This window comes from Artibeus jamaicensis, unplaced genomic scaffold (genome assembly GCF_021234435.1).
Source record: "Artibeus jamaicensis isolate MK-2021 breed Jamaican fruit bat unplaced genomic scaffold, CSHL_Jam_final contig_233, whole genome shotgun sequence".
Taxonomy (NCBI): Eukaryota; Metazoa; Chordata; class Mammalia; order Chiroptera; family Phyllostomidae; genus Artibeus; species Artibeus jamaicensis.
Window position 1 is genome coordinate 43,915,696 of NW_026521486.1, and position 72,089 is coordinate 43,987,784.

The following is a 72,089-nucleotide window of genomic DNA, read 5'->3' on the forward strand; positions in this document are numbered from 1 at the left end:
TGGAATGGCTCTAGGCAGCTCCTGGTGACAGCTGCTTGTGAGGAGCTTCTCTGTGGGTGGCAGCGAAGATGGCAGGGACTGTGTGACTGCCGGGTTACAGTGAGTTATCTCTCTGGCCACTCTCACTGGGAAGCAGGAAGGGCTGAGCTGAGCTGGGGTGGTGTACAAACTGAAGTCAGTACACTCTGCAGAAAATCTCTACTCTTAAATTTTGCATAACTGCCAACAACAATATCTAGTATTTATATTTGCTACTTACTGTATTGCAGATTTCATTCTAAGCATTTGATTGACATTACCTTCCCAGTGCTCAGATAAAGGCATGTTAGAAAGGTTCTATCGTTATTTCCTTTTTACAGATAAGCGAACTACTGCACAGAGGGTGCAAGTGGAGTTGGGCTGAGTTTCCCAATAAATCTTGATCAGAAAAATTCCAACCCTTACCATCCCAAAGTTGTATAGAGCAAATTAAATCTATTGAATGAGGAATATCTGAATTTTATACTTTTCAAATATCTGGCTCAAACAGTTTTGGATTTTGTAACAACTCTATGGATAGCAATTAGTTTACAATTGTTATGGATAGATTTTTAGGAATTGTTGTGATCGGTGTCTCCTTGACCAGAGCCTTTTGCAGAGCCGATTATTTTTGTTCAACTTAAGAATAAAATGGATGTGGGCTTGGTGTTATGATTAAAAAAAGGTCATTTGGTCGTGCATTTTGTGCATGAAGAAAATTGCACATCTTGACCTTGAGAGAAAATAGTCCTGTAATTTGGGGGGTAGTCTTAATGCAATCGTTACCATCTGGGCCTGCCACTGACTTTTCCCCCCATTTCCAAATCTGTTCGCAGCAATATCCCTGATTTTGTTATCGAGGATCCCTTGGAATCATAGTGACCTCACAGAAATGATTAATGACTTAATCAGAAAGAGGAAGAGGCTTCCACGCATAGAGTCAAACACTGATTATAATTAGCATATTCACTTTTCAGAAGCCAGTCACTTTTTATTATATCTTGTGCTTGTAGTTCTTTGACCGAAACTCGTAAATAATTATTTCACATCCCTTCATTTATTGCACTGACCTCTAAAGCTAAGCATGCTTTTAATTTTTGGAGAAGAGTGCCTATTGTGTGACTCCTTAGGACCTATGCTTTTGATGTTGGATAGTTTATCCTTAGTAATAGTCTAATTATCCCTCTGGAGGAGTTGTTTTGTTTTCAAAGGGGATTATTCATGGCTTAAATCGGATACCCCAGAGATGCCAAGTTATAAAAGAGATGGCTAACATTCTAACTCATCTTGCCTAACTACTAACTAAAAACCAGAAGTGTTGGTGTTATTTTGGTGACCACACTACTGCATTCTTCTTGCAGAACTGCATAATTGAAGGGGTGGGGTCTAGTTTGCATTCCATCTGAACAGGCTGTTATAGCCCTTAGAAAGCTAGAAATCTGCTTCATGTTTAACATCTCTTTCTATAACAGATTCAGTTCATCAGTTTTTCACTGAAGTCATTGGAAAATTTCAGTGTTCAGTTTTTTTCAGGCCTCGAAGTAGTGAAGACCCTCAATGTCTTTTGTTGAAATATGTTCCAATACAATCTTCTATTGTTTGTCTATTGCTTTTGTATTCAGTCTTAACGTGCCAAGTAATTTAGTTCCAACTTAATTTCTTAATAAGTAGTAAACAACATTTCATTGCTGAGCAAATGCATGTTCAACATCTGCTTTGGTGAGTTGGAAATTTCCCACCTTGTGGGAAGCCTTCCTAAGCATTTCTCTTCCCTACTCTGTACTTAGCGTGGAAGAAACTTCTCCATTCCAGGATACAGTTTCTGTCTCCCCTTCATCCCGTCCCTCACCTAGAGTTAATATGAGATGGGAACAAAAGAAAAATCAAACACTGAATCCCAGTGAAGGACCAGAAGTAAGTATCTGAGCCAAAAATCCAAGTTCGGGAAAACACTGATATAGTAAGTGATGAAAGGAAGAATTAAAGAGGAATGGCAAATAGGATTAAGTCCTCCGGACAGTCTGCCAAAACACCGTGACTGAATGTCCTGCCAGCGTCTCTGCTTCTCGCCCCTAAACCATTCCACATGGATCCAGCTTGTTCCTGGGGGAGGCAGATTTTCATACCTGCCTTATGACTATTTCTGGGCCTCACTTATCTCTCTGTTCTCATCTAACCTGAGAGTCTACTGCCACCATTGAAGGTTACTTACTATTGTCTTTCTGAAAGAAAGAATAACTAATCACTAATTAGGATTTAATAGTTCCTTTATGCCCAGGACACTGACTAAGTTACCTTTTAAATACATTCTATTCATAATACACTAATTTTCAAATACAGTATTCTTACGCAAATTATAATGTAAAATTAATGTGACTTCTAATCTTAGTCAAATATAGAAAAAAGTTCTTCAGGCCTTGTGCCATTTTCCCCATTAGCAATATCTTTTAATTTGTTTTTCTTTATTCCTAAAATATGGGAAATTTTTTTCTTATAGTTGTATTTCAAAATGGCCCCAATATCCTTGCCTAAGAAAATACATTAGGCATATTATCCTTACGAGTTCCCCTCCCTGTAGTCCCATTTACTTCCTTTTTTAAAAACCATGTTTTGGCTCATTTTTATTACCTTTCCCCTCTAAAACTACGTTTTAAAATGTGAAGTTTCTGGCTTTTAATTTTTTGCCCTTTACTGGGGTTTTAGCCATTTGTAGCCTCTCGTGTAGTTATGTAGTGAATGCTCCCTGAATTCTAAAATCAAAATGAGTTTTTACTTTTAAATTAATATTTCATTTAATTCATTCCAATTCATTCAAGTTTTGGAATTTTTTTTTACCTTCTATTAACCATAGACAATTACAATTCTTGGTCAAAAACACAAATAAAAATATTTTGCTGCTTCAAAAATGTCTTTTTCTGTACAGTGCATTTTTTTTAGTTGTTTAAGTTGTGGTGAAATTAGCCTGTTCTTCCCAGTCAGCTCCCTCATACTGGATAATGTCACAAATCAGGCATCGGGCTTTCAGGAAGGGGCCATTGCCCAACTGCTGTAGCTGAGAATCGGTGTGTCAGTTAGAACAGTCAGTAAGAACAGTTGGCAGAGCCAACTGGAGGATGGACAGAACAGGCACAAAGGCCTGTCTCCTGTGAGTTAACTCAAAGTCCAGACCTCCTTTTACCTACCTATAGTAAGAAGGTACTTTGTGAGGAATGAAAGTCTATAAATGTAAATCCTTTTTCTTTTATTTTTTGATATTTTATAATGATAATCATAATAACTGCATTCACAACTTAACAGTTCTATATACTAGAAAAGATTTTAGAGGCAGATACCTTCAGGTGTGAACTCTGGCTGAACCATTGTGTGGCCTTGGACAAGTGACTTTGCCTCTTTAAGTCTCAGTGTCATTGTCCATGAAGCCGTAGATAACATAACCTCCTTACTCTGATGAGGGAATGGTAAGCTTAAAGCATTCATTCTATTGCCTGACAAAGCACAAAACTCCTAGGTTTTTTTCCAACCTTTTTTTAAAATTTGAAATCAATACCTCGTGTACTTTGAAAAGTGTTTAGTAATATCAAATCAAAGTTTGAGAGCCAGAAGTACTTTGAGAATCATTGCTTGTAAAAGCTTTCCCAGTTGTATAAGCAATAGGAATTACCTTTTATGTCCTCAGAACCTTGGGCTTATGAGGAAGACAACATGCTTGAAACATTTCTGTAAGCCCAGGAAGGGTGAGAGGCAGCTTTCAGGGAGGATTTGGGGTGCACTGCAAGATTTATATAAACTAGTTGGAAACTCCTACTCATCCAATCTCCCCACTTAGAAATGAGGAATCTGGATCTCAGAGTTTACAACTTAGCCAGTTAGTGAGTGGTATTGCAGAGAAGTAAAAACTGGTTTGCTTCCCAACTGAATGCGCTTTCTGTGTGGAGTTATTTTGAGTCAACCAGAAAATCTGCAAGAACATCAAAACAATGTTTTCTTCCTCTGACCTCAGTAATAACTGGTTAAGAATTTAGAATGCTTTGGAGCAAATCCTCAAAGCAGCTGTAGGTCCTCAGTGTTCTAGAATAGATATTTTAAGTTCTTCAAGCAAAAATTCCTGAGAAAGACCTTCTTTTCACAGCAACTAACAAGGCTTCCAGCAGTCTTGTAACAGAGTGGCTTCTGACACCTCAGCTACAAGGTGATCACCTTTGAAGTAGCAGGAGAGAGTGGACAGAACTCCAGAACGGACATCAAACAACACCTTGATCCCAGTTCTAATTCAGATTTACCTTGTATGTGGCATGAGGTAAGCTTTACATATCCCTGAATTTTAAATTATTTTTGGCTGTTCCTTTTCTCACACACTTTGTATCTAGTCCAAGAGTAAAACTTGATAGCACTATCTTCAAAATAGATTCAGAATCTGACCCCTTCTTGCCATTTTTCACTGCAATCACTTTCATCTAAGTCACCATCATTTTTTCTGTATCTTGTTAAAGAAGTCTCCTGACAGGTATCACTGCTTCTGGCCTTTGCTCCTCCACACATTACTGGGAAGAGTAATTTCAGAGTTTGTTACTGAAGCTCCCAGAATGGACCTGTCCCTTATTTAACAGCCTTAAATCATCCCTAAAAATCCAGCCACTAAGTGAAAAGCCATTATATGAGAAGTAACTTTCATTGATATTAATGGAAAAATTTTAATGCATTTTCATCCCTACCCAAGATATGCAAATGATGTTTACAGATAAAAAATACTTTAACTGAACAATAAAAATATCACTCAGTTGTCATTACATTATACATATAATTAACATCAACTTAAAAATAAACAAAATAGTTTGTACATAAAACGTGAAGATGTAAAGATGTATTTTGCTCTCCAGAGGACTCGGGGGTGGGCGCGGTTGCTATAGAAGTGTGGAAGGCACTGTCCTCTGTGAGACACATTCTTCTCTCTAAACACTTTTTTATTCATGTTTTCAACCATTTGGAGAGTCGTGGTTATCTTGCATTCAAAGTTATGACATAGAAAAGATATCTTTAGTCAAGAAAATAGCTAAAGATGAGAGCTATTGTGGGAACACTTGGAAGGATAAGAAGCTTATTTAGCACATAGATGATGAAAAGTCACCAGAAATGTTACCCCTTCATCCTTCACATTAGGCATACTTAGGCAAAATGAAGGGCTTTTAGTGTATCCAGTTATGGCATACATAATCAGATTTGTTTCACCTGACATTTAATAACCAATAAAAGCTGTCAACCCATATGAAATAACAGGCTTTTTCCAAAATATACAAACATCACTTCTGTGTGTATGTGTTTACTGATCTTTTTGCTAAGGTTCATAGTCTTTGTGTGGCAGCATAGGGCATTGCTGGTTTGTGTGTAGCCCAGGAATCAGAATGTAGAAAAGGGTGTCCACCTAGCACATATCATGATTATGAACACAACACGCATTCTTTAGTACCAGTTTTATACATGTGCCCTGCTAAAAACAGGTTAGCCAAAGAATAAAAGAGTTACCTAATCTTTGGGGAGTCCTCAGTTGGAGGGGAACAGGGAAGTGGTAGAAACTCTGTTAAAGTGTTATGAGTGCTATAACACAAAGGAGAAAATAGGAGGGAACCACCAATTCTGCCCGAGGAAGAGTAGAACTATTAAGGGATAACATGGAGTAACACGGACCTTGAAATATCAGATGCCTGGAAGTGGAGGTGGAAGAGGGGCTGTGGGCAGCCCAGGTGAAAAAAGAGTAGCTACAATGACATAAAGTCAGTAAAAAGAACCTTTCTTCAAGAAGTAGCACCTCTCTATAAGCTTTCATCAACATTGACTGTGTTTTGACTCACACTGGGGCAGCAACATCTTCTGAAAGGTTTAATGAGGGGAAAATCCACTAGGATGTTGTGAAAATATTGTTTACTATCAAGCAAGCATATCTATTGCTGCAGAAAAATTCACCTCAAACTTGAAGGCATAAAACAGCAACCATTTTATCATGCTTAAATGCATTATGTGGGACAAGAACAGCAGGGAAGACTTGACTCAGCTTCGTGATATCTGGGTATTTACCTGGGAAGACTGGAACAGCTAGGGTTGCCATGAATGGCTTGAGGTGACTTAAGTAGCTGGTGGTTGAAATCATCTGGAAGCTTCGTCACAAGCACATGAATCACTAATGGTTGAGATGATTTGTAGATATACCCAAAACACTTCCACACAAATTCTCTAGGTTGCCTGGTCTTCTCCCAGCACGCATGCTAGGTTCCAAGAAGGAATGTCCTAAGAGAAAACATTTCAAGAACAAGCATTTCAAGGAGCTTGGATGGAAACTATGAGGGCCTTCTTGAACTAGCCTTAATAGTCACCAAATGTCGCTTTTGTTACATTCTATTGGTAGACACAGTCCCAACTGAAGAAAATCCCCTCTTCTGTGTCAGGAATATAAAAAATTTGTGGCCATTAATTTAAGTCTCTACATTCAACACATTACAAAATGCTTAATAATTACATAGTAATGTTTTCTCTGTAGGTTGTAACGGGAGAAATTTTTTCTGGTCTAACTCTCTTGTACAAGCTTTCTTCATCTGAACAATTACTGTCTTTTTACTTTATGGTGACTTAAATCAGGTAGCTGACTGTATTTCTCTCTTCAGTTTAGCAAACTTTGATAAGTTTTATGTTGTATTTTTTAAAGATGGCACAGAGTGAACAACTAAAATATGTTTGCAGGGGAGTATAGTTTGGGTTCCACTGCACAGGAAGTCAGGGCAGGAGTTGAAGATGCAGGCAGGGAGCAGATCAGAAAAGCCACAAATGTCCTGCTAAGAACTGATGTACTTTGTATTATCTAATTTAATCCTCATATCCATCTGGTAATGTAGCATTAACATTTAAATTCTATAAAGAAAACAATCAGTATAAATGATATTTTACTTTAAGGTCAAGAGGAGTGAGATGCAATTGTAATGATACAATTTTTATCTTTCATTTTATTGTGGTTGTAATTTAAGCACAAACTTTTATAAAATTTCCTACTGAGGTGAATTAGAGCAATGTTTCTAGAAATATCTGTGCTGAAAGATCTATTTTATTTATTATTTTCAGTCTGCCACTCACTACCATTTTTGTAAAATACCATAAAAAAGTATTATAAGAAAAATGAAACTTAAAAAAGATATACAAAAACAAACCCAATTTTTATTAGATTTAACAGGTATAAAATTACTTTGCCAAATTGCTGTCCAGTATCTGAGTGCTTACTTTCAATTTCTGTACTTTGATTCCATTAGCGACAAATCGTTCACGGACCACCACCCATCTGCAGACCAGAGTAACATTGACTAGAGAATTAGATTTATACAGAGACAATATCACTTTTCATGCCTTGAGCTCTCAAGCAAAACACAGTTACTGGTCTACCCTGGGTGGCCACTTCAGTTACCTTTCACAGCTTGGTTTTTCTCAAGAACTGCAAACAACTTTCTTCCAGTGACTTATGCTGAAGGGTCTGCTTGCTGCAAATTGCCTGGGGAATTGTTAGTGCCTTGCTCATTGTCCAGCCTTAGCTGATGTTTGAGGACGAGAGCAAGTCTTCTGGTGATTAAACAATGCTATATACACACTATTTTGGTAATTTGTAGGCAGCCATGCCCTTTATCCTCTAAGGTTCCCGTCTGTATGGAAAGGTAAAGAGAATAGATGGGCCTGTGCGTGGGATGGAAAGTAGAAGATAGCCGTACATTGATGCTGTATTCATGTTGCCAGAAGAGCACTGTACAGATTATCATATATCTACAGAAAAATGTATGAGATGGTGGAACGAATTGAAGGGACTAGTCAGAGAACATGTATAAATGACCCATGGACACGGACAATAGCGTGAGGACTGACTGTGGGAGCAGGGGGAGAAGAGAAGTGGGCGGGGCAAAGGAGGGGAAAGTGGGAAAAACTGGGACAACTATAATAAAATAACAATAATTTTTTAAAATTTCCTTAGATTGGTTTAGTTTTTGCTCATTTTGTGGTACACTGTCTACTACATGCGTACTTTCTAAGCTGCTTTTCCAAGGAAAAACATGCAGTTTCAATTTAATATTAGAAGAATTTGGCAGTCTTAGATTCCGCTAAGGAATCTATGAGGTTTGGGGCTGTAAAAATGGCAGCACATTTTCCAAGGTGATTTTCAAGGCATGAGAGCCTTTTCCCCCTAATCAATATTTATCCTTCGCAAGATGATTTCTCTAAATAAGACATTGTCGAGAAAACTATGGTAGATAAGCACAGCTAACAAGTAGGTTACCAACTTGGATAATGGGTTAGTGTCCCTAAATGGAGTTGCCAACCCTGTGGCACATTGAAAATGCCAGGGGAGCTTTTAAAAAATGCTGATATCCGGGCCTCGCCTCCAGATCTGCACGCATTATGCTGGGGCTGCGCCTGGGCATGCAAACTTTTTAAAAGCTCACAGGCTCATTCCGCTCTTCACCAAGGATTGAGAACCACTGCCCTGAACTAAAAGATACAGTGATGGAAGAGCCAGTATCATCTGGGTCAGAGTCAGTTCTCATTGTGTTATAGGACATTATTAGTTCAGTAATTGATGAAAGTAGTACATGTGCTTAATACTTTCATTGTTGTTATATGTAAAAACCCAGTCAATTTGAGAAATAAAAGTATTACAAATCAGTAACTAAAAAGAATTTGTTGAGCACTGTTGTAGACTAATTACATTCTCCCAGTTTACCCTCCAGCGGACAAATTCTAGAGACATTCTATTTATTAAGTACTCAATACTTTTAAGTCAATCTCTTTTTACAATGGATATTTTTGCTTCTACATTTTTAATCAGTTGTTCTCATTATAAAATATTTTTCCCAAAATAGGATTATTTATTAGTATTTTAAAAATATTCTTCAAAGATATTTTAAATTATTATTCCAAAATTATAATTCATTGTACTAGACAATATTTGAATTTGAGTTATCATTAATTATACCAGACAATATTTAGTCTAAAGAACAGATACATTCTTATTAATAAGTTCATTGGACTAATCATTTAATAAGTTATAGGCAATATTACTTAGTGACTTTTTAAATTACAAATGAGTCTAAATACTCCCTTAATTTCTTTCCTAGCAATGGGCTCATTCATTTAAAACCAGATAGATTCCAATTTCTTACCCACATTCACCATGAAACTGCATATTTTAGGCTTACCACAGAACAGACAGCAGTGATATTTTAAGAGCAAATATGAACAACCATGAATACAGAGGCCTCAAAAAGTCTCTCACAGAAGATGCCTGGCAATGTGGCAAATTACGCTAACCAGATGTCTAGCTTTCTACCACAAACATATAAAAAAATCATGAATAGAAGAAACTTTTTTAAAAAAGAAACTAAAACCATTTTAATTAATAGGTTAACTCAAAAAACTTATTAAGTAAAGAATGGAAGCTAAAAGGGTAAGCACATTGACATTTTACCTGCTTCCAGAAGAGTCAGGACCTACAGTGGGTCTCGGGCACCAGAGCTCTAACACTGGCAAGGACACAGGAAATGACTCTTTTACTATGTGGCGTCAGAAGCTGAAACTGAGTCCCTTGCAAAAAATCTAGAGCCTTGTAGGCGGCAATATGGCTTACTTTGGTCGAGAACTTTTTGTAAAAAGAGAAAAAAATCAGATTCCTGGTTGAAATCAAAATTATAGTTAGGATGTGAGCCTGGAGTTGTCTTCTTTTAAAACTCTTGTTCTCTACTTTGGTTTATGCTGTCTCTTGTTTCTCTGAGTTGTCTGTACGTTGATGGAGAGTAATAGAGAATTTTTCTCTCCAATCCAGAACCAAAGCTTAGGATTCTCTGTGAACAAACAATTCCTAAAGGATTTTTTATGCATGCTAGCCCTCTATCCTTTTAAAACTCTTTTTTTCATAAAGATACGCTATTTCTCATATTTTTTCTGCAATTATTTTCTAGCATAGATCCATCTCAAAGGTTAGCAAACTAGTAAGTACCATACTAATCAGTGAAACTACTTCCTGCTGCCTCAACGCTCAAGTGAGAAACTGAATCCCATGGTGCCTGCTCCAGAGCACAATTTACTGATTCTGCCCCGTCCCCACCCCACATACATTTGAGCTAAAAAGCATCATTGCAATAATAAAACCTCCCATCCAGGAAAAAGCTGCATTTTGAGAAATCTAGTACCCAATACTAGATTTGGGTATTGAAGTTACATTATGAAAAATCTTGATGTTACAGTTGCATTTTGAAAAATGGGAGTTGGGGACCAACTCATTGCTCATGGAATTCTGAAACACTTCTTGTTTGTCCAACATTGTACCACATAAGCAGAATCACCTGTGGAACTATCCATTCAAGCATCAAACATGGGTTTAAAGTAAGGAGACTATTCATTCTTTCAATGTGCACACATTCTCATGAGCTTTAAAGATGCGAATGTGATGAGTAGCATAATATAGCCATCAGTTCATGGTTGTAGGGATGAAGTTCATTGTAAGTGGACACGGGAATTGATTTTAGGCCAGAATCTGCACATAGATTCTGTAAGCACTGTAGAGATCCTTTTACTTTTCTGCTCTAACTGGTATCTTTACCATCACAGTTTATTGTGAATTTAATAATTAAAATATTATCAAATAATGATGTAACATAAATGTAACATAAATGTTAAATAAATCTATATGTAAGACTGATTGAGATAAAGTAACACAGTTTATGATAATTAACTCTAGGGTAATTTACAAGCTAAGGAAACTTAAAGCAGGGCCCCTGATTGAAAAGAAGTTTGGAATAGAATGGTGTTTTCTAAATTATAGTATTTAGAGTCATATATATGTTTATGATTTTTCTATCTAAATAGCTCCTGAACTATTTTTACTATTGTTTTCATTACAATTACTATAACTAATAGTACTATTAAATACTTTCCTCCAAACCTACTGGTTTTTAAATTTATTTAAGCAATACATTTTTTTTTCTCTCAACTTTTATCTAAAAAACAAAAAGGAAAAGAATAAGATAAAAAAATTACTGACACTTAACAATTCAAGTGGAGAGGGAGGAAAGGACTGCCCTCTTTGATGGCCAACAGGCTGAGGCCGTCAGAGATCTCAGGACTGCAGCGCCCCATGGTCACTCAGCATACATACAGAGGCACTCATCATACATGCGGGAGACCAGGGTGATCCAGGAGCTCTCCTGGTTGCCCGGGATCAGGACGATAGCAAGGGAGGAATGTTTTAGTACCGTAGAAACCAAGATCCCCAAAGTCTCCTATGAAGAGGTAGTTGCTCCCAGGAATATCACCACCCACTCTTTGAAGTCATAGACTTGGGCATGGATGTCATCACACATTGACTGCGGAACCCACCCCTTGCACCTTGCTCTCCTCTACCAAGATCTCTCTGGCCTTGGTACGTAAGGCCTTCACTTTGCTCTCTCTTGTGGAGTGACAGCTGCTGACTCTGTGCACCATGTCTGCAGATCTTCACTATGGTCCATCCCTCCCTCCTGTGCAGGTCAGAGCCAGGACACCACTCCCCCCACACTGCGCAGAGGTCCCCACCACTGACTCTGGCTGTGGGGCGCTCTGCCTTCCTCCTTCCCTCTGCTTTGTCCTCGCCACGCTCCTCAACCATCCATTCTGTATCAGTTTGTAGTTTTTCTCCCGTCTTACCTCTGGTCTTCCCACCTTCTCTTGATTTGTTTTTCAGATTTTGTTTTTTATTTTCTCCCTTTTTGGGGAAAAAATAAAACAATCTTAAAAACAATCTTATTATTTGTTCTACATTCCATCTCTTGTTCAGGATATTTCCCCAAATAAAAACAGTTAATTTCCTAAGAACTATTTTAAGGTGTCTACTACATCATATTATTATGTTTAATAAAAAGTAATATATAAATAACTAAAATATAACATTTACTGAGAATTCACTACATACTATGTACTTTTCCAGGCACTTTTATATGAATAGACTTAGAAAATACTTGACATACCTTGACCAACATATTATTATTAATTTGGTTTATAAATAAGGAAATAGAAGCCCAGAGACATTAAATATTTTGCACAAGACTATATAACTGATAAGTTTTGGAGCCAAGATTCAAACCCTGACATTTTTACTCCAGAACGTATGTTCTTAATATCATGCTTTAATGTACCCAAAACATGTAAAACTGTCCCTATTAAATCTCAGAAACACATGTTATGCATTCTTTCAAAGAATATACTATGGAGAATTACATTACATGAAAAAAAGGCTTCATGTAAGTAACAAGAAAACAAAAGTACACACTAAGTGGGTAATAAAGCAATAAATTTATAGTAAGAAATATGAGTATAATGGATGAAACTTCATTTTACATTATTGTCTTTTGAATTTGACTGAGGGTTTTGAGTTCTTCTGAAAATAAACAATGGCATGAAAATTTTCCTTTCACTTAAGTTAATGAGTTTCACCATGTCCTCAGTGAATGTTAAAATAGAACCTATGACACATTGTATATACATTCTTCCTTTTCCTAATTACTGGTTTGCCAAGAAAGAGTGTTTAATAGGTAGTTCAAAATTTCAGAGAATTGAAATTAATCCTGGAAAGTAATTTTGTGCAATTATAATTAACTTTTTCAAAAACGATGGATATGTGCATATGTGTGTGCCATCCATTTGTAATCCCCGAGGCCAGAAGGAGCACTCACCATTTGTCCAGTGTGGGCTACATTCAGTGTCAATAAATGTTGACAAAATTTATGGTAGTCAAGTACAGACACAGCAATTCTATAAATGGTAATAGTAACACGTTTTATGCCCTTTAACTTGCAAATCGGATAGGCAGGTTCCTGAAGGAGGATTTTTAAAATGACAAAGTCATCTATGTACACTCTGGAAAGGTGTCAAAAGCTGAGTTAAGGGAGGGAAATGGTGAAAACCATGATCTGTCTTTAGAGCGTACAAATAATCAGGATATATATTAGGTTCTTCAGATAGGGAAAAATTAGCACTCAACTCTACGTAGTAGCTTAAACATGAACTGCCCTTTCAACATCAGAAGTAAGACAAGACGAAGGTGTCCCTTTGCTTTACCGTCCTGGGCAGATCCAAATGTGCAGTGATGAAAAAGATTGATGGTGGTTACATCCTAAATTTGTTTTTCCACCTTTCTTTCTCATACCATCTTTCTCCACTAATGTGTTTTCTTCTTACTGCTCTGCCTTAAGATGCCTTAATTCTTTGATTTGTTATTATACTCCAACAAAAGAACAACCTAACCAAAGTGTAATAATTCTGCAACATGTGAAAAAGTACATTTGCTTTAAAGAATTCTTCCTAGTCTACCAGAAAATAGTTCTTACAAAAAAGAAAGTTGTTTCTACCAGGGAGTGTTTGTGTTTTTGTCTTATGTTTTAGACAGTATGAATTTAAGGAAATTTCTGAAGTTTAGATTTCCATGAATTATGTATGATTCAGGGAAATAAGATATGTCTGGTTCAAATGTGAAGATGCAATTAATTCCAGAGAACTTTGTGACATTTTAATGTGCAGAGCAAGGATTAGGAGATATAGAAAGTGGGAAGCAAATGCCAAAGAGAGAACAATTGTGGTTTGCTAAACACTGTGTAAAAGGTTTTTATGCTGTTTATATGTCTATAACAGCTAAGATTGGAGTACTTATAAAATCATGAAATATCCTCAGCTTAATTATTAAGTGTCAGGGAGAGGGTATAAGGAAGTTATATTTAAAGTATCATCTTGAAAGAAATTAAGTTTTTAATTCTCATGACAAGGAAGAATAGTGACAAAAGTTACCTCGCTCTCTACTAGACAAACTTTCATTTTAACAAATTTTAAATATTTGCATTTGACATCTAAAGCCAGACTAGATGGCAGACAACTATAAAAGGTGATTAGACTCAAAGGTGGAGACATCTACGTTTTCAGTGCTGGTGTTATAGTACCCAAATTTAAGCTGAATTTATAATACTGAGTATGTATTACATGACTGGCAGTGAACACTCTAATAATTTAATAAAGTGTCTTTCCATTATAGAAGCTTATTGCTAGGGAATTAAATTTTCCATAGAATTTTGCACAAACTTTTAAAATATTACTTCTTGCCTCTTAGAGGATTACAGATACTGCAATATGTAATCTGGTTCTATCAGAGTGTGTGAGCCTGCTCTCCCTTATTTCAAACTTTGATATAATAGTTTCTTCTTTTAAGCTTTTCTGCTGCAATAGGATGCTCATAATAAAAAAATTCACAGCTGAATATTTATGCAGCAAGAAATTTCCATTATTATTTAACTCCAGCTTCCTGCCTATTGTAGTTGATAATATTTTTTACAGTTCATTCTTTTTTTTCCCACATTTTTTATTGTTATTCACATATAGTTGTCTCCATTTCTACCCACTACCACTCTACCCACCCCAGCCATCCCTATCTCCCACCCTGAATCCTACCCCCCTTTGGCTTTTTGTCCATGTGTCCTTCATACATGTTTTTGATGACTCTTCCCCCCTTTTCCTCCATAATCCCATCCCCCCTCCCTTCTGGTTACTACCAGTTTGTTCTTTATTTCCATGTCTCTGGTTATATTTTGCTTGCTTGTTCATTTTGTTGATTAGGTTCCCCTTATAGGTGAGATCATATGGTATTTGTCTTTCACTGCCTGGCTTATTTCACTTAGCATAAATGTTCTTCAGTTCCATCTTATGCTGTCACAAAGGGTAGGAGCTCTGCTCTTCTCTTTTTCTTTCTTTCTTTCTTTCTTTCTTTCTTTCTTTCTTTCTTTCTTTCTTTCTTTCTTTCTTTCTTTCTTTCCTTCCTTCCTTCCTTCCTTCCTTCCTTCCTTCCTTCCTTCCTTCCTTCCTTCCTTCCTTCCTTCCTTCCTTCCTTCCTTCCTTTTCTTTCTTCCCTCCCTCCCTCCTCCCCCTCTTCCTTCAAATTGTATAGTATTCCATTGTGTAAATGTACCACAGTTTTTTTATCCATTTATTTACTGATGGGCACTTAGGTTGCTTGTAGCACTTGGCTATTGTAAATTGTGCTGCTGTGAACATTGGGGTGCATAGGTTCTTTTGAATTGGTGTTTCAGGATTCTTAGGGTATAAGCCTGCAGTGGAATTGCTGGGTCAGAAGGCAGACAAAGACACAACAAAGAAAGAAAACTACAGACCAATATTGCTGATGAGCATAGATGCTAAAATCCTCAACAAAATATTGGCAAACCACATTCAGCAATACATTAAACTGACCAAACGCCATGATCAAGTAGGGTTCATCCCAGGGATGCAAGGATGGTACAGTATATGCAAATCAATAAATATAATGCATCACATAAACAAAAGAAAAGACAAAAATCATGTAATCCTATCAATAGACATGGAAAAAGCATTTGATAAGGTATAGCATTTATTTATGATAACACTCAGCAAAGTGGGAATAGAGGGAGCATACCTTAACATAATAAAGGCCACGTACGAGAAATCTACAGCCAACATCATACTCAGTGGGAAAAAACTAAAAGCTTTCCATTAAGATCAGGAAAAAGAAAAGGATGTCCATTTTCACCACTTTTATTCAACATAGTTTTGGAAGTCCTAGCCACAGCAATCAGACAAGAAAAAGAAATAAAATGCATCCAAATTGGAAAGGAGGAAGCCAAACTGTCATTGCTTACAGATGACATGATAGTGTACATAGAAAATGGTATAGACTCCACCAAAATACAGTTCATTTCTTTAATGACTGTGTGATCTACCATTATATGAATATATTACATATTATTTATTTGCATTTAGATTTTTCCCATTTCCCAATTATATAGTTGATGTATAACATTGTGTTAAATAAGGGTATACAGTGTGTTGATTTAATACACTTACATATTGTAAAATAATTACCACAGTGTTAACTAACAATTCCATTATGTATTATGTGATCATTTCTGTTTTAGTGGTGAGAACATTTAAGATCTACTCTCTTAATTATTTAGTACAGTACTGCAAATTCTAGTCACTGTGATGTATGTTAGATTTCCAGAACTTATTCCTCTTAGAACTGGATGTTTGTACCCTTTGACTAATATGTCCACCTTTCTCCCATGCCCCAAACCCTGGTAATTACCATTCTACTCTTTTTTTTCCATGAATTCTCCTTTTTTAGATTTTGTGTACAAGTGATACCATAAAGATAATATTTGTTTTCTCTAGTTCGTTTTATTTAGCATAATGTCTTCAAGGTTCATCCATGTTGTTTTACATGAAGGATTTTCTTCTTTCTCATGGCTGAGTAATATTCCATTGTTTGTGGAACAATTTTTTCCACAAAGTTGTAGGAACACCAACAACTTTATCATTCATCCTTTGAAGGTGAATGGTAGGGGAAGGAAAAAATGGAGTAGGAATTACAACTAGACCCTCCATGTCTGAACATTTATGATTATGATAGAAAATTAGGGGGTTAAATTTTTCCATTCTCCTCATCAGGAAAGCTCATTTAGATTTAGGATTTATGATCTCTTTTTCTTGTCGTGTATTTTATAGACATTAAGTAGCTCGTATTTAAACTTTCTTCAGGAATTTGAAATTTTCTTTAGGACTTCCTACATATTTAGTGGACTGCTTATTACATGAAATACTAAGTTATGAGACTTGTAGTAGCTCCAGAATTTTATAATAAATGGTCATGAAAGTTTGAGGACAAATGATATAACTAAATATATGGTAATTATAGGTATACTGCTATCTTGGTTAGAAGATTTACAGGATTTCTTTAAAATGTGTTAGAAACTATAGCTATTATCCAGTGTACCACCAAATAATTAATTAATGGTGACTCTTTTTGTTATGATTAATCAACAGATGTTAGTAAAAAGGTTGAAAGGGAGCAGTATAGCAGGCATAAAATGTAGGGAAAAATAGATTTGGGCCTAAAAAACTAAGAATGCCTGGCACATACTACTTTATCCTCAACAGTTCATTTTATAACTGTGAATAATTATTTTTCATAATGAGACAAACTAGTTAAATACCTCCCTTTCTTTATTCCTTCTTTTTACTACTTTTTTTGTCATTATCACCCACTTTCTTTTCTCTTCCACCACAAAAAAATTAAATATGTAATATATATTTGTATTTTAACTTAAGTGATAATTTTGTGCATGTATATATTTATATTTGTATATGTACATTTGTACATATATCAGTTTTTTACTTTTTAACCCAAAACTATATTTTGTTAAATTTATTTTTTTTAATTTAAGTATGGTTGGTATACAATTTTATATTGGTTATATTAGTTTAGGCATACAATGCTGTGATTTGACTTTATACTCTCTAAAAATTTATTTTTGAAAGTGCGTCAAACTGTAATAGATACACAGAAAAGCACATAAAATGTACAACTTGAAGAATGTTTACCAAATACACATACATGCATTGCTATTGTTCAGATCAAGAAATATTACATTATTAGCATCCCAACTGCCCCCTAATGCCCCATCCCAGTCACTTTCTCCCATGAAGGGAGCCATCACCATGACTTTGAACACCTAAATTGGTTTCACCCATCTGAAGTTGATATAGTTGGGATCATATGATATACCTTCTTTTGAAACAGCTATACATTATATCTCTGAGATTCATCCAGGTGGTTATATTTATCAGTGTTTCCTTCTCCTTTCTGCATAATTTTCTATATTATACTATACTTTACCCATTTTCTTTTTTTGTTGGACTTTGAAATTTTTCAGGGTGAGCTGTTACTATTAGTGCTACTCGTGCATGTAATCTGGTAAACATACGCAGATATTTCTCCTGCTGTATACTTAGGAGTACAATTGCTTGTGTGTAGTGTATGCTACAAGCTCAACTTTAAGAGATATTGTCAAAGAATTTTCCAAAGTGGCTAATCACATTATGCTCTCCTCAAAATGTGAGAAGTTTGCTTTTGCTAATACCCAGTACTTGTCTGCTTTTAATTCTATCTATTTTAGTATCTCATTATGAAGTTAGTAACAGCTTTATTGAGGTATAATTGACATACAATAAAATCACATAGTTACAATGTACAATTTGTTCAGCTTTGTCAAATGTACATACCTGTGAAACCATTAGCACAATCAGTGTAATGAACTTATCTATCACTCCTAAAAGTTTCCTCACACCCCTTTTTCATTCCTTTCACCTGTTGTCCTTGGGGCAGCCACTCACATCTCTGTTCCCAGGTACACAGTGTTTCTTTTTTTTTCTCTTGGTGCTTTTAAGATTTTGCTATTTGTCTCTGGTTTTAAGTCATTTGCTTATGATGTGTCTTGGTGTCAACTTATTCATAGTTCTTGTAGTGGGCTCTGTTGTACACCTATGGACTGTAGGTTTATTATTTTTATCTAATTTGAAAATCTCGGGCCATTATTTCTTTAAACAATTTTTTTCTGGCTTCACTGCACTCCACCAGGGATTTCAACTGCACGTATGTTAAGCTGTTTCAAGCTGTCCCATAGCTTGTGGATGTTCTATTGTTTTTTCTCCCTTATATTTTTCCTGTGTTTAATTTTGCATAGTTTATTGCTACGTATTTGAGTTTACTATAACTTCTGCAACATCTAGTATCCCATCACTACATCTATTTTATTTTTCTTCCCTGATATTTTTTTCTCTCTAGAAGTTTAGAATTTCCATTTTGCTCATTTTTTATTTTATGTTCTATATTTCATTGACAGTCATATTTTCTTCTACTTTCTTAAACTATGGACTAGAGTTATAAAAGTTGTTTTAATATATTTTTTAAAAGGATTTTATTTAATAACTTTTAGAGAGAGGAGAAGGAAGGGAGAAGAAGAGGGAGAGAATGATGTGTGAGAGATACATTGATTGGTTGCCTCTAGCACACCCCCAACTGGGGACTTGGCCTGCATCTCAAGTATGTACCCTGACTGGGAATTGAACCGGTAACCTTTTGGTTCACAGGCCAGCACTCAAACCCCTGAGTAACACCAGCTGGAGCTATTTTACTTTTTTTTTTACTAGTTAAGTTACTAATATAAATAACCAGCTGAGTAACTTTGGGGTCTGTTTTTATTGATTGATTTTTCTCCACATTCTGAATAATTTTACTATTTCTTTGCATGCTTGGTAATTTTTGATCGAATGGTAGACAGTATGGATTTTACCTTGTCAAGTGCTGGATATTTTTATACTTCCACAATTATTTTCAGGGTTTGTTCTGGGGCTCATATATTACCTGGTTACTTGGAAACAAGTTTAATCCTTTTCAGTGTTTCCTGTTAAAATGGAATAGGCATGATCAAAGCCACCTGTATTGTAAATGTCTCTATAAGTTGTTTGTCTGCTTTTGTGTTGGATTATCCACCTTTTCATTAATGAATTTTATAATATACATTTATCCTCTATTTGAGCCTCATATTGGACATATGTAGAAAATATTCTTCCTGACTCTGTGACATGATGTTTAACTTTCCCTCAATCAAAATATCATTTCCTGAGAAAAAAACATAATAAATATGTTCCTCTCAGAATAGGGCTGTCTGCATTGGAACATGGAGATAAAGAGATAAACAGGTTGTCAAACGGATGAAGGTATAATGGTCGGAATTCCATGACCAGCTCACTCCACTGGGGAGTTTACTGGAGAGCTTCCTAGCCCCATCCCACCATTTGCCTTTGCTGCTGTGAGGATGGGCTGGCCCTGGTAGAGAACAGTAAAGACGAGCTTTCCCTGTGACATGTGTTTGCCTGGAATGAGTCTAATAGATGTTGATAAAAAAAAAAAAAACTCTGGAAGTTTTTTTACCAAGAAACAACATAAAATAAATGCACTCATCTTCCTTTTTATTAAAAACATACTTTTGAAGATTAATGTTTAGTTAGAGATAAAATACCTATAAGAATATTTTCCTGGAAACATGAATCATCTAGTTCTTCAGCTTTTTACCAAAAAAAAAAAAAAGAATGAAAATGAGTTTTTCTGCTTAAATGCATTTGAATGGGAACTTGTTATATCAGCTATTTGTATTTCAAAGGGAAAAGGGTTAATTAAATAGCTCCAATTTAATCACATTAAATTAGGTAATTTCCATTTCTTTGTCCAAATAATTTCAAATTTTCATTATTCTCAAATGATAAGGATTGGGGAAATGACCTCCTTTCCCACCCCCCATCTTTCACACCAGATAACATGAGTCCATTTATTTTTTCAGAAATAATGGCCTACTGTGATATAAGATACACTAAACTAGACTCTAATTCCCCCAAAGGCATTTACAATCTAAATGGAAGAGATATGGATGAACAGGCCATAGAGGTCAGGACAGCCTTGCAGCACCAGGTGCTGGTTAGAGACCCAGGGTTAGAGGAGGAGGCATCGAACCTGACTTTTGCACCAGACCTTTAAGTGTTATATCTTAGCATGTAATGAAGTCAGCGGTGTCTCTCCAATCCAGGACTCAGTTGTCTGTTCCAAGTAAATAAATATTGCGCATCTTTAAGTGTGATTGTGTCTGCTGTGCATGTAAGGAGAACAGGAGTGGAAAAGGAGAAGGAGGAAGAAATCTGTAGAAAATTAACTAGGTTCTTTTAAAGAAAACTGTATGAAACAGAGGAGTAAACTATCACTGGTCACCATCATCATTACATGACCGTCATCAAAACTACCATTTATTGAGCTTCCACTCTGTCCTGGGTGACTGACCTACTACATGCATTGAGACCTAGAGTCCATAATGACCCTGGTTTAAGGCTCTGCTGCCAGTAACGAGCAGAGCAAGGACTGGATTCCAAATCTGTGTCTTAAAGACATGCCCCTTCTCCTTCACTGGAGTTTCTCAGACATCACAGCCTGCATAGTACATTCTGGTCCAGCCAACTGGCAGTAAGGGAAACATCTAATTGTAGAACTTGAGGGCCCAGGTACATAAGAGCTATGTGTAAGGCTCAGACAAGTTCAGTCTTTTCCACCTAGAAACCAAAGAGCTACTAAGTAAAAAATCTAAAGGAGACTGGTAAAGCTGAAATATAGAAACATCAAGGGGCAGGACCTGGACAGAAAACTCAGAGTAAAGGGGAGGGTGGGGATGGTGGCTGGTGAATGTGGCTGGAGGGGTTGCTTAATGCCTTGGTTAAGGTAGCTAAGCAGTGTAAAGCCATAGTTGTTACCTACCTGTACTCTGTTGAACAGGAGCAGGATATATACCCCCAAACATGGCATAAAGATTATTTTGAGCCGAAGGCAATTGAGAGTCAATAGATGCAGGAAGAGGTCTCTACTCTTCCCTGGTCTGCCTAAAATCGGGGCATACATTTCCCTTTGAGGAGGGTGCAGGGGAAGAGGTGGCCCACGCTTATCACTGGAACAGGGAGTCTCACTGGGATGAATTTGCATAAACCAGCATTGCCAGAATGTCTCTCCTTTTCCATTTTACTCAACCCTGTATAGTTCCTAATCATTTTTCCACATTTGCCCCTTAAAGCCCAAACCTCCTTTCCTTTTTCTAGTCACTTTCCCACAATTTATTGCCCTTTGTTAAAATGATATATGTCCCCTAAGTCAAACCACTTCCTTGAGTTTTCACTTTTCTTCTGTAACACTCTTATGCACATAAAATTATTAACATCAATAAAAATTGTACCCTTTCCCTTGTCAATCTGTCCTTTGTCAGTTTAATTTGCAAGCCCCACCTACTTCATGTAAGAGAGTAGAGGAAAATTATTTTTCTACCCTGCCATTGCATACTTTACACTTTTTTTTCTCTCAAGAGGTAACATAATGTGGTGGAAAACTATGTGGCAAGGAGTTGAGATACTCATTAGCTTTAGCCGGGACATTAGTTATTTCTGTGACTCAGTTAAAGAACTCCACTACAGGTCTTTGTGCCTGAATTTCCTTATCAGTATAATAAGAGTTCGTCTAAAAAGGGTGGCCAATAAGATTCACTTCAGGACTAGAGGACTTTGTCAAAGAGGATTGAGAAGCCACGTGCAACACGATGAATTACTAATGTCTGTAATAGGCACTGGAGTGACTCCAATGTGTGCAGAATATATGTCATCTCTAGAATAAAAGATGGATACAATTTCTTCCACTTCTAGCATTGAGTGAATTAGTTTGTACCCTCTAATAGGTTGTTGATACAGGCTGGGGAAATTCAGCGTGGTTCAAATTCCTCTGGAGGAAAAAGTGGGCAAAAGTGTGAAGCAATGATACAGTGTTTAGGGGAGGAATGAAATCCCTTTGGAGTCTTGGGTGGTAAGAGCAGCAGCAATGAAAGATCTACCAAGAATGCAACATTGTAGTTTCTCCCATGTTGTCCAAAAATTGTGTCTGGGTGCTGCGGATGCCTCAATTAATGTATAATTAATATGGAGAGATAGACCCCTTCACCTCTGCCATCTCCTCAATTCTAATGTCCAGGTTAATTGGCTATTCTGGGGGGAAATGATATCTCTAGGAGGAATCTATTTAATATTATCAATGACTTGGTTTCAACAAACTGGTAATGAACATTAAGTTCTCTCTGTGTGAAACAAATTGAATTCATTTAAACATGACCATCTTTGCAGCTGTTGCATTCAGAGTTTCAGAAACTTGTCCCAAATAATTTCAGTACACTCCCACCTCCTTCTCCCAGATGCAGATGTAATTTATGTAGAAGCAGACATTAAAATAAGTCACTCAGGACAGACTCACTTTCATTTACATAGTGTTTTTTGGGGAAAGTATTAAATCAATTTTAACCTGTTTGGGCCTGCATCCAAATAAAGTGCAGGCCTGTTTGAAGAGAATCAGTTTTGAAATTTGTAAAAGAGATCATATGAAATGTATTACTCAATTAAGTAAAGGACTTTATACTTTATTGTAGAATACTGTACCATCTGCCATGAATATAACTAATTAAATTTGACTTGGTATGTGATTTTCACAAACAGTTGAAAAATGAAAATTCTGCAGTGAATTCTTCAGCAGCACCTGAAATGATAGATACCCACTGGGAAAGACTGCATCCAGCCCCGCTCAGGTTGCACACAGACTTCCCATTGTCTGGCCGCAGTCTGCATAATGTTTGCATTAAAAAGCAGGTCCGTTTCAGTAACTACTCACAAGCAACGCAGAAAACCCAAATGCAGCGTTTGTCTGCTATTGTCAAAGCAATAACAAGCTCACATTATGAAATCGAAATGGTTGCAGAGCTTCCCTGGCCACAGAACAGAACTGACAACTTCGCTCTGCAACGTATTGCCAAAAATCTCTGTTTAAAGAGAGGCCCTAAAAGAACCCTGTACAAAATGCGCATTGTTTAATACTGCCATTGAATTGAAATGGGACAGGGACAAACCAGGCTACAACCATACTCCTCTTCAGCCTTGAATATGAGGCAGTCCAAAGTGGCCGTCTCTGTAGGGGTCGGGTGTGTCTGTCGCATGGATGTAGCATTATGTTGCTCTGTCAGGAGAGCTGTTGGGGGAACCAAACGGTTTAGTGTGCTTCAAACCACACCTGGTATAAGCTTATCTACATGGGTAGCAAAATGACCACTTAAGAGACATTTCTACCCGAAATGTGACTGCTCAGTGTCAACTGCTGAAGCATCGTGACCTTCAACTTTCTTACTTTCCACCCAGATGCCCTTATTCTGTGTGGACACAGCTTCGCTACTTTTGTATCAGCGGAACAAACGCACCATTGACTGAGAGCCAGCTTTATAACGTTTATGAAAACTAAGTCTTTTGAAGATCAGTCATTTCTACAGGGAACTTTCATAAAATTAATGCATTTTGATATTTAAATGATGCTGTGTCTTTATCAAAAATAATGGCAAATTATGTTCTTAAGAAAAAAAATATATCAAAGCACTCCTTGATTTGTTCTAACAGTTGAACAGTAGTCCTTAAGAAGCGGAGATGGATAAGTGCGCTGGCTCTGGGGTCCATAAACCTGGGAATAGTGTGGAGAAGCTGATCTGTAAAGTTTGGTGGTGAGGTAGCATATGCTTCCACTTTGGCCGATGGTGTTTATGAAGCACTCAGCATCATCACTCTTCAGAAGAGGGTTGGAGTTGAACAGAAAATGAGAATTGTCTGAGAAACAGAAGGAGTTGATAACATTAGGGCCTAGGTGAGAATTTTCTCAAATTTCATTGGTTCAGGAATGTGGGTAAGAATCTGTGGGTAATGAGCATTTTTGTAACTAAGTAGCTCATTCAAATACGGAGGTTATTTTTCTATAACGCCTTTCCTGGTGTGATAACCATGGTTATCTTGCGGGGTTGGTGGGGGCAACGGCTACATAAGACAACTGAATTCAAAGTAACCTGTTGACATATGGGAATGATAGGAACAAATGCCAATGGAAATAAGCAGAAGAAACATATGAAATAAATCACTGCGCAACTGAACACATGTAGGTAGAGCTGGCCAAACTGAACTTGGGCAAACCAAGAAAAACAGAATGAGATAAATGCTTGGGGCTGCCGTCAGGGAACACAGGAATTCTCCTGAGGTCAGAAGAAGCTCCAGCACACAAACCCGAGCTATGGGGTTTCAAGGGAGCTACAGCAAATGTCCATCTAGAAAAACCATCAAGCCTTACTCTTCCACTGTATATTTATCAAAGGCACTTTACAGGATATCCCTGTTAAGCTGACCTGCCTGTATACAATATGTGTTCACTTAAGGGTGGATTTATAAACATATATTATTTGCCTAGTTGGAAAATCTCAAACATCTTGTATAAATACATTATCCAGGCGTTGTTCAAAACTGGAACTGTTGTCCCGGTGAGATGATTTCCGGCAGGTCTCTGCGGGATTTCCTGCTCTAGTGCTGTCTGAGTGGGTGACGACCACGCGTCAGTCAGGAAGAGTGGTGGCTCGCACCTGTGCAGTCGGGGCACTGGTCACTCCTCCCGGCAGCCTGTGTGAGCTGGGGCCAGCGTGAGGAGAACCGTGTGTTACTTCTGAAGTTCCCCTTTAAAATTGTTTTGAGCCAAGCTGTCAACAGGGGTGTGCTTTTTCTGCCAGATAGCAGCAATTAAAATATCAACTGCTATTTCCTTGATTGCAGAGGGGGAACAGGAGGCTGTGGTGTACTCAGCACTGTTTAGGTTAGAGCACCTGGGTTTCTGTAAGAAATGGTTCCATCCAGTTTCACAGTTGATTTGATTGAGGAAATGTGTCAAGTGACGTCTTTCAGGTCACAAAAGGCAATGTGAAAAAGAGCCTGAGAAAGGACAGCCATTAAGACCCACTGTCCCCACAGTGAGTGGACACAGCCACTCCTCTCTTTGCTTCACAAGAGGTTTTGAACTTACGTAATAGAGATATTTTAGACTACTTTTTTTGAAACAGATCTTTGGTGCACATACTTAATTTTAGAAAAATCAATATTTTTTGGAGCTGATAACAATCCTGCTTTGCTTTTCTTTTGACGCCTCTCACCCAGCGCCATTCAGGAAGTACTGAACTTCCTGAGGAGTGTGACGGGCAGGTATTAGGCCTCCCTGACTCGTGTGGCTCAGGTCCTTTGAAGCAGAAACTGTGACAATAATATTATTGTTAATAATAATTATGGCTATTATTTATGAAGTGCTTACTATGTGTCTGGCACTGTTCCAGGCACTTTACCAGTATTACTTAATCCTCACAAAAACCATTGAGAGATGGTTCCTATTACTTCCATTGTACTGATAAGAAAACTGAGGCACAGCATGTACTTCTAATGTTATTCTATTTATCTTTGTAACTTTAGCTAATAGATTCCCTAGCACAGAGTACTCACGTGGTAGAATTATGTTGAAATCTGTCTCTGGTAGCCTGCTTTCAGTCCCTGCCTTGGGTCATAACCTACTGATTTCCAAACTTGTTCTGCACCAATTATTTTTCACCTCTGACCAAAAGTAACTCCTATTACATAAATCTAATAAATATGTATAATATTAGCATACTTCTTGACATTCACTTTCAAAATTAATCAAGTATACGTCACGTTAAGCTAAACAAGACTGATTAATCACTTCACTTATTCTCTCATAAGCTCAACAACAATTCACTGAGTGGTGAAAACCACAATGTGGGTGTCTAGACCTGACTTTAGATCTGGTCTCTGCTATTTATTTCTGTGACCTGCGGCAGGATCCTCTAGCCAAAAGAACTGGGTCTCTGGAATCAGGCAGAACTCACTTAATTGCACGGCCTCAGATACATTCTCTGAGACTGTTTCTTCAGCTGTGAAAATCACAGGATTATTGTGCGGAGAATTAACATGAGCAGAGTACCTGGCATTAGGCTGAGCACAGAATGTTCACATAAAATTGTGCCAATTGTCACTACAACTTCTCAGGGAGAAAATGTTTCTGTTGTATTGAAGTAGATGCCACTTAGTTCTCAGGGAAAGGCAAGGGTGGTGGGACAAGGACTCCAGGGTCCACTTCACCCCAGTGCCTGCCCTGCCCCTTTGTCCTGGCCGTCAGAGGTCCAGAGCCAGGAGCAAACAAGCACTGGGGAAGGCGTGCATTAGAAGGAAACTGCCCAGCACTCCTCCCGACGGGCCTATCTGCTCCTCCCCTTCCAACTTCAACATAAAGCAGCTGTGTGTGTGTGGGATCTGTGGATGGTGCAGCCCAACACTAAGTGTAAAAGAGGCTGCAGTCCTCAAAGATCACTCACTTGCATTTGACTGATTATGAAGACGATTGTTGACAAGTACAGATGTAGAATTACTGGGCTTCTTACTTGAAGAGAGCCAGGTGTCTGAAAAGCCAGCCACAAATAGTCATGAGTACAAAGGTAGAAGGAGAAATTCTAAGAAAAAGAGAAAAGCAATGAGATACTGCTCTTTTTCCCTTATCTTAATCGTCTCTGCTTTGAAAGACAATTTATTAAAAAGAAAGCTTAATTTCTTTCTCTCTTTATAAATACTACATTGTTCTGTGTACATACGTTATACAACAATAGTTTCTCCTTACTATTCAAAGCTGGAAGTATTTGGGAAATGGGTCAGGGACTAGACTGGAAGCAACAATAAAATGCTAGAAAGACATTTTCAGTAACTCCTGGTTCAGAAGTAGGGGCGGTGAGAGAGAGAGAAGTCAGCACTTGACAAGCCCGTGGGGAAGCAAGGTTTCCATAAGGGAGATCCAGCTTCGAGAGCCTGCAAGTGAAGGGAAAGCAAAGGAAGTCAAGGATAAGAACAGTTTGCTGATGACTGATCATGACCCGTGGAGGGCCCAGGAAAGGGTTCAGGACTTAGGAAAGGGTAGAAGACAGGTCAGAGAAGGTGGTATTGGGAGACACAAACTGTAGAAGTTATGGAATGACCTGGAAGTCCTAGGGCATAACGAGATTAGTCCCCAGGCCTTAAGGTAGAGAAGGGCGATTTGAATAGTGGGGGAAGGCTTAGAAAAATGAAGACCTTATAAAGTTGGGAGAATCTTCAAAAAGCATACAAGATCCAAGGTCTCCCTCAGGTTACTAATTCCATTTATGTGCTTACTTATTATATTTATTTAAAATTTGTCTTTTACTCGTTTAAGTAATGCTGCTTCAGGGTTCACATGTTGTTTAGCTCTTACTATTTAAATAAAGTGTATTCTTTATTATTAGAAAAGGGCCAAAGCTCAGGTCTCTTGCTGAATTGAGGAGAGCAGCCCAGGCAGCCAGTCTTCTAGCCCCAGGGGCAACTTCACTTGTCTCACTCCAACCAGAAACGTTCTTGTCCTGGATTCAGACTTAAGCCCTTGAATAGCAGCAGGAGGCTTGGCAGCTCTTCCGTGGCTATAATCTACCAGCCCTGGGGCCTCGGAGTGGAGGGAGTAGAGGAATGGCTTGCGGCCCCTTTCAGCCAATGGCCTTAGTGCACTAGCTGGTTCCTTTGTCTGGATGCTCCGCCTTCCTCCTTCCTCCCTCCCTCCCTCCCAGTTAACCACAGCTCAAGGCTCACTTCACCAGGGCAGCTCCCTCTGGACCTCCGGGCTTTACTCTTGCCCACAGTCTTGTTCCTTTCCTTCAGGGCACTTACCTCAATTAGTAATATTCTCTGAAATGTCCGTTTATTTTACATTTGTAATTTTTTTTCAAAATAAATACTTAGCAAGTGAGCGCTTTTGTTTCCCAATTAGAAAACATTTATTTCTATGTTAAAAAGAAAAGCAGGAAGACACATCGGGGTTCAAAAAGAATAAAACCATGTTTCTCTAGAAATACAGAATTTTTTTAGGAGTCATACTAAATCACTAATAACTTTGTTAATATATCCTTCAAAGAGAGGGAGACAAACTTCCAGTAAAATTACAAAGCATAAAATTAATATAAAAGGAAATTTAAAAACCTGGAAAGATAATCATTAAATATATTTAGTCATCAATCAACAGTTTATCTCTAATATAGAGTCATATATATATAAACTTACATGACCTAATAAAGATACAATGTTTGATAATTGGTTATTTATATGGAAAAATGATATCCTGGCCTTATTTCATACACAGGAATCAATTCCAAGCAGAATAAAGTTCTAAATAAAGAAAACTTTCACATTTTAATGAAAATATATAAATATATTTATAGAATTATGATAGGTGTTAGGGTGGTCAGTGATGTGGGCTGTGAAAGAATTCACAGAGACAAGAAAGTGTAGAGAATAAAGTTCTTATTCACTCTCCAAGAAAGGAGAGGGGCGTGGTGTGGAGGGATGCACCAGCATCGAGGGCTGGGGGATATGAGCTTTTACTGGACTGTAGTTGGAAGAAAAAAGTGGTGGGGGGTTTGCTCTTGTGTTGGCTCTGGGCTGTTGGGGCGTTGTAACGTGAGGCTGCAGTTTGTTCCAATGTCACCTTCTGTCTGTAGCCACGGGAAACGGTTAGTTCTGTGCTTGTTTGCTAGTAGTTTCCAGTCCTGGGACAAGCTCAGAAGAGCAACACGGCATCACATTTAACAAGGTCACAGGCCTGCTCTGCCACTGTAGCAAATGGGGCTGGCTTTGTCCTTTCAATAGGGAATTACCTTTAATTATTAGCTAAAAGCTCAAATAATAAAAAAATAACTTTAAATACATTAAAATAAAAAATTTCCATATTAAAATCACATTAGAAATAAAGCCAAATGATGATCTTGAAGTTAAACAAAATACTTACAACTGACCACTATATTGTATCTAAAATATAGAAAGTATCTTTGTTTATAGACTTCTATTATTAGCAGTATGGCAACAGAGACCTTTAAAGCCTCTTAGTATGAACATGTAAAAGTTTTTGATAAAATATGTACTTGTAAGTGAATAAACAAACCAGTGAGAAAATATAAAATATGCCAATGCCATGATCAAAACAAGAACAGAACTGCAGAGAGATAAGAAGGCTCTAAAACTTCTGGATATACTGGTCTCTTAGAGCAGAGCATTCTCGGGGAAAATCATGGGCTTAGCAGTGCTGGGGGCCAAGGTGGAGTTGGTCTGGCCAAGGGATGCTGCTGCACTTTCAGTGAAGTGAGCTAAACCGCTGACTGTCAGGAAAAGTGTCCCTCCTGTCCTTGACTTTAGGAAGAGACTTAAAAATGTCTCCTGATCCATTATAGGACCACTGGCTGAACTTACATGGGTATGGTAGCTGAATTAACACAATTTGCATAACTTAAAATACATGAATCCAAAATATGTAATTTAAAGTAGATTCAAGTATATAGTGCCCTTTGAACATAGTACAAGCCAACCTTATTTATCCCTGAAGGAGGTATTATTCCATTTATGTCTCAAAAATGTCATTAAAAAAACAGCTTCAGCAATAAATCTTTCAGTATTGAAATTATTATTATATTATATAAAATAAATATGCTTAATATACTTAATGAAATAAAAATATGAGCAATGATACATTGTAAATATAAGAAAAATTTATAAAGAAATCTAATAAAAGTCCTAGAAATAAGAACATATAATTAACTAAAGTCAAAAATACTGTTGAAGGGTTGAGCATACCTAAAAAGAAAATTAGTTAACTGCATCATCATTCACAAGAAATTACTAAGAATGTAGCACAGAGGAATAAAATGAGAAAAATAGGAAAGAAATATTTGTCAATATGGAAGAAGGACTGATAGGAACCCAAGAAGCAAATAAGAGAGATGAGAGAAAGGGTAATATTTGAAAAGAAAATGGTGGAAATTTTACTCAGAATTGATGAGAAGCATTTATCCATAGTCAAGAAAGCCCAAGAATTTCAAAAAGGTGTGTATAAGTAATAATTCACACCTGGAAATATCCTATTGAAATTACGCTAAGTCAAAAAACAAATAACATTACTCAAAAGAAAAAAGAAAAGAGGTTTCTTAAAACATAATCACCAATTAGATTGACAGCTAATTTCTCAATAGCAAAGATAGAAGCCAGAAAGCACCAGAATGATATTGTAAAAGTCTTGAAATAAAAATTGAAACCCACACCCTGGGTGGTGTAGCTCAGTGGATTGACCGCGGGCCTGCAAACCAAAGGATCGCGGTTTGATTCCCAGTCAGGGCACATGCCTGTGTTGTGGGCCAGTTCCCAGCAGGGGACACACGAGAGGCAACCATGTGTTAGTATTTCTCTCCCTCTTTCCTTCCCTTCCCCTCTAAAGATAAATAAATAAAATCTTTAAAAAAAATTGAAACCCAGCATTCAATGCTTAGGAACACTATTTTTCAGTAATATGCGAAGATACAAAAAGCAAGGTGTCAGTGACCAAAATGTAGACCTGAATAATTTCTTCTCTCACAGAAGAAATTTCTTAAAACTAACCAAAAAATGTTAAATGTGTGGGGTAAATTTAAGGGAAAAATGGATTTTTTAAGGCAATAATAATGGTGTTTAAGTGGCTTTAAAATTAAGTAAACGTTAGATACTAACTATATTAAAGTAGGAAGGGAGTGACTATGACTAAAGTATTCTAGAGACATATTATTTAGAATAAAGGTAAACAGACTAACTTTAGTCTTTGCTAAATATGCATGTCAACATTTCTGCAGTGAGAATCAGAGAAAGAGAAAAAGAAGACATACCTTTTAAATAAGTAGGTGCTTCTAAAATGAGTAGAACAAGAGAGAAAAATGTGCTCACTCTATTTAAATAAAGGAACAGAGAAAAAGAGGGAAAGGAGGGAGAGTAAGAGAGGACAAATTATTTATTTGTTTGTTTATTTCACTTCACTGTTCTGTTACACTTGTCCCACTTTTTCCCCTGTTGCTTTTCCCCTGCCCCCACCACTCCCAATCAGTCCCCACCTTGTTGTCCGTGACCATGGGTCATCCATACATGTTCCTTAACTAGACCTTCTTCTTTTCCTCCTTCTTCCCCTCCTCCCTCCCTTCTGGTCACTGTCAGTTTGTTTCTTGTTTCCATGCATCTGTTTTGCTCATTTATTTCGTTCATTAGGTTCCTGTTATAGGTGAAATCATATGGTATTTGTCTTTTGCCACCTGGCTTATTTCACTCAGCATAATACTCTTCAGTTCCATCCATGCTGTAATGAAACGTAGGAGCTCCTCCTTTCTGCTGCCTAGAATTCCACTGTGTAAATGCACCACAGATCTTTTATCTGCTCATTTACTGATGGCCATGTAGGCTGTTTCCAACACTTGACTATTGTAAATAATGCTGCTGTGAACATAAGGTTGCATAGCTTCTTTTGAATTGGTGTTTCAGGGTTCTTAGGGTATAATCCCAACAGTGGAATTGCTAGATCAAAAGGCAGTTCCATTTTTAGTTTTTTGAGGAAATTCCATACTGTTTTCCACAGTGGCTGCACCAGTCTGCAATCCCACCAGCTGTGCACTAGGGTTTGCCTTTCCTCACCAGCACTTGTTTTTTGTTGGTTTGTTAATGATGGCCATTCTGACAGGTGTGAGGTGGTGTCTCACTGTGGTTTTAATTTGCATCTGTCTGATGGCTAGTGATGCTGAGCATCTTTTCATATGTCTCTGGGCCCTCTGTATGTCCTCCCTGGAGAAGTGTCTGTTCAGGTCCTTTGGCCATTAATTGAATTGTTTGTCCTCCTGGCACTGAGCTGTATGATTTCTTTATAGATTTTGGAGATCAAACCCTTGTTCAAAATAGCATTGGCAAATATATTTTCCCATTTGGTTGGTTGGTTCTCTTTTTAATTTTGATGATGTTTCCTTTAGCTGAGCAGCTTTTAGTTTGAGGTAGTCCCATTTGTTTATTCTTTCCTTTATTTCCCTTGCTCTAGGAGATGTATCAGTGAAAGTATTGCTGCGTGGAATATCTGAAATTTTCCTGCCTATGTTTTCCTCTAGGACTTTTATGATGTCCCAGCTTACATTTAAGTCTTTTATCCAGCTTGAGTTGATTCTGGTGTGTGGTGCAAGTTGGTGGTCTTGTTTCACAAACTTAAACAAGTATTCTCATAGTTAAATTCATAGGAGTTCAACACACTTCTCAGCCGCTCACTCTTTTACTTTTCACAGCAGTCCTCCAGTCCTGGGAGAGAGGTTTTTTATCCTCATCTGCACTTTACAGCTGAGAAGTGAATGATCACAAAGCTAGAATTTTTTTAGAAATTCAGGTAAAGTACAGGAAACATCAGAGACTTAACTGTATGGTTTTCTAAAACTGGTAAAAAATGCATGCTATGAAACACATACCACTTTAACCTGTTTAAAGTATACAGTTTAGTCATGTTAAGTGTATTCACATTATTGTGCAATGGATCTCTAAAACTTTTTGATCTTATAAAACTAAAACTCTATATGCATTAAACAACAACTCTTCTTTCCCCTCTCCCCCAGTCTTCTGCTACTGCCATTCTATATTCTGTTTTCATGAACTTGACTATGTTAGCTATCTCATACAAGTAGAATAATACACCGTGTCTTTTTGTGACTGGGTTAATTTACCTAGCACCAGGGCCTCAGGGTTCATCCATTTTATAGGCTGAATAATGTTCCATTGTCTTCACATACCACATTTGGCTTATGTACCATTACCGATGGACATCTGGGCTGCTTCCACATCTTAGCTATTTGGCATAGCACTGCTATGAACATGGGTATGCAGATATCTCTTTCAATCTTTTGGTTCTAGACCCAGAAGTAGGAATACTAGACCAATTGGTAGTTCTATTTCCAATTTATGATGAACCTCCATACTGTTCTCCATAGTGGCTCCACTTTTATAATCCTGCCAGCACTGCACAAAGATTCCATTTGCTCCACATCCCCACCAACACTTGTTATTGTCTGCTTTTCAGCTAGCTATCCATATAGGTGTGAGATGTTTCACTGTTGTTTGACCTGCATTCCTCTGACAACTATCAAGGTAAAATCTCTTCATGTGCCTGTTGTTCATTTGCATATTTCCATGAGAAAAATGTGTATTTTTGCCAATTTTGATCAGATTATTGTTTTTTTACTTTTTTCAGTTGTATGTGTCTCTTATATATTAACCCCTTTTGAGTTATATGGTTTGCAATTTTCTCCCATTCCATGGGTTGTCTTTCTATTTTGTCGATTGTTTCTTTTGTTAAACAGAAACTTTTTGGCTTGATATGGTCCCACTTGTTTATTTTCACTTTTGTGGCCTGTGCTTTTAGTGTCATTGGCAAGAAATCAATGCCAAATCACACATTTGTTACTTCCAAAAAGCTGAATGTTGAGGAGCTAAACATTCAACATAAGCAATTAGAAAAAGAAAAACAGTAAACCTAAGAAAGTAGTACAAAGAAAAATTTAAAAAGAGAAAAAAATAAACGGAAAGATGCAGAAGATTAGTAAATATAAAAATTGGTTATCTGAAAAGACTAATACAATGTACAAGTCTCTAGCAAGTGTATTTAAGAAATAAAGGGTGGCTACAGAAATGAACAATATTGATAATAAAAATGGAATATATCAAATATGACAGAATCTAGATTAGAATGGTACATTTAAGGGAGAAGGAGTGTTCCATACTCCTGAGGTCTATCTGACCTCACTGACAGTCATCCCTGTTGGCTGTTTAGAGTAACATGACCTGTGGTTAAGCACAAATATTCTTACCCATGTTTTGAATCCCAGCCTTGCCACTTAATTATCTTTGTGTATATTATTTCACTTCTCTGTGCCTCAGTTTGCTCATCTCTAAAAGGAGATAATGAAAGTACTTTCCTCACAGGGTTGCTAAGTCAATTAAAATACACTTATGAATATTTCTTACCTGTCCTTTCCATTGGATCCTCTAAATAGGTATTTGCAGCTACTGCTACAAGAGTACTCATTTGCAATAACTCTAGAGGAGCAATACTGTGGCTGTTCTTTCTGCTGTTGTACTTTACTAAGTTTTTTAATGCTTATTAAGACAAGTAAAGCCCAATGGAAGGGCGAGCAGATAAAATAAAAACCAGAAGTCACTTCACAGCAGGGCTGGTCAGAGTACTTATCAGAGGAGGTGGAGCTGAGTAAGTGAGATGGTTTAGAAATTTGTATCTTTCCATCACATACCTCATTAAGATTTGGCTATAGTGGGGCTAAATTTATACAGCAACTAAATGTAAGCAGTTTCCCAGTTTCATCATGTAGTTTAAGTCAAGTTTCAGCTTGAAAAAGTCAAATAGATTAAATACATTGTATTGAGTTCTTTTTGTAGGACCCAACATATTTTAATAACTGGCTTCATGGTTTGTGTCCCTGCCAGGGAGTCAAGTCCTTGGGGTGGGACTGTGCTTTGTTCAATGTTATTGCTGTTTCTAGCATGCAGTATGACATGCTCTAGTTCATGAGAAATATTATTTAGTCAGTGAATAAAATATTAATCAATAACAGATTTTTATGCAGCATCTTAGCGCATGCCCAGTACCTTCCTTCCTTCCATTTCTTCCTTTATGCACTGATTCTAATTATGTTTTTGATTTCTCTCTAATTTTTATCTACATCTCCCACTAACCATTTTATCCTTGTTTTCAAGACTTGGACTGGGAGGCAATGTATCATGAAGGTTAAAAGCACTGGTTTTGAATTTTGACTTTGGTACTTATCCCCTGCAGCATTTAGGGCAAGTCAATTAACTCTGAGCTTTCTTTTCTTCATCTGTAAATCATCTTGGAAGTTTAGGTATAAGAAATAAGGTTGAACTTGCTTTCAATCTTGACTATTACTTCCTAGCTTAGGTGAAGTCAATAGTGTAATTTTAAATTAACATCATTCCTTCAAGTGTATAGTAATGTTACCTTTATATACTGTAAGTCTTATACAAACCTGAGACAGGTATTATCATTATTCCCACTTTACAGATGAAGAAACTAAAGCCAAGAGATCATCAGTCTACTGCCCAGAGATCGATTCTGTCCTGCTTTACCATCTTAAATGTTAGGATATATCCTTACCCCATAAACTTATAGTTTGTCTCCAGGGACCTGTCTTCCTGCAACAGCGAAGACAAGGAGACAGTGGGACTCCATCCTCATACCTAAAAAATAAGTGGTGGGGAGCAGAGGATTCTGATGCCCATGGGGCGGCCCAGCCTTCATAGGTGCATCACCTGACTCTCTGGAGGTAAGCTCTCAGTGAACTCCTTAACTTCTGGAGCTTCCATTTTCCCCACATGGTTACAAACTTCTGTGGAAACCATAGGACTTTATTATGAAGTCATTATGAAGTCACCTGAAATGGTGGGCTTTGGGGGTCGTTTACTGATTCCAGCAGTTGAAACAGCACACCAGTCTCACATATACAACTTGGAAACTTCTCCAGGCAGTGGTTTTAGATTTCCAACTGTATTTTGAACCATTTCTCACAGACTAGCCTTAAGTTTATGCTGCTCAGTTTTATTCCCTGTTAGGTTATAGAAAAATCACAACAGACTGTTGCCCCCATACTAACAACAAAAAAGCCAGATGAGTTGTTGTACCTTAGTTTTGTAAAGCTAACCAGAGAGCCAAGAAAGGAATGAGTTCCTGGTGAGAGGAGAGAGGAGACCTCCCTGAGTGCATGGCAGGAGAAGGAGCAAAGCTGGCCCAACTTTGCGGAAAGAAAATCCAGGCAAATTTTCAACTCCTCGTGGCCATATGTGTGCTGCTGGCATGATAGATTTGAGTCAAAGGAACAAAAGGCACTGGGTGAACCTGTACCCACCGATCAGTTCTTTCCATGGTGCCTTCCTCCAGTGCTTGATGACAGCATATCAAGGCCAGGGGCTGGGTAAGAGGACTGAGAAAACGCTTCCACATTGCATGGAAACTTTACCAAGTGACAGACAGTATTCTGACAACATCTTGGAGCACGGCACTAGATCTCAGCTTTCCCTGGGGCCGGGTGTGCAGACCACAGAAAGGTGCAGGGAGGTCGCCTCAGATGCAGAAAGCAAATGGCAAGGGGTGGGGAGGGGGGAGGCAGAGAAGGTGCAAAGAAAACTACCTAGAAACAGCAAAGCTATCTACTAAACCTCTCACAGTTCAGAAAGATGGTATTTGGGTGGTAAAATATAGAGAAGTCTTTGGATTCTTGCTGGTGTGTAGATCTTAAGCCCCACAGAGCCCATCCACAGAACTTTTGAACCCAGAGACAAACTGGATTGAAGGTAAAGCTTTAACAAAACCAGAACAACAGACAGAGGGAGGGACACGCCATTTTGCAGAGGTAAATATTATGTATTTCAGACCTTAATGTGTGTTCATTTACACACAAAGGCCGTGATACAGTGGAAAAATTATGACACCAAAAGTAGCAGCAGGAAAATGTCACTCAACAGAAAAAAAATTCAACAGAAGCTAATGGACAGATGACCCAAAGGTTGGGATTAATAGGCAGGATCTTTGGTGTAACTCCAACGAATACGTGAAAAGGTCTAATGAAAAAAGTGGGCAACATGCCTGAACGAACTGGTCATTTCAGCAAAGAAATGGAATCTATGGGAAGAAAACCAAATCAATATTCTAGCACTGAAAAAGTGCAATACCAGAATCAAAGAGCTCACTGGATATGCTTAACAAAAGACAAAATACAACAGAAGAATAGATAAGTGAATTTGAAAGCTGGTAAATGGAAAGTATGTAAATTGAAACTAAAAAGGAAAAAATGAGAAAAAAAATTAAAAAATCATCTAGGTCCTCTGGAACTATGCAAACACCTTTTTTTCTAAATTATAAGAAAAGTTTTATTTAGAAAGTCACAAAGGCAGAAGTAGTGAACCATAGAAGAAATGGGCTCAGGAAGCAAGTTATTGCAAAATAGCAGGGGATGTCTTGGATTTTAGGTGGGGAAAGAGAGAGAGATGCACTTTGAGAAAGAAAAGAGACCATATCAAACACGTACACAATGCATAATTGGAGACCAAGGAGGACAAGAGAGAGTGGATGGTGCAGAATAAATATTTGAAGAGAAAAAGCCTAAGATTTTTCAAAATTGATGAAACATATTCATAAAGCTCAGCCCAATCCCAGAAAGTATAACCACAAACAAAATCACACTTAGATATTCCCAATCGAACTGTTGATAAAGATGGGTAGAAGAACTATTCTTCTCTTAATCAGAGAAGAACTATTCATTACCTTTAAGGGAAGGAAAATAAGAATGGTGGCTAACTTTTCATTAAATATAATAATGACTAGGACAACAATGGAATAAAGTCTTTAAAGTGCTGAACAAAAGTCTGTTAATGAATTCTATTCCCAAAAGAAAGATATTTCAAAGAAAAGACATTTTCCGGCACAGAGAGGTTGGGCTTGTCTCTAGCACCCCTGCATTAAAAGAAAGGCTTTAGGCAGGAGGAAAATTGTAGCAGATGACAGACTGGATCTGTAGGAAGAGACGAAGAGGACCAGAAAGTGCAAGTGTGGGGGTAAATTTGAAAGGCCACGTTTATTGTCTTTCTTTTCAGTTGTTCAAGTTGTCCCCATTCCCCCTGCCATGCCCCTCAGGCCCATGTGTTTGTATATCCTTTATTGCTTTACAAATATTAACTCTTTAAAGAAAAAATAATAATTGTACATTTTGGGGTTTATAACACATGTAGCTATGAAAAAAAAGTTTTTAAAGTACAAAGGGCCAGGAGAGGAGGTAAATGAAATTATATCGTTAGAAGGTTATTACATTATTCACAAAGCTGGATATTATTAGACAGCAAACTGTGACATGCATGCATATTTTAATCTCTAAAATGCTAGTAAAAAAATACAAAGAGGTATAGCAAAAAAGTCAAAGATAAAAGGGAATAGAAATATTTAACTTATCAAAAGGAAAGTAGAAAAGAATAGAGAAACAAAAAACAGATGGGACAAATAGAAAAACAACTCATTTGTAAGACAAACTCAACCATATAAAGAATTACTTGAAATAAAATGATCTCAGTGTTCATTTAAAAGGAAGGGATTGTTAGACTGTGTACAAAAAGTAAAACTCAGCTAGATATTGTCTGTAAGAAATGTGCTTTAATTATGTAGACCCAGGCATAATGTAAGTAAAATTGTGGGAAAGACATACTGTGCAGAAAATAAACATAGGAAAACATATTGGACAAAATATAATTCAAAATAAGGTATATTGTTACATATTACTTTTTATTACTGCTAAATGGGAATACCTCATGATTATAGAAAGTTAACTCAAGAGTGTTCTCTAGAACTGTTCCGTAACAATTTTAATCATGTATGAATCTAAAAACAGACAAAACTGTATGGAGAAAAACAAGTAAAGGCAGATAATGGTTGGTGGTTTTGGTACTCTCTCAGTGTTTGATGGAACCTGGGGACAGAAATGATGTAGGAAGGATGTGGAATATTTAAACAACCCTATGAACCAACATGACCTAGTTGGTATTTATAGGCTACTATATTCAACAATCACAGAATACAGTTCTTCTCAAGTGCATGTGAAACATTCACCCAGACTATATGATAGGTCATTAAAAAGTCAATATGCCCTAGCAGGTGCGGCTCAGTGGCTTTAGGGCCGGCCTTCGAACCAAAAGGTCTCAGGTTCAATGCCCAGTCAGGGCACATGCCTGGGTTGCAGGCCCTGCGTGAGAGGCAACCAACTAATATATGTCTCACACATTGATGTTTCTCCTATTTTTTCCTCCATTCCCCTCTCTCTAAGAAGTAAATAAATAAAATTTTCTAAAAAATTTCAGCGAATTTCAAAAGCTTAAAATCACACAGGTTATGTTTCTCAGTGGAGTTTAACTAGAAACCAGTAACAATAAGATATGTTGAAAACACTCAAGTTTTGAAAATTAATTAATGAACTTCTAAAGAACCATGGCTTAGAAAAGAAACTTCAAGGAAAACAATGTATTTTGAACTGAATGATGTATCAGAATTTGTGAAGTGTACATAATTAATGCCCAAGGGAAAGTTTTCTCTCCAAGCTTCCATTTTAAACTTTGAGAACAAGGTAAGAACCTTTAAGAAACTAAAAGAGAAAAGCAAATTAATCCCAAGTATGTACAGGAAAGGAAATACAAGATGGGGAAAAATTAAGTTAACAGTTTGTTCATATGGAAAATATAATAATTAATAAATACATAATAAAGAATAAACTGTTTCACATACAACTGTAAACTTTCTTTTGCCACACCCTGTAAACATCAGAATGGAAATCAATGAAATAGAAAATAGATGGAGAAAATAAACAAAGTTCAAATTTGCTTTCTGGAAATATGAATACAATTGATAAACCTCTATTAAGACTAATCAAGAAAAAAATAATATATCAATATCAGAAGTAAAAAGAGGATAGTACATATTAATCCTATGCGTATTAAAATATTATTAGAAAATTATTCCAAAAATCCAGGTGAAATTGACAGATTTCGGGAAAAACGTGCTATAACTGGATATAAGTTGATACTAGGAATGGTACCCTAGGAATGTCAGTAAACTGCCCTTTTCTTGGGTGCCCAAATATTGATTGCCCAACCATTTCTGAAGCTGTTCATATTATATTATGCTCAGCTCTACCAAATTACACATTATGGATCTATTGCCTTCATCAGATGATGAACCTATTAAGCACAAATAATGTATTGACCTCTGCATCTCTAAAACACAGGGCAAGTGCTTAATTCATGTGACTTAAGAGAATGAGTTCTGTTCACTGCCGAGTTCACAGTCAGTGCCTATAATGTTTCGCATGTTGCCAGCTCAGCACTGTTAGCATGGACATGCAATCCTATCTTCTTAGGGGTGGTTGCTAACTAATTAAAAAAAATACATTCTAGAACTTTGGGAATAAGGGTGACATTAAAATCACCAAACTCTGTTTATGAATCCTTCTACTTTGGGGGGAATCTAGGCCTCTGGAATCTCTCCCGTTCTCTATAGGAAAGTAATAAGAGCTTGAACTAAGATGATAACTGTGAATGTGGAAAGGAAGGGGAATGGCTACTCTGAACAGCACTCAAGTGAGCAGCATCACTGCTTATGCACACGATGAAGAGGCAAGAGACAAGGATGGTTGTGAAGGATTGAGCCTGACAGCTTTGTGGGACGAGGAGACTGACCGACAGTAAGTTGTGGATAGTTCTGGCCCGTAGAGACACAGGGATGTTATCTTGAGCAGAGGCAAGAGGAGCGGCATAGACATCAACAGTGACTTAGCTCTGAAGGAAGTGTCCAGGAACCAGTAAGGTCAGAGAGCGGAGGCTGAGCTCTCCCCTCTCTCACGTGCTGTCCAGATTCCCCTCTTTTCCTCAGAAGCTTTCATCTCATTGACCATTACTCGCACTTCAAGGTCAATGGAATATGTATATAGAACTTTCACATACACCGTCTCATCAACCCTGAGAGATAGATATGCATTCCCATTTCAGAGTCAGGGAATCTGAATGGCAGAAAGGGGCAGAACTGGGGGTCACATAGAGTCATTGTGATTCTACCTTTATTCAGTTTCTATTGTTCCATACTATGTCAGGTCTTCTAAATGACAGAAGCATAAGACATGGCCTTTTGACCATCTTATCGGGAAAACAAACTTAAAAACACCAAATGATTACAGAATACATTGTGTGCATCAAATAATTATATATTAGTAAGTATATAGCAATATGTTAATATGGAAAGTTATATCACAACCTGCCACATTAAATTCAGTATTTCTTTTGGGAGAAGAAACATTTATATATTTATTCAAGCTCAGTGGCCAAAAACACAGAACAATACAGAATTGGAACATTTATAGAAATTTTATAGGATCTCCAGACTATTTATTTGACTATGAACCTGTGTATTAAGAAACTTAATTTCTTCTTATAAAAATGTAAGTAATAGTTTCTTGACTACTGCCAAATAAAATAAAGCACAAATATAAAAGAAAAGAGTCAGAAAGTCAGCATGGTTGGAAAAAATAGAGAAAGAATAAGTGTACTTCAAAAATAATATATCTATTTTATGCATTTTGAGAACAGACTAAATGGGAAGATGGAGCTCCTAGTATGCATGGTGGAAGCATGACTTTAATATATGAGCCTCGCATTCATCAACTTTTTGTATTAAATATTCACTTTTTAACAAAAATAATTTCAAAAGGAAATAATTTTGACCCTGATTTAAAGTAATTTACTGAACATGAGTCCCTGAAAGATCAAGTTTTACTTTTTGAAGATTAGTCCCTTCCAAGCACAAGGTGATTAGACTTTTTAGAGAGCAGTATCTGTAGCACAAAAAAGGGGGACATTTGGGATTTTTCTCAAATCAGCACTTTATTCCCACCCCAGTACCTCAGTCCTTAACCAGGATGAACAAAAATAGGTTTCAGTCTTAATGTTAAAGACATTTTACCAAATTCCATTTTTTCCAAGCACAGCAATTTTTTCTTATTTTTGTCTTCAAAAACAAAACAATGAAAAACAGCTTCAAATCTCTCTACATTCTCATACGTCTTCCTTCAGCTTTTTGCCACCCAGAAGAGGAGTCAAATAATAGACTCTGAATTAGCAGAGCTCCACTACAAACTAGGACAAGGAAGGGAGGGCAGGTTCTGTTAAAAAAAGGCTTGAGTTAGAGAAGGAGCAGACAATTAATTTGATTTTGTTTGTTAAATTAAGCTATTTTTTTTTCCACGGAGGCTGTTATGCAGTGTGTAAGGAATGCACAAAAGACTGTCTGGAGGCCTATCTCTGAGAGGAGAAGAGTGAGTCATCAAAGGCACCCAGTTGCGTGTGGGAGTCATCACTGGGGGTTGAATTATCAGGCCAAAAACAACTGGGCACAGCTCAGTTTCTGGAGCTGTTTCATGTCAGGGTTAACTCTCACTTCAAAGAAACCCAGCAGATGGGAAATGAGAGTTCAGGACATCTTCCTTTGAATCTGTTTTCAAAATGGCTCACGCAGTTTGCCGCCTGGTATCTTCGAAAGGCGTGTTTCAAGGTTTATCATTGCGATTTGGCTTTTATCGAGAGCCAATAATATGTGCTGAAGATGTGTATGTGCATATAAATTATTCTTCACTTATGAGGTCGTGATGATAACATTGCTGTCCTTTTGGGAGAGTATAGCTAGAAAAGTTGAAGTTGACTCCCACTCATCTTCCATAAGAAGACCAGACCCAAACCAAGTAGTCGGAAAAAGATGATTAAGACGTTCAAGGAAAGATATAACACCAGAATCTGGATACAAGTCGCATGGAAGGGAGACAATGATGTTTTGAAGGAAAAAGAAAAACAAGACCGTCACACTCTTGTTTAGACAAACACATATCGTCTCAATTAAATCAGCTGTGCCTTCTTAGTTTTAGACCTTTATTTTGTAAAGAAAATGAACATCTGAGCAGCTTCGTAATCTGATCCGTGGACTTTTTCTGATCCGCAGACCTATCAAGGTCTGAAAGTAATTTTTCTTCTCTTTGCGCTGCCACAGATTGTGTCAGCACCTAGTAACCCAGATTTAAGCCACATGAGCATGAGACTAAACACAGGGGTCACCATAATGGTGAACAAACCGGTTCTGTCCAGTCCTGCCCCAAAGCAGCTAATCTATAAGAAGTTACCAGGAACTATCTCATGGCTCAGTGAAACAGAGCACACACATAAAACAGTTCCCCTGGCTCTTTCTGGGTGTGGAGACCCTCCTAATCTTCTCTGGCAGCTCTCCCAATCCCGTAACAGTTCTTGTCAACAGAGACTCTGGCTCTGGTCACAAGCTGCATCTCCATTCTGGGCTCCAGAAACCACTGGGTCAAACTGAGGAAAAGCATGGAGACTCTGGCACTAACAAAGTCCCAGGCCGGCTGCTTGAGGGAACCACTCTGACTCATCCAGAGGGTCCTGCTATTATTATCTCGTAGAGCTAAGTTAAAATGTTCTTCCCTTGTCACATTCTCTCCAAATGAGAAATATTTTTAATGTTTATTAATTTTATCTATTTTTGAATAATTAACAAATGTATATGTTTCAAAAGTGAAAACACACTAAAAATTCTGTAGCAAAAATTCTCACTCCTCTCTGGGGCTCGCAGTTCTGCCTAGTTCATAGCCCTCTATCACTCCCACCAAAGTAGCTGTTAGCTTCCTCTGTCCTTGCAGCATTTCATCACACAGTAAACATATATTTATCATTATTTTATCCAAAATGTGGCATTTTATACAGTACTTACATCTTGCTTTTTAAATGTAAAAATGTGAGTTAACTACTTTCCAGATTGAGTTATTGAGAATGCCCTCATTATTGTTCACTGCTCCATTGTACCTTTGTTGAAATGGTCACCTAGATGGGTGCCCTGAACTGTTACTGCAGTGAGTTGTTTGCATCTGCATTATTTTGCAGTAGTTTAGATACATTGAGAGCCCAAATGTTCAAAATAGAATTTTGGGCTAAAGCATATACATATTTGTAATGTCTACTACTATAGTCGAATTGTCCTTGAACTAATTTACTCTGTCCTTGGGTATGTAACAGAATGCCTCTTTCCCCACACTCTCGCCACCTGAATGTGTGGTCAACTTTTGTATGTTTTTAAATGTAAAAAAATTTTTAAATATATTTCACTTGAATTTTAATTTCCATGTCTTTTATTATAAGTGAGGTTGAATCTCTTTTATAAGTTTAAAAGTCACTTTTCCTTACGGATTTTTAGGGTCCTTTAAATATTATGGAAATTAGCTTTTTTGTTAGTCCTTAAATTAATTCTTTTCATGTGCTTATTTGGGATATTTGTATCTATATTTAAAAATGAAATTGACTTGAAAATTGCTATTTTAGTCAATCTTTATTAAACTTGAGGGCATTTTTCTTTTTCTTTTCTTTTTCCCCTATGCTCTGGAACAGTTAAAATAGCATTGAAATATCTGCTCCATGAAAACTTTTTCTTCCTGTTAAAATGAGTGTGTTTCAATTTTTTTCTCTTTCCTGGAGTCAGTGTTGGTAAATTATTGTCTTAGAAAATTATCTATGTTGGTTAGGTTTTATTTCCACGTTTCAGATGAAGAAATTGAAGTTAAATGACATACACGGAGAGAGTGAGGGCTTTAGGCCATATTTCTCTTCCTCCTTGGCATCGGTGATGTTGTTGATGTTGTCCTTTCCTCAGTGAAATACACCGCTGTGTTTCCATTGTAATGGTGCGCACAGGACACGTGGCCGGGGATGGGGACGGGTGTGCAGAGCAGGGGTGAGGAGGGCACGTGGGGAAGGCCAGGAGCAGGAGCGTGCACCATCCTGAGAGTGACTGGAAAAGCACACAAAGTTAACTTTGGTGTAAATACATCCAGTAATGGAAATATAAACATCTGGAAACAGATTCCTGAAGTCAAAAAAGCACAGGCGTATTTGGGCATAGCATTACATATTAGAGACGGAAATTAAAATTAATTTTGGTTTAAATATATTCATTAATAATAGGCATATGAGAAACAGGGGACTGTCTTTTCCACATATAATATCAACAATTTTTCTCTTTCAAAAGCTGAAGTAACTTTTGAAAATATAATTTAATGTATGTTTCTTTAGTCATTTGTATTTCTAATGAAGGAGAGAGATAAATATGCCCAATAAACAGACTTTTCCAAACCTCAGAAATTCCTTATAAGGGAAATAGATTTACATTAGGATGTAACACCAATGTCTTCACTAGTCATGGTTTTTTTTGAAGGAATCCAAAGTTTTTTTACATAACAGAAGCCTCAGAACTGAAGAACAGTTCTCAAAACTACAGCATGACTTTGCAAATATAGGAAAAGACAGTTTCCTTAAAGAAAAAAACTGCTGGATGCTGAAATCAAAACAGCCACAATAGAAGGACAGATATTCTCTCAGGAGAAACAACTAAGGAACTCTTCAACATAAATTATATCTTTCATGATTTTCCAGATCACATAATCCATAAATCATAGAAGCCATATGAAACCAGAACAATGAAAATCTATGCAAGTAACACAGTCAGAAGAAATACTAAGTTATTTAAATTACACAATTTTGAAGCCCTACTCTCATTTCTATTACTTTAGTAGATTTATAAAGAGAGGCCTCTTTTTTTTGTCTTCTTCATCACACTCTTTCTTTAGAGCTCACATGATATTCTTTACTTTGTAAGATTAAAATCAAGGAGAAGCCAAGAACACTTTTCCTTTTCAGCTATAATTTAAGATCATTTTTAAAGAACAATGTTCTAGAATTATGAGTGCTTGGGAGAAGCCTCTAAAAGGAAGCTCATGCATTGCTTAGCCAATTCAAATACTTAAGCATAAAAAACGATGTGAAATATATAAAACAATGAGTTGATCTTCTATATTTATATAGCATAAAGGATAAGGAATACAACCAGATAAAGACAAAGAACCTAAAGCTGAAGTCAGATTAGAAGTTAATGTTTCCTTTTTTTCTATTTATCAAATTTAGTCAATTTTTCTGTCTGATTCTGGAAAATAATCAAATTCAGGACAAACCAGAATAGTTTTCTTTAGGAGAGAAAATTGTTTAGCAAGAGCATTGCTAGCAATGGGCATATTTTTTTATTTCAAAATCTGCCATTTACGGCTCTACACAGTTCTAATCACATCTATACTAACAAGGAAGGGGCTCAATCACTCTGTTTCTTAATAGTGATGATCAGGTTATTTATTGATTCCTGATGATACAATATTTTCCTTTTGCTCCATTGGAAAGGATTGTAATTACATGGAAATTCATGATAATGTATTAAAGAGCTCATGTAGCTAGTCTACAGAGCACTTAGAAAGGAGTAACATTACTCCATACATAGCAATTAGAGTGCAACTAATTAGTGTCACTTACCAGGAGAAGCAACTGATTAATTATGTTTAGACATTGCTGCTGAGCAAAAACTCAGAGCCCACAGCTTCCAAATTGCATGCTCCGCCATTCAGCTAATAGAATACCTCTGCTAGCTTTGTGGTTGCTCCATATTTAATTCAGCCTCGCTCTCTGGCTAATACAGGCACCCCTGAAGTTCCGCGCTGATGTTATGTTCATGAAACTACTGTACATCAAAATTACAGTGTACTTTTCCCTCTGTCACATTAGGAAAGTAATTAGTGAGGCAGCTGTGCAGCTACAAACTTCTGGGCTCTACTCAGTGGGCAGTAATATATTTCATTGTCGTAGAAACAATATCCTAGCACTTGAGCAACCTTATTTACTTTGGAAAATGAGAATGCTCGGAGTCAAAAGAAGAGATGAGTGCCTTGGTCTCTGCGAAGCTGTTGTGTTGAGGGCATTTTTAAAAGGGCCCAGCCCTTATGCCCAAATTTTACCAAGTTTTCATTTACCCTCAAATATCCAGTCCTGTGTTCCTAAGTTCAGTCTGATTGTTGGCCCCTCCCCCTCACAGTCATCTCCATGTTTTTGCCCCACGAGAGTGGGACATTAGGCAGGTGGTTGAAAGTATCTCGGCCTGCTTTACAGCTCTTCTGAAGTGTGTTCCTAAGGCTGCCAGGGAAACAACTTAGCTTCCTGTCTGCTCTGGGCAGGCACAGCAGAGGAGGGTCCAAGGTGGGCATTTATTCCTTCTTACAAGTCCACTTAGTTCTGCCTGCAAAGCATGGGGTGGAGTTTCAGACTGTGTTGTGAAAAATGACCTCTATTATGAACAAAGCCTGGCCTGCTATAGTTACGGAGAAGAGGGGCCTTTCTAGCCTCAATTTTTAGGTCAACAGTTTATAAAGTGCACTAGTATATTCCCTTCTATTTCAACCATTCCCTTCTTTTTCCTCTGCTGCTGCCTAATTCCAGGCTTTTATTGGCTTTAATCTATACTATCAGTTAGTATAGGTCAGTCATCTCATTTCAGTAGGAAGGGAATTACCTGTGAATCTTAGTAAAATGCAGTGTGATTCTAGTTAACAGTAGTGTCTTGTATCCCTGAAATTGGCTAAGTATTGCATACCTGAAATTTAAAAGGAGGAGGAGAAGGAAAGGAGTAACCATGTGAAGTAATAAGTAGATGGATGTGTTCATTAGCTTAATTGCAGTGATTATTTCACAGTGTGTTGCATATCAGAACATTAAGTACACCTTAAATATGAACAATTTTTAATCAGTTATACCTCAGTAAAGCTGAAAAATACAGACTTGGATTCAGTAGGTTTTGCATTTGGCCCAATGTTCTACATGTTTACCACGTTCCCAGGTTACCCCCATGTTGCTGGCTGGCCAGCCACACTTGGAGTAGCAAGCTTCTGAGTGACCTCTTGTATCCGGTTTCGCCCATCCCAGAAGACCCTGAATATCGCATTCGAAGTCATTTCTCTGAGGTGGCATTTCATAAAGTGGGACCCAGGTGTTTCACTTAACAGAACCAGTTTGATCCCATATCAGACCTGATTAAATTTGAACTATTATTATAAAGCAGAGTTCAAATCAGGATAATTTTTCTTCCCTAAAGATTTTTAGTTGTCTCTTCTAACTATTGAATGAAATTCCAAATTTCTTACCATGGCATTTGACTTCCTGAATTTTCTGTTTCCCATGACTTTTCTTGCTGGGTCTGCATATGTAGAAAGGGAGAAAAAGACGTAAAAGAAATTATCATCAGAACTGTCATTCCTGAGGACCTACTTATATCTCACTTAACATATTAAAATCTCACCATTTGTGTGTAATTATTTATCTCATTTCACTATTTTTTAATGCTGTAAGGTAGGTGATATTTCCTCTATTTTATGGATCTCAAATCTGAGTATCAGAGACAAGGGCAAGTCTATTAGAGTGATGGACTCAAGAGCTTATGTTATTTTCATGTCTCATGTTTCTGAACCTAGAATGTCACTTGAATTTACTTTATTAATGTTTTGTTCTCAAACAATTGTTTGTATAGCAAACAATTGGCAAATTGATATTTTCTAGTGCATGCAATGAATATTGGACATACATGCTAGAAAAGTCCCAAAGTTTTGCTGTATTGATGAGACAAAGTGTTTTCTATTTGTCCCCTTTACATTCTGAAGTTCTATTAAATTTTGCTTGCAATATTTTATATCTCACAAGAACTCTCCAGACTAGTTGCCATAAATAATCCTTACAAAATATACAGGCCATAAATCCACTATAAAAATTTACAACCACCCGTGCATTGTTCATCTAACACAAACATGCTGATTTGTACATTTCATGTACATTCAGTTGTCATAGAATATTAACTAATCATAAAGAGCTGTTGACGAATTCGAAGTGTTATTTAGTATTTTTTATAAAAAGACATTACTAAAAAAATGTAAAATGTATTTCTATTTGAGACATGAGACTGAATTTGGCCATTTTTTACATTAACACCTAGTAAATGGGGTATATAAATCAATCATCAAATAACACATATTAAGAACCCACAAGCGTATGCTGGTATCTGAGGCACTGCATGAATAAAGCAGGCATCCTCGGGTCTCCATTCCTAAAATAGAAATGGTGATATGGCAGAATGCACAAGAATACTTTTGTACCTTTTAATGTAATTGTCTCATTCGTTGCAGGATTAAGGAAAAGAGTGAGCACAGTTTAGCACAGATCATTACTTTTTGTGGGACACAGGGACTGGGAGATTCAAAGAATTTTTTTTTCTGCTGGTGAAGTACCTCCAGTAATCTTGGAAAATATGAATGACAATATGAAGTGGGTATCATTGGTATCAAGGTAAGGATTTTGAGTGGTCATTTAGTGCTTTGTCTGCTATTCAGAAGAAATTAAGGGAGGCAGGTCTGTCAGGAAGAATATCTCAGATGGCTTTGCTAACATCACGCAGGTAACACCAAATCATTTTGTGTAAGCCAAGAGGAAATTATCCTCTCAGGTATTTAAATGTCAAGTCTGGTCAACTAAGTCAGAGTCCAATATTGAGAGTCTGTACATTAAACATTACAAGGTATATGCAATATCAGAGACGTATGGGGCGCAGATGCAAACTACAAGAAACACCAGCAACAATGGTAACAATGACAAAACCCAGAGAAGTAGTTACTGTGCTACTGCTGTGATTTCTGGTTTAAATTATTTTCATCTTTTTATGAGCCATATCGCATACCACAATGTCTTCCAAGAGGCAATATGCTCGTTTCTTAAAATACTGCGCTGCTCCTTGTAGTTCTAATATTGCATATTTCCATTTTTCCATAAGATCTTCTGAGTCTTTCACTTTAGTGAAAAGAAAGCGAATGGATTTAAGCTGCTCCTTTAATGGCCGAGACATAGTTCATTATTTTCAAACTGCAGAGTAGAATTTTCCAGCTAAAATTTTTTTAGACATTTGATGACTACCTTAGACTTTGGGGTTTTCTTATTCAGAAACATAAAACATAACCCTGTGTGGCTCTCCTCTCTATAACAGAACTTATCTCTTCTAGGAATTGAGATATTTATTAGCTTCCAAAGTATGATCGCTAAACTCAGAAATTCAAATATGTGAGTTTAAAAAATATTAAGTATTACAGGCTCAATCAAATTAAGATTTTTTTGCCATGTGAGAATAGTCCACAAGAACAGGTTACATGAGTGGGAACAGTCACTTCCTTGCATGATACCCATTCCCTGTCCTTCTGTTGCAGATCTAGCTGCTTTCATAACTCATTCCTGATAATTAGGAATATGTCAGTCAAGTCACTGGCGGAGATTATTTTAGTATAGATGATTTAGCATCCTTATTCCTTCTGATTCAAAGTAGTGGATTTTCTCTTGACACAGATACTAAATTTCAAAAACCAATAAAAAAAATATGGATGTATTCAACACAATACCTTTGGCCCTGGCTGGGTAGCTTAGTTGCTTAGAGCATTGTCCTGCTATACCAAGGGCATATGCAAGAATCAACCAATGAATGCATAAATAAGGGGAACACCAAATCCGTGTCTCTCTGTCTCTCAAAAAAATCAATAAACAAAATAATACCTTCAATGTCTGTTTTTCTAACAGTATATTTTCTGTTGAAACCAGGTATTCTCTTTGTTCTATCACCCCAGTTCTTAGATGGACATGCACAAATTTCTCTCTAAATCTTCGATATTTCTCCCTTCTCTCCCCTTTTTTTAATTCTTTCCTACCTCTCTTTCTTTCTTCCTCCTTCCTTGCTCCCCCCTTTGTATGAGTTTGTATTTTTTCTTTAGAATTTACATCATTTATAACATCTTTCTGTGGAAACTGTTCCCCAGTAATTCTGTAGCTGGTTGCAGTGGTCTCCTGATCATACATGGACTTATAAGAAATCCTATATTACAGAGCTATTCCTAATAAATTGACTTTTCATCTTGAAGGTTATAAGCCATCAAAATTTATTTTTGGTCTGAGGCATCATTCTTGAGAGGGAGAGGATTCAGGGATTTGCCATTTAAGGAGAAAATAGGAAGTCATGTTAACAAGTGAAAACTGTCCTCTTTGAAATTCTTTCCACATTGGCATAGATGTATGTGTATACATCCGTGAATATAAAGACACACAGAGTGACCTGCATGAGAGTTGTGATGAAATTAACAAACAGTATTTTGAAATCTAAAAGATCAAAAACTCAGTGGCCATTTAATCAAGTCTAACAGGAAGTACAGTGGTATGCACACATTCACTCAGCTCTTACTCAGCTTGGACCCTACTGGAAGTTGTCCTTTCCATCTAAAACAAATAGAATGTTGTTGTATCAGCTTGCAAAGTGGTGGGAGAGGATGGTCTTGTTGCTCACGAGCAATTTGCAGCAATCTTGTTGCATCACGAATGTCATTAGGAGTAGCACTGAAAGCCCAAACAGTTTTGCAATTATAGAAAATAAAAGCTTTGATAAAGATAAATGTCTCCCCTGTTATACAACACAGTGGGACAAAAATAAATAGGTAAGTAATTTGGAAAATAAAAGTTAAAAATTTGCACTAGGCCAGCATGGAGAATGCAAATTTATATTAAAACCATACTTTATATTATTTTTAATTTTTGTTTTACTTATTTATGGTTCCAACAAGAATATGAATCCTACAGTTAGATGGCTGTGGTATACATCATCTTTCTGTCACTCCTAGCTCTGTGGCCTTGGACACATCACTAACTTCTCTGAGTTTCTGTTGCCTCTTCTTTAAAATAAAAATAGTATCACACAGTAGCCATAAAATCCAGAAACATATGCTGTTATGTTACTGAATTCTATTTTTCATATTTCAAACCCCTCTGATTGACCTCTTCTGGGGTTTGCTGAAAGTACAGGTTTACTCAGTGAAAAAGCAGAGATCATCCTAGGCAACACATCACAGATACACACACAGGAATTGATGGGAATAAATAAAGGCACCACATTCATTGCAACTTTGCACAGCACATTGAACATATCATCTACTGTAATGTAATATCAATAAGTCATTTATAATGTCTGTTTCCAAAGTTTCCAGACGCTAAGGCTACCTTCTCTGTCTCATAGGGTTTTCATAAGGGTTAAATGGGTTCAGGTGTGGAAAGTGCTTAGCCATCTGGGCCGTGCCGAGCACTTTTTAAGTGCTAAACATTATCATTATTTACATAGAAAACTAAACTTAGTTTTTAGTCTGCATTGTTGTTTTAATCATTGTTGCATAATCCTTTTTTCCTGTATGAAGTCTTACATTAAACAACCCTCCAAGATTAAGTTATATGAGCATATTTACACTGGTGTCTCCATCTAACTTTTGTAGTTATCATTATGGAAACCAGAATGGGAAGGTCAAATCTTCCATTAAGATGATAACAATTCAGAAGTTATGTTCCTTTTAGTAATACCCTTTCCAAGAGGCCTTTAGTTGTTTATTCAAGGGAAACATCTTAGAGGCCCCGAAATAGAGGACCAGATGAATTATTCATCGTTTGTGCACTCTGTACATTAATAGCACAAAATGTTATAAAACAGTCCAGTTATGTATAGCTTAACACATGACTCTGGGGTTGCTTTAACTCACACTCTTAGTAGGTTCCTGAAGCAATAAAACACGTAAAGAATGACGAAGTTTTTAACAAGTGACCTTTATAGCTGCGAAAACGACCCCACCCTGAATCAGTGAAGGCCAAGAGGACTGGAAGGCAAAATGGACAAAAGTATGATTGAACTACAGGGCAATCTGGCAAATGTAAGACTCCACTCTAACTAACGTAGTCTTTAATCACTGGGGGTGGGCAGTGTGTGGTGAGTTTTATAGTGGCTGGAGAATAATTCTGTTTGCTTATTTTCCTGTGTCTCCAGAGACTTGTCAAAATAAATAGTAAAAATGAAGACTAGATAAATCTGAAGAAGCTTTTCTTCCAAAGCATGTGCTGTGAGTGATCTCCTCAGCCTTTGAAAGGACATTTTAACCTAATTCAAAGAAGGTTGAAAATTTAAACACTCTGAATTCTAAACAGCCATTTTGGAGATTTATAAGGCATATTGATATGCATCTGATAAATTCTAATGTGAAGAAAACTAACCTTGTTTGACCCAGCAGTTTCCAATCATATTGGACAATGGAACAATTTTGTTCATTGGACAAAGATTTTTATTCACTCTTGAATGTTCCATGGAATAGCTTTGAAAAATGCTGCTCTAGAAGAAATTTCTAGAATTCTCCTATAATTCCACTTGTGGAACACCATTATTTCCAGCAATAGGAGCTGAATTAAATCTCCCTTAACTGCCTGCCCTTCAGATCAGAAACAATTCCAGAATCACTGACCACTTCAAACTTTCCCGCCTTTCAACTGCTGTGCTTCATGCCTGGCTCACTCAGCTTAGTGCTGAAATGCCACAACTTTCACTCTGCCTTCTTGGGATGAAAGCTTAACTTCATACGTCTGATTTCCAGTTCTGCTTGTAAACAGCTTAGAAATGCCCATTCTGTCCTAACAACAAGTACAAAGTTGAGCAGACTGGAAAACAAACTCTTCTTGGATCCATAAGAGAGGGAAGGACACAGGGAAAACTGCTGTCCCCAAGATCAGAGAGTCAGACAGGCAGGTACAGAGTCAAGGCTTATCAGAGCTAAGACTCAGGTGCTCACACATTCCCAGGAACCAGTGTTGTAACTGCAATTGACAAATTACCTGAACTGTAGTTGACAAGTTGCTGGAGGCTTAGTGTGAAAAAATCTGAGTTAAAATCTATAGGGGGACCTGGTCATCAGGAGGCCCCACAATATTATGAGATTTACTTTCAGGAGTTTGGCCAGATTTCCACACTAAATATTAGAGAAAAATCACCTCTTGCTTCTGGCAGGAGGAGGGAAAAGGAATCATTTCAAAATATGCCAGAGCATTCTGTTGTTCTTAACAAGGCCTGATTTAAGGGAAATTAGCTAACCAGGGTCTAACCTGAGGTGGTATTATCCAAGCCTAACTGACCTGGGGATGGTAAATACCCAACTCAAGCCAGCTCTAGCCTTCAACAGGGAGGCACCTGCAGCCTGCTCTAGCCACCCTGTGCCTCCCAAGCAGGGAGAGAGAAGCTGAGAAGCATTCGTGAAGTTCACAGTCCAGAGGCACAGGCGCACTAAAAGACTAACACCTAATTGTAGGACTACAGAGTCCTTTCCTTCCCTCCAAACTTCACCACCTCATTGCTGATGGCCTATTTACAGCAGTTCCTTTTACCCAGTGCAGTATGGCCAGCTGTCAAGAAAAAAATTATAAAGCATACCAGAGGCAAAAAAAGCACAATTTGAAGAGACAAAATAAGCCTCAGAACCAGACATGGCAGAGATGTTGAAATTATCAGATGGGAAATTTAAAATAACTATGGTTAATATGCAAAGGACTCTAATCGATAAAGAAGTGTAAAAATAGTTGAGCCATGAGAGCAGGAAGACGGAAATTCTAAGAAAGAATGGAAAAAAATGCATCTGATTATATTTGCTTATGTGCATGATATAAATACATCTATATGTTATGTATGGTTATATATAAGTGGAATGAATGATAGTGATACAAAGCACAGAAGGAAGAAATTAGGAAATGCTGTAGTTTTATTTGAAAGTGAATTTGGATTAGTTTTAAGAGTATATTGAAAACTCCAGGGTAACCACTAAAAAAAGCATGATGAGAAGTATAACTGATAAGCTAAGAAAGAAGAGAAAATGGCTGCATTTAATTGTTTAATTAAAACCACAAAAGGCAGGAAAATAGTGGGAAACTAAAATAAGAACAAAGAACTTGGGAACAAATAAAAGAGTAGTGAGTATGGTAGATAATAGCCCAACAATATCCATAATTCTTTGAATGTCAATGCTCTGAATTCATCAATTAAAATACTGAGATTTAAGATTTTCAACTATATTGAAAAGACATGATCTGACTTTATGTTGTCTACAAAAAAAACCCACCATAAGTATAAGGATGCATGTGGGTTAAAAGTAAATGAATAGAGAAAGATATACTATGCAAGCATTGACCAAAATAAAGCAGATGTAGCTATATTAACTTCAGACAGAGCACAAGTTAACCTAAGGAAAGTCATCAGGGATAAAGAAGGCCATTGCATATTGATAAAGCAGTTAGTTAATTTTCAGAGAAGATATAACAGTTCTTAAATTTGAGAAATTTTAAGAGAAATCCCCTTTGAGAGATAGAAGCAGAGGGACATTTCATTCTATGAAGCCAGCATTACCCTAATATCAAAAGCAGACAAAGACATTACTAGGAAAGAAAACTGCAGAACAATATCTCTGAAAAAACATAGATGTAAAAGTATCTTCAACAAAATATTAGCAAATTGAATCCAAGAGAAGTATAAAAAGAAGTATATACCACATCAAGTGGAATTCATCCCAGGTGTACAAGGCTGGAGCAACAGTAAAAAATATATTAAAAAGTCAATACACTAAAAAAGACAAGTCAGATTATACAAACAGATGCAGAAAAGCATTTAATAAAATCTAACACCAATCATGATTTTAAAAACTCTCAGTAAACTAGGAGCAGAGAAACTTTCTTACCTTTATAAAGACTACCTATTAAAAAATCTACAGCTAACATCATACTTCATAATGGGAAAGTTGAAGCTTTGCCACTAAGATCATGCACAAGGGAAAGATGTCTTTCTCATTATTTTTCAGTATTATATTGAAAATCCTTACAAGTGTTGTAAGGTTAGGAAAGGAAATGAAAGGTATAGTAATTGGGAAGAAGGATGTAAAATTATCTTTGCTCACAGATGACATGATTACCTATGTAGAAAATTTTAAAAAATATACACAAAAGTTTCCTGTAATTAATAAACAATAGCAGTGTTGCAGGATACAAGGGTAATATAAAATATAGAAGTCTATTGCTCTTCTGTATGGCAAAATGAACAAGTGAAATTAAAGAGACAGAAATACAATTACCATATGATCCAGCAGTCCCACTTCTGGATATATCCAAAGGAAATAAAACCAGGGCCTGAAAGCAATATTTGTACCCTAAATTCATTGCAGCATTATGCACAGTAGCCAAGATACAGAAACAACCTAAGGCTCCATCAACAGATGAATGGATAAAGAAAATGTGATTGATTTAGGTAGGTAGATATAGACTGATTAATAGATATATATTATTTCTATATAAACAGCATATCTATCATATATAACATATAAAATATAGTATAATACATAATATATTCATATATGTACATGTATATTATTCGTCCATGAAAAAGAAGGAAATTCTGCCATTTGCAGTAACTTCAGTAAACCTTAAGGGCATTATGCTAAGTGAAATGAGTCAGACAAAGAAAGAAAAATACTGTTTGATATCACTTATAAAGGCTAAACAGAAAAATAGTAGTGTGGTCACTACCTAGGGACTAGGAGGTGGGGAAAATGAGTGGATAATGGTCAAATGGTACAGACTTTCAATTATAAGATTAACAAAATTTTGAAATTTAATATACAGCATGGTGATTATAGCTAATAATACCGTATTATATACTTGAAAGTCGCTAAGAGAACATATATTAAATGTTCTCACCACAAAAATGGAAATGGTGATTATGTGACAGGATAGAGGTGTTATCTAATGCTAGGGTGGTAATTATTTTGCAATACATAAATGTATTAAGTCAAGACAATGTATACCTTAAATATGTTGTATGACAACTATATATATTTTCATAAAGTTGGAAAATGCCCCCACATTGCCATTTATGTGAGCATCCAAACAAATTAAACATTTAGGTATAAATTTAACAAAATGTGTGCAGGATCTGTGAGTAAAACTAAAAAAACTCTGATGAACAAAATCAAAGAAAAAATGGAGACGTATTCCACGTTTATGGATGGGAAGCCTCAATATTGTCCAGGTGTTAGTGTTTTCCAGCTTAATCTCTAGATTCAAGGTCCTTAGAGTAAAAATCCAAGCAAGTTATTTTCGGGATATCAACAAATTAATTCTAACATTTATATGAAGAGTCAGAGCACCCAGAATAGCCAGCACAATATTAAAGGAAAAGAACAAAGTTAGAGGACTGAAGCTACTTGGCTTCAAGACTTACCGTGAAACTGCAGTAATCAAAATAGTAGGGTATTTGCAAAAGAGTATACTGATCAATCAATGGAACAGAACAGAGAGCCCAAATAATAGACCCCCATAAACACAATCAACCTATCTTTGAATAAGAGCAAAGACATAGATAGAACAAAGGTAGTCTCTTCAACAAATGGTGCTGGAACAGCTGGTTATTAAGATGCAAAAAAAAAAAAAAAAAGGTCAGGGAATGGAGTACAGACCTTATCTTCTTCACAAAAATTAAAAATCAACTCTAAATTGAGCATAGACCTAAATATAAAATGGGAAATCATAAAATTTCTGGAAGACAACATAGGAGAAAATCTAGATTATATTGGGTATGGTGATGCCTTTTTTAGATACAATGCCAAATACATGACCTATGAAAGAAATACTTGATGAACTAGACTAAATCCACTAAATGGATTTAGTGGATTTAGATCCACTAAAATGAAAGCTTCTGTTCTGCATAAGATATTGTCAGCAGAATGAAAGACAAGTCAGAGACCAGGAGAAAATATTTATAAAAGGCACATCTGATAAGGAAGTGTTATCCAAAATATACAAAGAGCTCTTAAAACTTCAACAATAATCCTGAGAACACACACCAATCCAAAAGAACCTATGTACCCCAAAGTTCATAGCAGCACAATTTACAATAGCCAAGTGTTGGAAGCAACATAAGTGCCCATCAGTAAATGAATGGATCAGAAAACTATGGTACATGTACACAGTGGAATTCTATGCAGCAGAAAGAAAGAAGGAACTGCTACCATTTGCAACAGCATGGATGGAACTGGAAAGCATTATGCTAAGCGAAATAAGCCAGACAGTGAAAGACAAATACCATATGATCTAACCTTTAACAGGAACCTGAACAACAAAACAAACAAACAGGCAAAACCAAAGACACTGAAATAGAGAACAGGCTGACAGTGACCAGAGGGGAGAGGGGAGGAAATTTCAGGGGAAAGGGGGAGGGGTTTGCAGGAACAAGTATAAAAGACATACAGACAAAAACTGGGGGGGGGGGGGGGTGGTGGTGGAAATGGGAAGGAGGTAAGGAGGGCTGGTGGCATGGGTTGGGATGGGAGTAAAAGGCAGAAAACTGTACTTGAACAACAATTAAAATAATAATTCTGTAAATAAATGAGTATTAGTCCTTAAAAAAAACTCAAAAATAAGAAAACAATTCAGTTTAACAGGTGGGCCAAAAACCTCAAGAGATGTGTAACTAAAGAAGGTATACAACTGGTAAATAAATATATGGAAAGATCATATGTAATCAGGGAAATGCAAAATCAAAACAACAGTGAGATACACCATGCACCTCTTAGAAAAGCCTAGCTCAGTTGGTTAGAGCATTTGTCCCAATACAAGGTTGGGGTTGAACCTACAAGTTTGCAGGTTCAATCCCTGGTCAGGGCACATTAAAAGAAGTACCAAATGAATACATAAATAAGTGGAACAACAAATTGATGCCCCCCTCAGTCTCCCTTCCTCTCCTATGAACTGGCAACATCAAATGCTGCTGGGGATGTGGAATGATAGGAATTCTCTCTCCTACATTACCGGTGGGAATGCAAAATGGTACTGCCACTTTGAAAGTTTAAAAATTTCTTACAAAACTACATATACTCTTACCATATGATCCAGCAATCACATTCCTTGATATTTATCCAAAGTAAATGAAAACTTATGTCTATACAAAAACCTATACGCAGATGTTTATAATAGCTTCATTCATTATTACCAAAACTTGGAATGAGCCATGATGTCCTTCAGTAGATGAATGGATAAAGTGATACAACCAGACAATGGAATTATTATTTACTGCTAATAAGAAATGAACTATTGAGCCATGAAAAGGTACAGAATAACCTTAAGTGCATACTGTTAATTGAAATAAGCCCCCAAGAGTGAACCCTACAATAAATTATGAGCATTGGGTGATATGTCAGTTAGTTTCATCCCTGGCAAAAAGTGTACCATTCTGGTAAATGCTGATGATAAGGGTGGGAGCTATGCATGTGTGTGGGCAGGCAGTACATGGAATATCTTTGTACTTCCTTATTAATTTTGTTGTAAACATAAACTGCTCTAAAAATGAAGTCACTAATAAAAGATTGAGTTCAGATTAAACTTGAAATATATTTTGGCTGATGAGAAACCTGTTGTCAGTCAGTTTGACCCTTCATAAGCCACCTCTCTTCTCTCTGGTAGCTCTCGAGATTGTCTCTTCATGCTTGATGTCCTGCCATTTCATTATGATGTATCTGGGGGTAGACTTTTTTCATTTCATTGTGTTTCTGGGGGTAGATTTTTTCCATTCTACCCTGTTCTTAATGTACTGTTTCAGCCTGAGAAATTGTTGGGTTTTTTTCTTTAAGTTCTGGAAATTCTCAGACATTATCTCTTTGACAGTTTCCCCACAATTCCCTTTATTCCCTACTTCTGAAACTTATTAGGACTCTCCTGGAGACTTTCCATCTAACCATCATTTCTCCAGTTTTTTTGCTTCCCTTCCCTGCTATCTCTCTGTGCTTTATTTTGGCTGAATTTTAAGTATTATCACATCTTTTTTTCTGTGATTAGGTCCAGTCTAGAATTCCTATCTGCTGAGCTCTTTGATCCAAAGGCTATATTTTTCATTTCAGGGATTGCTAACTCGTAATTTTTCATATTCATTTGACCTTAACTTACAGCTATCTACCCGTATCTCATAATTTATTTTTAGGGATATTTTTCTTTTTTTTTTTTTACTTATTTGAGGATTGCTAACATAAGTTTGTCATTATAACATTCTATATTATTTGCATTTTGCCAAGAGTGAATATAATTTTTTATTGATTTCGTTGCTTTATTTTTTAATGTTACATTTTCTGTATGTGATTGGAGGATTCACATTTGTGCTCATAGTAGGTGGAAATTACTTACCATTTCCTTCTCTCCCATCCCCCTCTGTACCCACTGGTGGACTTCTGTCCCATGTGACATTGGGGAAATTATGAACCTAGTCACTGGATCGGCAGATGGTTTGGGCCAGGGGCTTATTGTTCAGCTCCTTCTGCTCTGTCCAGGAGTTTCAAAAGCTATAGCTTAGGACAGCCATCACAGAATTCTTCAGCCTCCTTTCAAGGGTGGAGGAGTCCTACCCCAGGTCCAGCTTTCCTTTCATAAACTAGATCTAATTCCCCAAACTGTGTATGGTGGTTTTTGTCCTTGTTGCCCTTCAGGAAGCCAACTCCCAGTGTCTTTTAGTTCCAGGGTCCAGCAGGGCCATAGTTTCAGCCTTCACGCATCTTGTTTCTGGTTCACAAAGATTTTAGTTTAAAATACCACTACATATTTTAATCTAGTCTTTTATTTTTCATTAGCATATATTTGGATTGCTATGGAAGGATTTTTAAAGCATGAATCTATACTACCACCATGATCAAAAATCTCTGAAAATTTCTTTAAACTGCACATAAGTAAATGAAAGGCTGTTCTCTCCAAAAAAGATTGTTTGATAATCTGTGTGCTGTAAATAATTGATCAAACCTATGGTATTGCTGTCAGATTTGCAATGGATGAGAGAAGGTATCTGCAATAATAAGTGTATTTCCTTTGGAGCAATCTAAGAAAAGTCAAAGTTGTTGGTCAATGTTTCTTTATTCAGGGTCTTCATGTGGCACGTGCTACAAACATTCACAGTCCTTTTAATAGCATAATCTATTCTACGTCACCAGAGCTAATTCTTAATGAGTGCTTTAATGCAAAGACTTTCCACAAAAAGGGTTTGAATATACTCAGGCTAACATAAAAGTCATCTCTTTTAACAATAGAAAAGGGTTTCCCAAGAAACAAAGGTCAATTATAAGTGGAAAAATCAGTTGAAAAGTTATAATGTGCTTGAATCCTGGTAGCTGTTCTGCTAGTCGTTTTTCATCGTGAAGCGGTGTGAAAGGTTATCTTCACCATATGATGGGAGACAAGCAACGCAATCTGAAGCCAACAGCTGGTAACCTAAAGAAGGAGTTCTTGAAATTGCAGTCTTCTGAGCTTGGAGGTGGGTGGCAGAAAAGTTCAAAGCTGCATCTATGGTTACATAATTAAGGGTGTATGGTTATCCTTAGAAAGAATCTCTAAAAACTACTCCAAGGGGTCTGTACGCTATTAATTAGAAAGCTTAACAAAAGTGGTTACGAGAATTTTGGGCTCCCTTGTAACTGCTGGAACTTTGTCAGTGTGTGTGTGATGTATATGTTGTTGTGCTCGCATAGTGAGAGCAGTTGGGTTCTCAATGCCATCTGGCTTTTCTTTATTCTTTTTCTTTTTCTTTTGCTTTTGCTAAACACAGATGCAATGTCATAAGGTAACATACCAGCAGTAAGAAATAATAATTTATATTTATCATAATATCGCATACTGTGTCAGAAGCCAGCAATTGCTTCACATCTGCCAAATCAGTCATATTGTTTGTTGCTTTGTTTTTGCTTTGTCTTATTTGTGGTGTCACTAGGCATTGAAGTGGTTCATCAATAATTGGATTTTGAGGAGAAAGAAATGATAGAACTTTAGTGCGCCCATTTTTGTTTTTGGAATCAATTCACCTTCTTGAATAAACTTAATGCATGGATGCAGCAGTTTAAAAAATAGTTTGGGGAACTTTTAGTTCACTTTAGATCACATAACCAAGGACTGATTATGGGCATCAGAGATGCAGCAACAAACAACATAGATATGAAAACCCACACACGTGGCATCCTCTCAAAGAGCCTGAGATCTGTTTTGGACATGACCTTCACTTGACAGCATGATCAAGACTTTTAAAAATGTAGCATCATAATTGTACTTTCAAGGAAGCAGGGACTCATTTTCATTTTCTAGAGTCCATTGAAATTCTCTACTGAAAGAACTTAGGTTATTGCTTTTTTTAAAGAAGAGAATAAGCTCATGTAACCTTATATTAAAAACCAATTTTTAAATGCACTTGGCCCTCTTTCATTTGTTTTTGTCTAAAAATACAGCAACACGCTGATAGACGGCAGACAGGCACAGAAGAGGAAGCCACTGGGATGCCTCGTTCACCGGACACTCGTGTCCGCACAGTCACACTTTCCACGGAGCTTTTGTGTGGACGGCAGTGGTGCAACTCTCCACATACGAGGATGCTCAGAGAGCCTTTTTGAATTAAGATCTGAAATTTTATGGCAATGTTTTTCTTAGAGCAAAACATAAATTTATAACTTCTAAATGATTAGAGCTCGAAGAAAGGACCATTGTAACATTTAGTTCCCAAAAGAAAACTTTGAAAAACTTGTAAAAAATTCCCTGTGTGTGCTTACACTTTTATTGGCGTAAGTCATTATGAAGATAAACTAGGTAGGAACAAAGTTCCTTTTCAGTAAGCCTCTCAGTGACCAGGACGCACACACGATTGTTCTAACCTCCTCCCCCTCCTTCAGGGCCTCACGGTCTTTCATATCTGATGCACCATCTTCTTCTATGCACCTGAGTCCCATCGAATTCCAAGGAGACTTCAGCAGCCACGTATGAACACATCTCGTGCCCAAGCTTCACTGTTCCCTGACCACCATAATTCTAAATGTGCTCTGTCCAGTGTGGTCACTAGTCACATGTGGCTATTGAGCATTAGCAACATGACCAGCTCTGATTGTGATGTGCTTAGTGTAAAATACACTCCTGATTGCAGAGACTTAGTATGAAAATGGATGTAAAATGCCTCATTATTATTTTGTATTGCAGATGTTAAATTATGTTTTTATTACATGTTGAAATATCATTTTAGCTATATTAGATTTAATGAAATGTCAGATTTCACCTGTTTCTTCTTATTATTTTTTAAATGTTTTATTTATTTATGTTTTTAAAGACAATGGAAGGGAGGGAGAAAGAGAGGGAAATATCAATGTGTGGTTGCCTCTCATGCGCCCCCTACAGGGGACTTGGCCCACAACCCAGTCATATGCCCTGACTGGGCATTGAACTGGCAACCTTTTGGTTTTTAATCCACTGAGCCAAACCAGCTTGGACTCATCTTACCATTGTTTTAAGTGTACTCAAGGATCAAGATTGAATAAAATTAATATTATTTTGTTGCTTTGTCAAGGACAATCTTAAATTACATAGGCATTTTTTAGGCATAATGTTTTTCTTTTCTTTTTTAAAAATTTTTAAAATTTTCAAAATTTTCTTTTTAATTTTTTCTTTTTATTTTTTATAATTTTATTTATTTATTTTTTAGGCAAGTTTTTTTTAAAGATTTTATTTATTTATCTTTAAAGGGGAAGGGAAGGAGAGAGGGAGAGAAACATCAATGTATGGTTGCCTTTTGTGTGTCCCCTGCTGGAAACTGGCCTGCAGGGAACTGGCCTGCAACCCAGGTATGTGCCCTGACTGGGAATTGAACCGCGATTGTCTGGTTCGCAGGCCTGCGCTCAACCCACTGAGCTACACCAGCCAGGGCTCTTTTTACTTTATTATTATTGTACAATAATTAAGTATTATCGCACTTATTATTTTTAATGTGGGTACTAGAAAATTTTAAATTAGATATCTAATGCCTTGTATTTCTTATGGATGATGCTGTTCGAAAGAGTTTTGCCTCCATTAGTCTCTCCAAGCCGGTCTCTGGACCGCATTACGCGTATTTACGGTGATCATTTCTCTAGAGAAATCTTACATTATAGAAAGTTAGTTACTACTGAGAAAAAGAAGAATTGCTGATCAGATACAAGTTACGTGATTTCCAGACAGCGGTGAGGGTCCAGTCATGTAGGTGCTCTGAAGCTGTCGAAGTTCCAGTTCGTATAGTTCTGTGATGTCCTCTGTGTGCATGAGGAAAATAGTGAGAGCGGCATTGACTGGAAGTGAGGTTCTGTAGAACACACATGTGGGAAGATAGCAGCTCACAGAAATAGAGGGAGCTGGAGACAGTGGAGGTCACATCATCATCCTTGGGTCCAAGCAGAGTGGAAAGGATCAGGATGGCTAGTAGAGGGGAACTAGAGAAATAAAGAGAATTAAGAAAGATACAAGAACTAAGACTTTGAGATAAAAGTAGATGTAGGAGAACAAAAGAAATATGAAATGTATATCAGCACACACACAAGCACGTATATCTTAGAATAGCACCATGTATATCTTAGAATAGCACCATCCATGGGAAATGTATAATGTGTCATATATCTAAGTTAAAATTTTCTGTTAGCCATATCAAAAAAGTAAGAAAAAACAGGTGAAATCTGATAATATATTATATTAAACCCCATATATCCAATGCTACTACCATTATTATTAACTAACTTGTTATAGTTTCATTTTTTGTATACATTGATGCCTTTTCTGATTTATTTTTTTCTTCACTTACATTTATTGAATGTTCTTTGTATGGTAAAAACAGGAGATAAGAGGTTAAAACACATACTCCCTTGTTTCAATGAATATGCAGTTGTGTCCAGCATTTGTGAAGCATTTGGAATTGTGTCAGGAACATAGTAAGAACAATAAAAGTATTTTTTAAATTAAAATAAAATAATGCATACAATATAGTTGTTACTATCACTCAGAAGTACAAACTTAAGGGTAAGATAAATAATTAAAGTCAACTTGAGTCTTCTTGAATATGTAGTGCTTGTGAACTTCTCAGATAGAGATGACTGTCTCCAGGCAGTTGAAACATGGCTTTATTTTTACTTTTTGTTTAGAATATTTTATTGTTTGTGCTATTACAGTTGTCCCGATTTTGCCCCTTTGCTCCCCTCCCCCAGCCCACCTCCCACTCCCACACTCATCCTCACACTGTTGTCCATGCCCACGGGTCCTTCATGCACGTTCTATGTCTAATCCCTTCACTTTCTTCAACCAGTCCCCACCCACTCTTCTCTCTTACATAGAGATCAGGACAGAGGACTGAATTCAAGATGAAAACACTAGAATCTTCAAAGTTAAAGTCATAGCTACATCTTTGATAAAATCCTCAAAAATAAATTAAAATGAGAAGAAGATCAAGGCAAAGCACGGGGAATATTAGGAAGTCAGTAGAAAGAAAGGGTCTGCCAAAGAAGACAGAAAACACTCCCCCTCCCCGCACACACCCCCCCCTACACACACACACACAGACCAGAAAGTTAGGAGATGGTATTTGCAGAACTAGTTCCTTCTCATCATTAAACACTAAGGTCAAAGGTCTTCTCTTCCATGTCTTATCACATCATCAAAAATAACCCAGACACCTCCCAAATAACTCTCTATCCCATGTCCTAGTTTTATTATCTTCATAGCACCTTCCACTTTTGAAAGTATTACATTATTGATTTACTCCCTTATAGTCTGCCTTTACCAGCTGAGAGGTCAGCTCTTTGAAGACAGGGATGTTGCCTGTTTCATTAACCAATGTCTCCCCGAAGCCTAGGACACTGTCTTGCTTTTAGTAGTTGCTAAATGGATATGTATGGAATTAATGGCAGAAAAGGGAAGAAAAGGGAAGGATCGAGGGAGGGAGGGAATCAAGAAAAGGAAAGGAAACCAAATGAAGCAGCCACTGCTTGACAAACTGTTATTGACATGCAGGTTCACGGCCCTAGAGTGGTCAAATTTGTCAACTTTCTGAAAGAAGCCAGAAATCCAGATACTCACCATATTGTATTATTTCTAAAATATATTTTTTCATATTTTAACTCTGAAATCAGAATGTGTCTTCTAAATGATTGATATCTTGGATTCTACGAAATTAGAGAGATGAATTTTTCTGTTTTAAAAATCACAAAAACTGCTTGGTCAAACAAAGTGCTGTTCTGTGATTGCATGTCCCCCATCAGGACCGCAGAGGTTTTCTCCCTTGCACCCATCTACCCTCCCGTGTGTTTCCGTGTGACTCCTCCCACCAATGGCAGTGCCAAGTCATGAACATTGGGCAGTTTACTTAAGGGTAGGATTGAAAATAAAACACCTTCTCCTTGTTCTTCCTCACCGGTCAGCACCCAGGGTGTGCCAATTGCTGAGTAGGGCGCATATGCAGATGCTTTGTCTCTGACTTTGCTTCTAATCATGCAAGTGTGTGTGTGTGTTGGGGGGGATAAAGAATAGAAAAAAAAGAATGGGAAAATATCACCGAGGTGACTTCTGTTATTCACATCTTTGGCTGGTGATTACAGTCCTTGTTTATTCTCAGTCTATTTTCCTTTGAAGATTATACAGACTATCTCCTCACAATGTTTACCAGATGTTAAAACACTAGATAAATAAAAATATGTGAGTCCCTCTTTGCTAAGAAAGTGAGTAATTGAAAGAGTTAAAGTGTACTTTAGATATTCTAAGATTCAAGGGGGAGGATACAAAACCCTCATAAAATTTTCTTTAAGAGGAAAGAAACGTCGTTTCTTCTGTGCCTCTTTCCTTTTCATACTGAGGTCTATTTTTAGTAGGAAATACTAGCTGAGCTTAAGCTGATATAGTGTGCTGAGAAAAGAAATGTAAAATGCCTGTTATTACCTTCTTAAATACAGGCAACAATTTCATATTTCCATTTAATATGATAGAATAAAGTATTCTGCCATTTCGATCTCATGATGTGTTCAATAAAAAACATGTAGAAGTAAATGGTAGTGTTTGGTTCATGTGTTGACATAAGTCAATTTATAAACTGAAGGTTACATTTAATAAGTATTTTACATTTTGCAAATAGCACACCTAGAACAGTTAAAATATTACTGCTTTTTATTTAATCATATTAATGTTGACAGTGAGCTTTGATGTTCTATGTGTTAAATCACCTCTAAGGCCTTAACTGATCATGTAACTATCTAAAAATCCATTATATATGTAAGTAAGGAAAATAAATGACAATAATTTACTGATGAGCAAGCTCTATTTTCCAAATTAAAAAATCCAGATGACGGCCCTGGCTGGTGTAGCTCAGTGGATTGAGCACAGGCTGCAAACCAACAGGTCACATGCCTGTGTTGCAGGCCAGGTCGCCAGCTGGGGGTGTGTGAGAAGCAACCAATCCACATATCTCCCATACATTGATGTTTCTCTCCCTCTCTTTCTCCCTCCTTTCTCCTCTCTCTAAAAATAAATAAATAAGACTTTTAAAAAAGAAGAAAAAAGTGTTAAAAATTCATATTAATGAAGGAATTAAAATGTGATGTTTAGTGTATACATTTTAAATATGAAATAGAATTTTAAACAATGACATTTTATGTTTTAAAAAAGAGTGCAAATTTTTAAGTAATTATATTTTAAATGATATTTTAACAAAAAGGAGGAATGCATAAAATTTACTATTTTAGTTCATGAATTTATGTGTACTTCCTAAACAAAGTATCTATAGACAATGATAGGAGAAGTTCAGGGATAAATGAAAACTATATTAAATGGCAATTAGAGAATTAGATAATACTAGGACATTAGATAATTGAATTGAATATAGACTCTATATGTAATATAGCATGGGGTTCAGAGAGCAGAATTTGGATATATCTGAATTCAGAGTCCACCTTTTCTACTAACTTGATGTGTGGCCTTCAACAAGACACTTCACCTATCTGACTCATCTTTCTCACCTACAAAAGAAAAATAGTGCAGTTTAATTTGCAGGGGTATGGTGGTGGTAAATGAAATAGCAGTATGATCTGTAGGAACCTGGTTAGCACCCAGTAAAACAAGTGAATTATTGTGGCTCAGTGACTTATTCAATTACAGAGCACTTTTTTTGTGAAAGATGAACAGGAGGTAGGCTTTCATCTTGAGGAGTTCAAGGTCTGAAGGGCATAAGATGCACATAAATAATTATAGCAGAATGTACAGAAGTATGGATAAGGTAAGGGGGGCGCAGAGGACCCCAATTAGCCTTGAGACACTGAAGCTGTTTGAGACACTAACATGTATAGCAAAGTCTTAACAGAAGCAAAGAGTTTGTTCAATACCTAAGAAAAGATGGAGATACCCATGGGTTTCAAGGGGAGGTGGTTGCTAAAAATTTGCAGTGTGAAGGTATGTAGAGGGCTTAAACTCATGGACCTTCCTGGAGAGGTGAATGGTTCAGGAAGATTAGAGACTCCTGAGGACCATCACTCCTAGCCTCTAGTATTAAGCATTATATCTCTTTCACATTGTAGTAATGTGGGGATCACTGTTTCATTTGTCAAGTCAGCAGATAGTGAGTGAGCACTCTCAATCTCATAATATGATGGTGAGCAAAACACACAGTTCTTGCCCTTGTAAACCTTAAAATAAATAGAGAAGGTCATTATTAATGTGATTCAAGCAATCTGAATATCTTCAAAGGAGCAGTGTTTGCTGTTAGAAGAACCTGACCTAGTTACTTAGCTGGAACCCTGTAGAAGGGGCCATGGAGTTCAGATCTAAAAAGTAACTAGGCGTGGAGGGGAGGGCAGAGAGGGACTTCCACAGACAGACTGAGGTATAAAGGCCTTATTGAAGAAAGAGAAGGTGCTGTAAGAACGGACTGGAGTGGAAATGATAACAGGAAATAAATGAAGACCAACCGGAAGAAGACAAGCAAAGGCTATTTATTATTCCAAGCTTGCTATAGCAAGAAAGTCAGCTACTGTCATTTATATCTTGGCGGAGACTAAAGGCAGGCACAGGATGGAGAAAGCTGTGTAGTGGAAAAAGGGACGACTTCAGGTATGCTCTGATTAGAGAGGCTGCTGGCACAGGGAAGCTGAAAGTGGGCTAACTAGAAGCGGGGTATCCTATGTAATTGGTTAGGGGCACATTTTCAGCTTTCTCCGGGTTGGTCCTAAGTTGGAAGTTGGTTCAGCAACAAAGACAATTATTAATTAAGTTCTTGCCATCTAGGGCCAATTGTTACAGGGGTTATGGTTTGGCTCGCCAGACCTTCTAGAAATCTGAATTAATCTCCAAACCCACCAGCACACAGAGTTTCAAAATGTTGCTGAGTTCTGTTTTAACACCTCTGGCATAGAAATAAATTAAGTACAAAGTAATTTTAGACTTTTTTGGATGGATTTTAGTTTGAAATATTTCTTTTCCCCGGGGTAGACTTTTTTAGACATCTCTCCTTTGCCTTCCTCCTCCTACTCCTTCTTCTTAAGGCTCTTCCATGCTTTTGAGGTTGACGGGAGGCTCTCTACTCTCTCAGCTGGGGAGGCCCATTCATGAGGAACCAGCTCCCATAAATGGCTCCTTTCAGTCATCTTTTTTTCTAAAAGAAATTCAGGAGTTTCTACAAACTGGGTCATTCATTTACCTTTTTTTTTTTTTCAAGAACTGAATGATTATGTTTGAAACTCCTAACAAGGACATAACTTGGATTGTAGCCAGCTAAAATTTAAGTTCCATCTAAAAAAATTGAAATGATTAGCATGGAAAGATCATTATGATGATAAAATCTTTAAATTTAAAAATTCACTCTAATATGTCATTAAGGATGAAAGTAGATTTTCTTAACATTCATTATGAGTTTTGTCTTGTGGGGTGATAATTGAAGAAATCCAGCATTTATTGAGCCGGGGTATTCGAGTTGCACAATTTATAACCATGTTCTTGCTGTTTCTGTGTGTGATATATCATCACTGCCATGGGAAGAATGAATTCCAGACCAGCTCTGGGTTGGCATCAGAATAACTGAATTTGAGTTCTGCAAGGAACAAATTCTCATGAATTAAGGGCACATGAACTAAGTCATACACTATTCTTTCCTCAAGTTTAGAGAAAACGTGTCTATTTCCTCCCATTGGAAAGATTGCCCAAAGAAAATGTTATTTTAGCCCTGGCTGGTGTGGCTCAGTAGATCAAGTGCCGGCCTGCAAACCAAAGGGTCGCTGGTTCAATTCCCAGTCATGACACATGTCTGGGTTGTGAGCCAAGTCCCCAGTGTGGAGTGTGCAAAAGGCAACCATACATTGATGTTTCTCTCTCTTTCTTTTTCCCTCCTTTCCCCTCTCTCTAAAAATAAATAAATAAAATCTTAAAAGAAAAGAAAATGTTACTTTAGTTTTGGTTGTTTTTTTTTTTCTGTAGCAGTTTACAAAATTTACTCAAAGGACAAAATTAGACATCTAAGCCTCACCATATAAATTTTATATTTTCAGGACAATTTGTTTCTTCCCTTTCCTGCCTTTATCTTCACACCAGGTAAACCTATACACCCACATGTATCTGCACATTTTTTTCTTCTCTTAAACCAAAGAAAATATTCCCCTTCTGTTCAGAGGCCAGTGCTTTCCCATGGGAGTGAGACCCACCCCCCCTGACTTCTCCAGTCCCTCCATTGTTGTTTTGCAGCTCGGATGTTTCCAACTTCTCTCTTGTTGGAAGATCCTATCTATGAGCATTTAAACAAGAATTAGTGCTTGGTACATTTATTCTAATTTTTTTAATCCTCACCCACGGACATGCTTTTAGAGAAAGAGGAAGGGAGAGGGCGAGGGAGAAAGGAACACTGATTGGCTGTCTCCCACATGTGCCAGGACTGGGGATCATACACGCCCGGACCAGGGATTGAACCCACAACCTAAGTATGTGCCCTGACCGGGAATGGAACCTGCAACACTTCAGTTATGGGGCAATGCTCCAGCCAACTGAGCCACACCACGCAGGGCCTCACACATTTATTTTTTAAAAACGCAGTCCTGATCCCACATCATTTTTTCTAACCCTTCTATATTTCATAACCAAATTTTAAAACATTTTTATTCACTCAGAAAAATTTACTGAGAACCTGCTTCGTTATCAGGAACTATTTTTATTGTCTACTGTATGCCAGGCTTTACTGAAGACACTCTGTAAAAAAAAAAAAAAAAAAAAAAACTAACGGAAATTTTTGTCCTAGAAAGGAAAAGAAGAAAAGGGAAAATGCAACACAGTGAAGAGAGAACAGCGGATTGAACAGTGGAAGATAGGGGATTTAAAGTGCAGTTTATTTAAATAGGGCTGGTCAGGCAAGGTCTCACTGAGAAGGAAATTTCTTAAATTCTTGTTTCTATCTAATTTCTTTGTTTTCTTCTGTTTTTTCTGAATCACAAGGATTGAGGGTTCAATTATACAGTCTTCACTTTGTGACGCAGTGTTACTAATGGTCCTTTGCTTCCACTGTTCTTGGTTAATTTCATTTTGTTTTCTTCTCCGTGTCCTTGATTCTCAGCTCCACTGGAAATAGACACTAACTCTAATGTACTTGGAATATATCCTTGGATGTGTGTGTGTGTGTGAGAGAGAGAGAGAGAGAGAAAGCAAGAGAGAGAGAGAGAGAGGCATAGCGAGAGAGAGACAGTAGTGGAGAGAGAAAGGGAGAATATAAATATAATATACATGGAAGAATTGTTCTATGGACTTGTTTCAAACTTGTATTCATGATTTTCTGCTATGGAGTTCTTTCTGTTTATGAAATTTGTTGTAAAATATTGCATGCAAAATATAAAATATATGTGTAAGTTAAAGAATAATAATATCATGAATATCCAGGAATCCACCTCTTGGTTTAAGAAATAGAAAAATACTGGGAATTAGAGCTCCATGTTCTCATGTATCCCTTTCCTTCCTCAGCAGAAGGAACCATACACTGCTCTGAGATTTATATTAATAATTCCCTTTTCTTTACAGAATTGGGCAAATTTATCAATGTATACAATATATGTTTCGTTTTTCCTATTTTTGAAATGGATATAAGTGAAAACAAAGCATTGCGTATCATTTTCTTCTTTTATGGCTTAAGTGTCGTGGCTTAAAACACAAAGTGACTTCATCTTATCAATATTTTTACTGTTTTGATATATAAAACTCTTATTTTTATTTAGTTTTAATGTGTTTTAATTTCCCTTGATTGTAAGTATGTTTTTGAATTTTTCAAATATGTAGAACTTTTCTAATTTTGTGTTTTGGTCTCTGTGTCATTGATGTCTGAATTGCAGTAAGGTTAACAAGTGAGGTCATTGTGGCATCAGCCTTTAAAATTTGGTGACGCCATCTTCATGGCTAAACAGACAATTAATTATTTTTCATAAGTTCCATGTATGATTGAAATTAACAGGCAAAACCTAGTTGTTAGCTCATATCACCATCTTTCAAAGTTTTTTTCTATCCTGTTTATCGATAAATTAAGCATTATTAGTTGTTTATTTTTTATTTACCAATATTTTTAGAACCCTTTTTGTTTGCATTTCAGTATTCTATCTGGGGTCATTTTTGCT